At 35.6% G+C, this 72,089-nt stretch overlaps 1 protein-coding gene across 2 annotated transcripts; it reads right to left on the reverse strand.

Moving 5' to 3' along the window:
• Positions 1–29,805: 29,805 nt before the first annotated feature.
• RNF222 (ring finger protein 222) lies at positions 29,806–41,145 on the reverse strand. Of its 2 annotated transcripts, none has more exons than XM_074311910.1 (2): positions 40,952–41,145; positions 29,806–31,681 (listed from the first exon to the last, which is right to left on the reverse strand). In XM_074311910.1, the coding sequence occupies exon 2, from the start codon at positions 31,654–31,656 to the stop codon at positions 31,018–31,020; it is 639 nt and encodes a 212-aa protein (XP_074168011.1). In that variant the 5' UTR covers positions 31,657–31,681; positions 40,952–41,145; the 3' UTR covers positions 29,806–31,017. The 2 variants fall into 2 exon arrangements, with proteins under 2 accessions (XP_074168011.1, XP_074168010.1); XM_074311909.1 differs by having other exon boundaries at positions 29,806–31,684; positions 40,952–41,143.
• Between the last annotated feature and the right edge of the window lie 30,944 nt (positions 41,146–72,089).

Raw genomic sequence — 72,089 nt, forward strand, 5'->3', positions numbered from 1 at the left:
ATATGGACAGGCCAGGGGCTTTGGGCTTCGGCCCACCTTCTTGGCTATTGACCATGGGAATATAGATGTGTTAGCTCATGAAAGAGATAACCATGGGGGCTGCAAGGTTGTTATTAATAAATGATGTAAACATCATATGTAATGGTGATAAACTGGAACCTTTCCCAGTAAGATCAGGAGTGAAACAAGGTTGCCCACTATCACCATTACTATTCAATATTGTACTAGAAACGCTAGCCTCAACAATAAGAGCCGAGAAAGAGATTAAAGGAATTACAGTAGGTAATGAGGAAATCAAACTATCACTCTTTGCAGATGATATGATGGTATACCTAGAGAACCCCAAAGATTCTGCTAAAAAGCTATTAGAAATAATTCATAATTTTAGCAAAGTTGCAGGATACAAAATAAATCCACATAAATCCTCAGCATTTTTATACATTACCAACACAATCCAATAGCAAGAGATACAAAGAGAAATTCCATTCAAAATAACAGTCAATAGTATAAAATATTTGGGAATATATCTACCAAAGGAAAGTCAGGAATTATATGAGCAAAATTACAAAACACTTGCCACAAAAATAAAGTCAGATTTAAATAATTGGAAAAATATTAAGTGCTCTTGGATAGACTGAGCGAATATAATAAAGATGACAATACTCCCTAAACTAATCTATTTATTTAGTGCTATACCAATCAGACTCCCAAGAAACTATTTTAATGACCTAGAAAAAATAATAACAAAATTCATATGGAAGAACAAAAGGTCAAGAATTGCAAGGGAAATAATGAAAAAAAAATCAAATGAAGGTGGCCTAGCTGTACCTGATCTAGAACTATATTATAAAGCAGCAGTCACCAAAACCATTTGGTATTGGCTAAGAAATAGACTAGTTGATCAGTGGAATAGGTTAGGTTCACAGGACAAGATAGTGAATAAAAATATCAATCTAGTGTTTAACAAACCCAAAGATCCCAACTTTTGGGATAAGAATTCATTATTTGACAAAAACTGCTGGGAAAACTGGAAATTAGTATAGTAGAAACTAGGCAAAGACCCACACTTAACACCACATACTAAGATAAAATCAAAATGGGTCCATGATTTAGGCATAAAGAATGAGATCAAATAAATTATTAGGATAGTTTATCTCTCAGACTTGTAGAAGAAGAAGGAATTTGTGACCAAAGAAAAACTAGAGATCATTATTGATCACAAAATAGAAAATTTTGATGACATCAAATTAAAAAGCTTTTGTATAAACAAAACTAATGCAAATAAGATTAGAAGGGAAGTAACAAATTGGGAAAACATTTTTACAGTTAAAGGTTCTGATAAAGTCCTCATCTCGAAAATATACAAAGAATTATCTTTAATTTATAAGAAATCAAGCCATTCTCCAATTGATAAATGGTCAAAGGATATGAACAGACAATTTTCAGATGATGAAATTTTTTTTTTTCTTTTTTCTGAGGCTGGGGTTAAGTGACTTTCCCAGGTCACACAGCTAGGAAGTGTTAAGTGTCTGAGACTAGATTTGAACTCAGGTCCTCCTGAATTCAAGGCTGGTGCTGTATCCACTGTGCCACCTAGCTGCCCTTCAGGTGATGAAATTGAAACTATTTCCACTCATATGAAAGAGTGTCCCAAATCACTATTGATCAGAGAAATGCAAATTAAGACAACTCTGAGATACCACTACACACCTGTCAGATTGGCTAAGATGACAGGAACAAATAACGATGAATGTTGGAGGGGCTGTGGGAAAACTGGGACACTGCTGCATTGTTGGTGGAGCTGTGAAAGAATCCAACTATTCTGGAGAGCAATCTGGAATTATGCCGAAAAAGTTATCAAACTGTGCATACCCTTTGATCCAGCAGGGCTACTACTGGGCTTATATCGCAAAGAAATACTAAAGAAGGGAAAGGGACCTGGATGTGCCAAAATGTTTGTGGCAGCCCTTTTTGTAGTGGCCAGAAACTGGAAAATGAATGGATACCCATCAATTGGAGAATGGTTGGGTAAATGTGGTATATGAATGTTATGGAATATTATTGTTCTGTAAGAAATGATCAGCAGGATGAATACAGAGAGACTTGGAGAGACTTAGATGAACTGATGCTAAGTGAAATGAGCAGAACCAGGAGATCATTATACACTTCAACAACAATACTGTATGAGGATGTATTCTGATGGAAGTAGATATCTTCAACACAGAGAAGATCTAATTCCGTTCCAATTGATCAATGATGGACAGAATCAGCTATACCCAGAGAAGGAACACTGGGAAATGAGTGTAAACTATTTGCATTTTTTTGTTTTTCCTCCGAGGTTATTTTTACCTTCTGAATCTAATTCTTCCTTTGCAACAACAACAACAACAACAAAAATTTGGTTCTGCACATATATATTGTACCTAGGATATACTATAACATACTTAATATATATGGGAATGCCTGCCATCTAGGGGAGGCAGTGGAGGGAAGGAGGGGAAAATTCGGAACAGAAGGGAGTACAAGGGATAATGTTGTAAAAAATTACCTATGCATATGTACTGTGAAAAAATGTTATAATTATAAAATTAATAAAAAAAATTTTAAAAATAAAATAAAATTAAATTAAAAAAAAATGACATATATGGGAGATTAGCCATTTCTTCCAAGTACTGTCCTTGAGTTTCAGGAGGGGCTAGTTCCTGCAACATAGATAAGCAGCCAACGCATACATGATACATTCCTTGAAAAGTCAAAGTGAACTTTCCTTGAGAAGTCAACTAAAGGATAGAGTGAACTTACTTAAGAATAGGTAATATTCCTTCAACTTTCAAATCCTATTTATCATCAGGCTACTAGAGCTTTATGTTTGCAATTTGGGATAACAAAAGAGGAAGCTAGGAGCATAATAAAAGGCTGTGTAGCTTGCCTTCCTTTCCACGCTCCTATCCTCCCTCCAGGAAAAAACCCTTGTGGTTTGAGATCTAATGTTTTATGGCAAATGGACGTCATCCATGTTAATAGGCAGAGCATCCATGTAACCATGGATACACATTTTCAATTCCTCATGGCTTCATTCCATCCTGGGGAAACAGTTAGGTATGTGATCATCCATCTTTATTATTGTTTTTCCATTGCAGGAGTCTCACATGCACTTAAGACAGATAATGGATCAGATTATACATCTTCTGCCTTTTGATCCTCAAGATGCTCCCATCTAAAAAAGAAAAGGAAGTGTTGGGGTTTGCACAACTCTTTTCTGAACTCATGCAGGCTTGGTTAGATGCAGCAATATCATATTCTTTGGATCTTACTCCAGTGACTAACTAACAGACTGGTTGACAAGGACAAGAGCCCTCTCTCAGTGATGTGGAAAGGGCTTAGATGACATTTGGAAGGGCCGGGGTTGGGTCAAGATTTGGGCTCCCGGGTATGCTCTTGTCATTCCAGATGCAGACCTAACAGCAGAGGAGTGGATCTCAACCAGAAACATCAATGAACTGGAGAACCAAGAAGAGAAGGAACAAATGACTATGACATCACCGCCACTGCTGGCCCAGAAAAATCAGCCAGATTTTAGAAGCCCTGCAGACGCTGATGATAGCCATGTCCCTTCTGACTGTGATACCAAAGATGGCAGTGTAGCAGCCGAATGGGATTGTCCTGGTTGATGCACAACACCTAGAGACTGACAGAACTGGACAATGGGCTTGTGGGCTTCTTCCATGGCTACTCGATATTCATATGGTGACCTGGGAAGAGGCTTTGCCCTGTTTTCCACTTATAGACAAGGCCTCTAAATTAGTGGGTGAAAAACCAACATGCCCACCTGCCAGAGTTAGTGAGGCAGAGCTACAGGACATGACTTTTCTTGTGTACACCCTCCTCTGTGCCTTTCTTTGTTAGATACCAAAAGATGTATACAATTGAAACCACAGACTTATGACATCCTACCTCCTTGAACATGACTTTTGTGACTGGGTTGAACGCCACATTATCCTTTCTTAGTTTTGGCCCCTGTTGGGCCTAGTTCTCACTGTTTTACTTTTGCTTGCCCTTGTTCTGTTTTATATACTCTGTAATCTCATTCATTAAGCGAGCTATTGTTGATGTTAAAATTAGCTTGATGTGGTCCCTGCTATATAAAAGAAGGGAATGTAAGGGTCTGAAGAGGAAACTCTCACAATGCAATCAAGAAGTAAAGGGTCTGAGACACCCACATGTGGTTTCTGTGATCAGTGCTGACCACCTCATGAGTGATTGCATCATCAACTGGAGAAGGCTCCTTCTCTTATTGGCTGTGCGTGTGACCTCATAGACCCGATATAAGGAGTGGGGACCAGGAAGTGGATGGAGCAAGAGCAGGGTATGAACACATGGAGTAAAGAAAGACCCGAGCTTGTGGCCACTGTCTTCTGGAGCTCTGTTGGATGTGAGAACTACCACTTGGAGAGGCGGTAGCAAGGGGCATCTGAAGACTTGATTGGGTAAGATTGGTGGCCAGAGATTTCTGATGGTCTGGAAACTAGGTAAGACTGTGCTAACCACTAATCTCGGGGTGGGAGGGTACATACGGGGATCCCCGAGAGCCCGGCTGAGGTAAGCCCTTCTTTCTATTCTATGGCTAGGATGGCCCAAACTTCTGGGAAAATTTGGGTTGTCTGGGGCTCCACGCCCAGCAGAATTCTCTGCCCAGGGATGCCCAGGCTGGAATTCCTGTGACATGACAAAAAGTCCCCTTAGGGAAAGTTTTTTGTCATATCTTTCTCTCTAGGGATACCTAAAGAGAACAAGGAGCTATAGAATTAAAAAATTGGGGGTTTAATGGCAAAATGGGACAGCTCACTTCCTCTATTGTTAAAGATTCTCCTTTAGGCTGTCTCTTAAAAAACAGAGACAAATTTGGTTTGAAAGATCTTACACCCACATATTACTCCCCCCACACCACAGGGACAATAGTCCATAATGGTAATGTTTATATCACTGCCATTGGACATTGACTTGTACCACCAATACTGTTGGTGCAAGTGAGTGAACTCCTCTGGTCTGCCGCAATTTCACCTCAGCAACCTGTACCAACTGCACAGGTGGGTCAAGGGCTAGAGTACATATGACTATAGACCACCCCAAAGAATAACTGAAGGGTATCCATTCCAGGATTATTCTGGCAAACTCACTCACAATGCTTCTACAGCACCTTCTTTGAAGCTTCTTCATAACCTCCTGAAAACTAACATTCTTGATTGATAGAATGTCATATAACTACAATTATCCTTGGGGACAAGCAACCAGGAAACTGCTACAGAACCTGACGTCAGGTACCATTTGTGCACGTAAAGTATACGCCTTTCTCTGTAAGGTAAGTTCTCCATTCCACTTCGATGTTTCTAAGGAACCAGTTAAGAGGAATGCCTCTGACTGGAACCCTCCTTAGCCTGTAATTCTTTACCCGATGCCTAATACCTTTTAAACACTATAGATTTAGTTCTCTAGGCTACTTAAGTGCTCCTTTCACTGTATATAATGCCAGTACCTCAAACACTACCCCCACTCCTTCAAAGAGACAAAGACAGGGATTTGGGGAAAATGTTCTTTGGTACTTAAAGGCACAGCAATGCTAGTACCCTGGGTGGGATACTTAGAACATGAAAATATCCTTTCCAACCTGACTGCAACAATCAACCAGCTGGCCAATGAAACGGCACACTCCCTCCAGGAGATCTAAGAATCTTTGTATTCTTTTGCTAACGGGTTTTAGATAATCGAATGGCCTTGGATTATCTCCTTGCCTGGAGCATAGGATTTTGTTCCCTGGTCAATACCTCTTGCTGTATGTACACGAAGAACTCAAGAAAAGTTGAGCTTCATATTGAGAGAATCTTACAGAAAGCTGGCTGGCTGGCTGTGAGACATTCATGGAAAACTCCTTATATCCCCTCAATCTTCCTCTGGATGGGGTTTCTGGTTCTGGTTTTTACTAAGCCCTATACTAATTCATTTATTTATTTATTTATTTTTACTGCTTGACAACTTTATTTTTTCCTTCTTTCTTTCTTTTTTAATTAAAGCTTTTTATTTACAAAGTATATGCATGGGTAATTTTTTTCAACATTGAACCTTTTATAACCTTTTGTTGCAAATTTTCCCTTCCTTCCCTCTACTCCCTCCCTGGCAGGTAGTCCAATATATTTTAAATATGTTGAAATACATGTTAGATCCAATATATTATATACATATTTATACAGTTATCTTGTTGCACAAGAAAAATCAGATCAAGAAGGAAGAAAAAGAAAAATTGAAAAAGAACACAATGCAAGCAAATAACAATTAGAGTAAGAATGCTATGTTGTGTTACACACTCTGTTCCCATGGTTCTCTCATCACTACACAAGTGGAACGGGTTTGTATCATCTCAAAATTGAAGAGAGCCACTTCCATTAGAATTTATCGTTGTACAGTCTTGTTGTTGCCATGTATAATGATCTCCTGGTTCTGCTTATTTCACTTAGCATCAGTTCATGTAAGTCTCTCCAAACCTCTCTGTATTCACCTTGGTCATTTCTTACAAAACAATAATATTCCAAACATTACTATACCACAATTTACCCAACCATTGTCCAATTGATGGGCATCCAATCATTTTCCAGTTTCTAACCACTGCAAAAAGGGCTGCCACAAACATTCTTGCACATACAGGTCCCTTTCCCTTTAAAATCTCTTTGGAATGACCTAGGAAAAATAACAACAAAATTCATATGGAAGAACAAAAGGTCAAGAATTTCAAGGGAAGTAATGAAAAAAAAATCAAATGAAGGTGGCCTAGCTGTACCTGATCTAGAACTATATTATAAAGCAACAGTCACCAAAACCATTTGGTTTTGGCTAAGAAATAGACTAGTAGATCAGTGGAATAGGTTAGGTTCACAGGGCAAGATAGTGAATAAAAATATCAATCTAGTGTTTGACAAACCCAAAGATCCCAACTTTTGGGATAAGAATTCATTATTTGACAAAAACTGCTGGGAAAACTGGAAATTAGTATGGCAGAAACTAAGCATGGACCCACACTTAACCACATACTAAGATAAGATCAAAATGGGTGCATGATTTAGGCATAAAGAACAAAATCATAAATAAATTAGAGGAACTTAGGATAGTTTACCTCTCAGACTTGTGGAGGAGGAAGGAATTTGTGACCAAAGGAGAACTAGAGATCATTATTGATCACAAAATAGAAAATTTTGATGACATCAAATTAAAAAGCTTTTGTACAAACAAAACTAATGCAAACAAGATTAGAAGGGAAGTAACAAATTGGGAAAACATTTTTACAGTTAAAGGTTCTGATAAAGGCCTCATCTCCAAAATATATAGAGAACTGACTCTAATTTATAAGAAATCAAGCCATTCTCCAATTGATAAATGGTCAAAGGATATGAACAGACAACTTTCAGATGATGAAGTTGAAACTATTTCCACTCATATGAAAGTGTTCCAAATCACTACTGATCAGAGAAATGCAAATTAAGACAACTCTGAGATACCACTACACACCTGTCAGATTGGCTAAGATGACAGGAACAAATAATGATGAATGTTGGAGGGGATGTGGGAAAACTGGGACACTGATGCATTGTTGGTGGAGTTGTGAAAGAATCCAACCATTCTGGAGAGCAATGTGGAATTATGCCCCAAAAGTTATCAAACTGTGCATACCCTTTGATCCAGCAGTGCTACTATTGGGCTTATATCCCAAGGAAATACTAAAGAAGGGAAAGGGACCTGTATGTGCCAAAATGTTTGTGGCAGTCCTTTTTGTAGTGGCTAAAAACTGGAAAATGAACAGATGCCCATCAATTGGAGAATGATTGGGTAAATTATGGCATATGAATGTTATGGAATATTATTGTTCTGTAAGAAATGACCAACAGAATGAATGCAGAGAGGCTTGGAGAGACTTATATCAACTGATGCTGAGTGAAATGAGCAGAAATAGGAGATTATTATACACTTCAACAATGATACTGTATGAGGATGTATTCTGATAGAAGTGGATATCTTCAACATAGAGAAGGCTAATCCAATTCCAATTGATCAATGATGGACAGAATCAGCTACACCCAGAAAAGGAACACTCGGAAATGAGTGTAAAAAAAAAAAAAGAAAGAAAAAAAACTGTTAGCATTTTTTGTTTTTCTCCCCAGGTTATTATTACCTTCTGAATCCAATTCTTCCTTTGCAACAACAACAACAACAACAAAATTCGGTTCTGCACATATATATTGTACCTAGGTTATATTATAACATATTTAATATGTATGGGAATGCCTGCCATCTAGGGGAGGGGATGGAGGGAAGGAGGGGAAAATTCAGAACAGAAGGGAGTACAAGGGATAATGTTGTAAAAAACTACCTATGCATACGTACTGTCAAAAAATGTTATAATTATAAAATTAATTTAAAAAAATCTCTTTGGGATATAAGCCCAGTATTACTACTGCTGCATCAAAGGGTATGCACAGTTTGATAACTTTTGGGGCATAATTCCACATTGCTCTCCAGAATGGTTGGATCCATTCACAACTCCACCAACAATGCATCAGTGTCCCAGTTTTCCCACATCCCCTCCAACATTCATTATTATTTTTTCCTGTCATCCTAGCCAATCTGAAGGTGTGTAGTGGTATCTCAGAGTTGTCTTAATTTGCATTTCTCTGATCAGTAGTAATTTGGAACACTTTCATATGAGTGGAAATAATTTCAACTTCATTATCTGAAAATTGTCTGTTCATATCCTTTGACCATTTATCAATTGGAGAATGGCTTGATTTCTTATAAATTAGAGTAAATTCTCTATATATTTTGGAAATGAGGACTTTATCAGAACTTTTAAGTGTAAAAATCTTTTCCCAATTTGTTACTTCTCTTCTAATCTTGTTTGCTTTTGTTTTGTTTGTACAAAGGCTTTTTAATTTCATATAATCAAAATTTTCTATTTTGTGATGAATAATGATCTCTAGTTTTTCTTTGGTCACAAATTCCTTCTTCCTCTACAAGTCTGAGAGGTAAACTATCCCAAGTTCCTCTAATTTATTTATAATCTCGTTCTTTATGCCTAAATCATGCACCCATTTTGATCTTATCTTGGTGTACAGTGTTAAGTGTGGGTCCATGCCTAATTTCTGCCATACTAATTTCCAATTTTCCCAGCAGTTTTTATCAAATAATGAATTCTTATCCCAAAAGTTGAGATCTTTGGGCTTGTCAAACACTAGATTGATATTTTTATTCACTATCTTGTCCTGTGAACCTAACCTATTCCACTGATCAACTAGTCTATTTCTTAGCCAATACCAAATGGTTTTGGTGACCATTGCTGTATAATATAATTTTAGATCAGGTACAGCTAGGCCACCTTCATTTGATTTTTTTTTCATTAATTTCCTTGAAATCCTCGACCTTTTGTTCTTCCATATGAATTTTGTTGTTATTTTTTTCTAGATCATTAAAATAGTTTCTTAGGAATCTGATTGGCTAAATAAATAGATTAGTTTAGGGAGTATTGTCATCTTTATTATATTCACTTGGCCTATCCAAGAGCACTTAACATTTTTCCAATTATTTACATCTGATTTTATTTGTATGGAAAGTGTTTTTTAATTTTGTTCATATAATTCCTCATCTTCCCTTGGTAGATAGATTCCCAACTATTTTATGCTATGGACAGTTATTTTTAATGAAATTTTTCTTTGTATATCTTGCATATCTGGATTTTGTTGGTGATATATAAACATGATGAGGATTTATGTGGATTTATTTTGTATCCTGCAACTTTGCTTAAGTTGTGAATTATTTCTTAGAGCTTTTTAGTAGAATCCCTGGAGTTCTTTAAGTATAGTATCATATCATCTGCAAAAAGTGATAATTTGGTTTCCTCATTACCTACTCTAATTCCTTTAATCTCTTTCTCAACTCTTATTGCCAAGGCTAGCATTTCTAATACAATATTGAATAATAATGGTGACAGTTGGCAACCTTGTTTCACTCCTGATCTTATTGGGAAAGGTTCCAATTTATCTCTATTACATATGATGCTTACTGATGATTTTAAATATATGGCCCTGACTATTTTAAGGAAAAGTCCATTTATTCCTATACTCTCAAGTGTTTTTATTAGGAATGGTTGGATTTTATCAAATGCTTTTTCTGCATCGATTGAGATTGATCATATGTTTTTTGTTAATTTAGTTATTGATAAAATCAATTATGCTAATAGTTTTCCTAATATTGAACCAGTTTTGCATTCCTGGTATAAATCCTACTTTGGTCATGGTGCATTATCCTGGGGGATGATTTTCTGCAATCTTTTTGCTAATATTTTATTTAAGATTTTAGCATCAATATTCATTAGGGAGATTGGTCTATAATTTTCTTTCTCTATTTTCAACCTACTGGGTTTAGGTATCAGTACCATGTCTGTGTAATAAAATGAATTTGGTAGGACTCCTTCAATCCCTATTTTTTCAAATAGTTTATATAGCATTGGAGTTAATTGTTCTTTAAATATTTGGTAGAATTCACATGTAAATATATGTGGGCCTGGAGATTTTTTCTTAGGGAGTTGATTAATATCTTGTTCTATTTCTTTCTAGAAGATGGGACTGTTTAACCAATTTACTTCTTCCTTTGTTAATCTGAGCAAGCTATATTTTTGAAGGTATTCTTCCATTTCATTTATTATTGAATTTATTGGCATAAAGCTGGGCAAAGTAACTCCTAATTATTGATCTAATTTCCTCTTCATTGGTGGCAAGTTGTCCCTTTTCATTTTTAAGACTAACAACTTGATTTTTTTCTTTCCTTTTTTTAATCAGATTTACTAAGGGTTTATCTATTTTGTTGTTTTTTTCATAGAACCAACTCTTAGTTTTATTAACTAATTCAATAGTTTTTTACTTTCAATTTTACTAATCTTTCCTTTTATTTTTAGAATTTCAAATTTAGTGTTTGACTGGGGTGTTTTAATTTGTTCCCTTTCTAGCATTTTTAATTGCAAGCCCAATTCATTGACCTTCTCTTTCTCTATTTTATGCAAATAGGCCTCTAGAGATACAAAATTTTCCCTTATTACTGCTTTGGCTGCATTTCACACATTTTGGCATGACATCTCATTATTGTTACTTTTTTGGGTGAAGTTATTAATTATGTCTATGATTTGCTGTTTCACCCAATAACCCCCCCAAAATAATTGTGCTCTATTTCCCCTTGGCTTTTTATTGAATGTAATTTTCATTGCATCATGATCTGAAAAGGATGCATTTACTATTTCTGCCTTTCTGCATTTGAATTTGAGGTTTTTATGTCCTGATATATGGTCAATTTTTGTATTTCTTCTGAGAAGAAAGTTTCTCCAAAGATCTATCATACCTAACTTTTCTAATATCCTATTTATCTCTTTAACTTCTTTCTTATTTATTTTGTGGTTTGATTTATCTAATTCTGAGAGTGCAAGGTTGAAATCTCCCACTATTATAGTTTTGCTGTCTTAATTTCTCTTTTAAGAATTTAGATGCTACACCACTTGGTGCATATATGTTTAATATTGATATTGCTTCATTATCTATGCTACCCTTTAGCAAGATATAGTGCCCTTCCTTATCTCTTTTAATTAGATCAATTTTTGCTTTTACTTGATCTGAGATCAGGATGGCTACCCCTGCTTTTTTTACTTCATCTGAAGCACAGTAGATTCTGCTCCAATCTTTTACCTTTACTCTGTATGTATTGCTCTGCTTCAAGTATGTTTCTTGTAAACAACATATTGTAGGATTCTGGCTTTTAATCCAGTCTGCTAATTGCTTCCTCTTTATGGATGAGTTTACTTCATTCATATTTATGGTTAAAATTACCGATTCTGTATTACTTGCCATCTTGTTAAGCCCTGCTTATGCTTTTCTCCTTTCCTTTCCCCTTCCCCCCCTCCCCAGTAGTAAACTTGTGAGTACCACTTGCTTCTCACAACCCTCCCTTTTTAGTATCCCTCCCCCCACCTTAGAGTTCCTCTCCATTTCCTACCCCTTTTCCTCACAATTTCCGTATTCTCTTTTGCTTAGCTTACTCCTTCCCTTCTCACTTTTCCCCTCCCACTTTTCAATGAGGTGGAAGAAGTTTCATCATAAATAGAATGTGTCTAATATTTTTCTCTTTAAGCCAATTCTAATGAGAATAAGTTACACACTATGTTCATCCCCCTCCATTCTTTCTCTCAGATATAATAGGTTTCCTTTGCCTCTTTGTGAGATGTAGTACCCCCACTTTACCCTTTTTGTGGTACAATTTCCTTTCCACCTCTAGTTTCTAGAACAAATTATACATGTGTTCTTTATATATTTTTATAGTAGAAATATAATTCCCAAGATTTCTTTTTACCTTTTTAGGTTTCTCTTGAGTTCCATATTTATAGATCAAACTTTTTGTTTAGTTCCAGTTTTTTCATCAGAAATAGATGAAATTTACTTATGTCATTGAATGTCCATCTTCTTCCCTGAGAAAAAAATGCTCATTTTGGCTGCATACCAAATTCCTTAGCCTTTCACATATTCCAGGCCCTTCGATCCTTTAATGTGGATGCTGCTAGATCCTGGGTAATCCTTATTGTGGCTCCTCTATATTTCTTTTTTTTTTTTTTTTCCTGAGGCTGGGATTAAGTGACTTGCCCAGGGTCACACAGCTAGGAAGTGTTAAGTGTCTGAGACTGGATTTGAACTTGTGTCCTCCTGAATTCAGGGCTGGTGCTCTATCCACTGCACCATCTAGCTGCCCCCCGGTTCCTCTATATTTCAATTGATTTTTTTCTAGCAGCTTGCAGTATTTTTTCCTTCATCTGATAGTTCTGGAATTTGGCCATTATATTTCTTGGAAGTTTTGATTTTAGGGTCCCTTTCAGTAAGTGATCAATGAATTTTTTCAATGTCTATTTTACCCTCTGTTTCTATAACATCCAGGCAGTTCTCTTTGATAACTTCCTGGAAAATAGTGACCAGGCTCTTTTTTCATCATATTTTTCAGGAAGTCCAATAATTCTCAGATTGTCTCTCCTGGATCTATTTTCCAGGTCTGTTGTTTTTCCAAGATGGTATTTGACATTTTTTCTATTGTTTCATTTTTTTGGTTTTGCTTGACTTGGTGTTTCTTCGAGTCATTCAATTCCATTTGTTCAGATTTTTAATGAATTTATTTTCTTCACTCACTTTTTTATATCTTTTTGTAATTGTCCAATTGAGTTTTTAAGTGAGTTGTTTTGTTCTATGGAATTTTTTCCCATTTCGCCAATTTTCTTTTTAAAGAGCTATTTTCTTTTTCCAGCTCACTAATTCTGTTTTTCAAGGACAGTGGGGATGACTTCTCCAGATTCTCTTGACAAGTCTCCCTTTGCTTTTCCCATTTTTCTTCTAGCTCTCTTATGACAGCCTTTTTGATTTCTTCTATGAGAGTCTTGTGTGTGGAGGACCAGATCATATCCTACTTTGGGGATTCATCTGGAGACAGTCTGTTTTTAGTCTCTTCAGGGTGTAAAGTCTGCTCTTCCATATCCATATAGAAGCTATCAATGCTTAGAGTCCTTTTTAATTTTTTGTTCATTTTGTCAAAGAAGAGTCAAAGAAAATTAAGAAAAAATCAAATGCAGTCTGCTTTTTTTTTTTTGGGAGGGGGGGGCTGGATGGTATTACCAAGCTCCTTCTACAGACTGCAGGGGGCAGCAGTGAGGCACTAGCAGGACAGCAATGGCTGTGCTACATCTTCATGCTCTGAGACTCTGAGACCATGCTGAGACACTCTGGGTGGGGGTGGCCAAGAGACCCTAGCTTTTTGGGTTTATAGTCTTTACCCCCTGTGTTTACAGCTTCTCTGCTTATCTACTGTTTTGCTGCCAGGGCAAAGTAGCCACATTGTGGTAAAGCTCTTTCCACAGAAATGGCTGAGATCTCACCCCACCCCCTCCCATCTTTACAGGGTGAGCTGCCTGCAAAACTCTCACTTTCTGCCCTCAGTCTGCTGACCAACCTGACTATCCCTGCCCCCGAGCAAAAACCGACCTTTTCTGGTGAATTTTGAGGATATTGTCTGTTGGTAATTATTTGTGTTTTTTTTTTTTTTTTATTCAAGCATTAATTACGAGCCCTTGTCATGAAATAAATGCTGAGAGCAAAGACCAAGTTTAAGTAGATGTGTGTGTCCTCTCTGCTAGCTTGGCTGGAAGTCTCCCATTTTGTATTTCTTAATGTTTTCTAGTTTTTCTTTGGCCATAAATTCCTCCTTTCTCCAAAGATTTGATAGGTAAATTATCCTTTGCTCTCCTAATTTGCTTGTGGTATCGCTCTTTATGTCTAAATCATGTATCATTGATATGGAGTGTGAGATGTAGAGCTATGCCAAGTTTCTGACGTTATTTTCCAGTTTTCCCAGCAATTTTTATGAAATAGTTCTTATCCCAGAAATTGGAGTTGCAGATTTATCATACACTAGATTACTATCTATAATCATTAATTGTGTCATGTGTATTTAACCTGTTCCAATGTACTTTGTCTATTTTTTTCATTACTTCCCTTTATATTCTTGATATTATATTATGTTATTATAATATATTATTATATTATTGTCATATTTATTATATTATTTTTCCTAGCTCTATAAAATATTTTTTTGGGACTTTGATTGGTATTGATGTAAATTGTGTCCCTTTTAATCTTTGAGGGGACCCTAAAACTATGAACCCTTTAATCTGTGAGAGAAAGCACACCTTTCCCATACTACACCCTTTCCAATTTAAGTGGTCTCCTTCAATTGAAGATTTCGGCTGTCCTCTATTGAGTGGCTTAAACTAGTTAAGTAATCTTATTCAATTTTGAATTGAATTGAAACCCCAAGCTTCAGGTGGCTAATAAAAGACAATTCTGAATCCCGAATTTTTGCAGATGTCCTAAACAGGATTATGCTCACTAGTGAAGATATCTTCTTCTCAGTGTAACTCACCTTTGCTTATTCTCTGCACACTAAGAAGGCTGACTTCCTAGCAGGATGTTTCTTAGTGGAAGTAAAAGTCTTTTTGCCACAAATTTCAGGTTTGCAAATTCTTTTGCATAGGACTTGTGGCTCCAACCAGAGGGGATATCCCACCCCAGTTTTCATAGTATGGCACTGAACAAGTAGACTAATTTATGCAGAATTGTCATTTTTTATTATATTATCCATGAGCAATTGATATTTTTCCAGTTGTTTAGCTATTACTTTATTTGTGTGAAAAGTGTTTTGTAATTGTGTTCATATAGTTCTTGGATTTGTCTTGGTAGATTGATATTCAAATATTTTATTTTGTCCTCAGTTATTTTAAATGGAATTTCTTTTTGTATCTCTTGCTGCATGACTTCATTAGTAACATATAGAAATGTTAATGATTTGTGAGTTTATTTTATACCCTGAAACTATGCTAAAGCTGTTAATTGTTTCAAATAGATTTTTGTATGATCCTCTAGGAATTCTCCAAGGATACCATCATATTTGTAGCTGAATTTTTTATGAAAACAAGTAATTGGAAGCAAAAAAAAGGCCCATAAATTGGGAAATGGCTAAACAAATGGTGGCACGTGAATGTAATGGCATATTCTTATGCTGTAAGAAATGACACATGATTTACAGAGAGACTTGGAAAGATCTATATGAATTCCAGCAGATTAAATTAAGACAAAGCTTCTTAAACCACATGGGGTCTCCTAACTGAATGTGGGGGTTGTAAAATTATAAATTATCATCAGTAGATGTTTGATTTGTATTCCTGTTTTATAAATCTACATGCCCAAAGTCACACAAAAATTTCTCCAGTGAAAAGGGGTTATAAGTGGAAAAAGTTTAAGAAGCCATGTAAACAGAAAAAATAACCACACACAAAAAAATCAAAATTGAATTTTACAAAATTATAAAGAGTGATTCAGGAGAAGAGATTATGAAAATGGTCTCCCATTAAGCCCACAAGTATTGACATTACACATATTTTCAGACTTTTCTGATGTATCGATTAGTTATGCTGATTTTTTTTTTTCTTCTTTCTTTTTGTCTTTAAAAATATCAATTATATGGAATGGGGGACAGAAAGAAAAAAAGATACTAAGGGAGACAGTAATATAATAGACAAAATACAGCAATAAAACTAAACATATATGCATATATATATACACAGATATATATAATTTTCTTTGAAAATTGTTATGCCTCCTAAAATTTTTAGTATGTTGTCTCACTGTAACGTGCTGTCGTCTCTAGAAGCTGCCGGATCACTCTCTGGGAAGAGATCTGCTGTGTCTTCTACTCAAATCTCTCCGACAGATTCTTCTTCCTGTAACGAACCGTTGTCTCCAGGCAGTTGCTGTTAACTCTTGTCCAAAGAAGTGACTTCCCTTCCTGCAGAGAGCCCCGTCAGGCCTGATGTAATGCAGAGAGTCTTCTTCTTTCTCTGAGAGTCCTCTCTTTTATTCTCCCAGAGAATGGGCGTGGGATAATGCAAGGGCTTCTGGGAAGAACCACCCCAGCCAATGAGCTTGCCCCCTCTATCAAGTCAACCTGAGTTCTCACCTTGTAATTGTCCAGAAAACCTGAATTCTCACCTTGTCACTGTCCAGACAACCTCAGTTCTCACTTAGTAATCCTAACATCTCACTGTTTGTTTTATTTGGTAGAATTACCTATTACTTCCATGATTTGTTTATTGTCTTACACGTTATTTAGGATTACATTCTTTAGGCTACAGTTGAATATGAATCCCTTCTTTAAATTTCTAATCATTATAATTTTACATATTTTTTATATCAGTAAATGATACATTTCGTATCTCTGTTTTTCATTTATTTAATTTTTGTAGTCGAAACACAATTTTTGTGAAAATGTTCAGCCAGCAGGTGGTGCATATGAGCCAGACAAACAGCAGCCAGGAGAGGAGGTTCCTCCTTTGTTTTGCAGGACATGATTTTCAGCTCCCTCCTACTTCAAAGAAGGACCACTCAGGTCTCACTCATGGAATGATTTTCTTTCCAAACCCAGCTTTCTACAGTCAGGGGTTTGCAACCACAAGTGTACTTAGCCACAGCTATGTTCAGACTTAGCTTGCTACTATTAGAAACAGCTCAATCTCATACTCATATATACTCCTAACCGCATGAAGTGCTTCCTTGGACCTGCTTCTGCTGATGAAACCTTTTATCTCTCTGGAATTAAGTATATTCAATTTAAAAAATAATCTCTTCATTTTTAAGCTAGGAGAGGGAGAAATTTATGCTTTTTCACACAAGTCTGGTTTGATGTGACTCTCTAAAGCAGTGGTCCTCAAACTTTTTAAATAGGGGGCCAGTTCCCTGTCTCTCAGACTGTTGGAGGGCCGGACTATAGTAAAAACAAAAACTCACACTGTCTCCGCCCCTCAGCCCATCTGCCATTACCCGGTGGGCCACATCTGGCCCGTAGGCCGTACTTTGAGAACCCCTGCTCTAGAGTCTTTGTACTTCCCTCCCCCAATTTTGAACAGAGACTGATTCCTATATCAGGCAGAGAGCAAGTAAATTGGATGCCGAGGTTGCCATTCTGCTCTCCTAAGAGAGGGGATACTAGACTAGAATTATATCTATCCATCCTCTTAAATATTACTAGCCTACAGGAAATAATTTTTAATTTTAAGCTGATCTTCTGATCTCTATCCCTTTAATAGGGAAAGTAAACTCTAAGCTTTATGTTGAAAAGCTTGACTCATTTCCTGTCAGATTCTAGTTCCACACATAGCAGATAGCAAATAAGCCAATTAATCCAACCCAATAGCAAACAAATCAGAAATTATATAGATTAGAAAATATCAAACAATTAAAAAAAAATTTGTTGTTGACTTTGTGATCTGAATTGGGGTTTTCTTGACAAAGATATGGAATGGTTTGGCATTTCCTTCTCTAATTTGTACAGCTAGGAAACTGAGGCAAATAGAGTTATGTGACTTGGCCAGGATCACACAGGGGTAAGAGTCTAAGACCCCATTTGAACTCAGGAAGTTTTCCTGGGTGGTCTAATCTATGGTGCCACTTAGCTGCCCCTATCAGACAATACACAGAATTTATAAATTCATCTTGGTATAAGTCTTGCTCCTTATCTCAATCCCTGGCTTCTAGTTCATTCTGTTTCCTGGTCTTGAACAGATATCCACTAAAAGTTGATTTTGTGACTCTGTTGGGTTATCAGATATAATGTCATCTTTAGGCTTTCTAGAGCCAAGTGTTTACAATTTTTGCTAAATTGTAAAGGGCTGAAACTCAAAAAAGATGTACTTGAATCAGACAACCAAGCACTTAAGGCTAATTACCTATTCAATATAAGACAATGATTCTATTAGCATATGTTTGGGGAAATGGCCCTTCTCACCATTGGTGCTGGCTCAGTGTTTGGGGTTAAGATAATGGTAGGCAAGGATTAGAGCAGGGGTTCTCAAACTACAGCCAGCGTGCCAGATGCAGCAGCTGAGGACAGCTGCAGGGTTATGGCAAATGGGGCTGAGGGGCAGAGACAGAGTGTGAATTTTTGTTTTTACTGTAGTCGGGACCTCCCACAGTCTGAGGGACAGTGAACTGGCTCCTTATTTAAAAAGTTTGAGGACCACTGGAATAGAGGGTGGGGTGAGAGGCCAGAGACTCACTTGGCAGCAGGATGAGGAAGAGAAAGGTAGAGATTGTGGACTCCAGAATTGAGAAGAGATCTTTGGCTAAACTCCTGGCAGTTGGCCTGCTTCTCTCCTTAAAGACCAAGGACTTTTACTTATCCTAACTCTGGCTGATCCTGAGGCCTCCAGGGAGCTAATATGGACTTTACACTAAACTGGATAAAAAAGCCCACTCATATTTCTCTTTATCTCTTTCTCATTGAGTCTTTGCTTTATCTAACATCCATTTCCATCTTTGTTGGAGATCTCTCTCTCTCTCTCTCTCTCTCTCTTTTTTTTTTAATTTTGCTGGGGATTAAGTGACCTGCCTAGGGTCACACAGTTAGAAACTATGAAATGTCTGAGATCAAATTTGAACTCAGGTCCTCCTGACTTTAAGGCTGTGCTCTATTCACTGCGCCACCTAGCTTCCCCAGTTGGAGGTATTTCTAAGTGAAACTAAAATGTTTCACTGCATCTTTGCTAGAAATCCCTTTGTCTCTTCTTAAAGACATGGTCTTAGGCCTGTAGTGAGCCTCACAGGTGTAGCAATTAATGATGGTTCTCTCATTATTAGGTCCTCCCCACAAGCCAATCTATACCACAAGGGTGCAGCAGCCCACAAGGCACTTTGCCTTGTTTGATCAGTCTCCATCCCCAGTCGGTCCAGGTATGCAGTAAGTAATAGTGATTCTTTTTTGCTTGGATGGTCTGTGGCTAAGCTCACATGTAGTGGTGGACTCCATGCATAAATGGCACCCCTTATTGTTAGAAGATTTGTAGGTCCAGAAACAATCAATGTGTGCAATAAGTGATAGGCCAATCATGTGTGGATAGGTAATTTTTTAAAAAAAGTTGTATTGGCATGTTTTATTTTTATATTACAACCCTTTCCAGATTACTCTACCCCATGAGATGTTTCTTATAGCAAATAAAACAATTTGTTAAACAGCTAATCAAACTTATAATACAGTAATGTTATCTGAAAGTTAATGAAACATTTTACATCTTTAGCATGCATGATCTATTTTTAATTGAATTTTAAAAAATTAACAGAAAACTATCTTCTCTCCTTCCTACTCCCAATACTATTGAAAAAAAAAAGAGAAAGAAAAACAAATTCTTTTTAACAAATGAACAAATTTCCTCACTGGCTGTCTAATATATGTGTATGTCAGTATATATATATATAATATATCTATGTATAGATATATAGATATATATGTATTTTTGTACATGCATATACACACATATGTATGCACATATAAATATATGTGTGTATATACACTTATACACACATGGCTCTCTCATCCTATACCCCAAATCCATTTCCTTTCTGTCAAGAAGTGAATAGTATGCTTTATCGTAATTTCTGTGACCATGAAGGATTATTACAATGGTATTGATTATAGTTCTTATTACTTTGAAGACATAGTATAGTATAGCATAGTTTAGCTATTATATAAATTTTTCTACTGATTCTTATTTCATTTATCAGTTTTGTAAGTCTTCAATATTGTTTATTTTTAAAATATTGATTCTATAATATAAATTGTTCTTCTGGTTCTGTTTACTTCACTCTGCTTAATTACTTGTCAGATCTATGAATAGGAGAAGAGTTGTGGCCAAATAAGAGATAGAGAAGATCACGAAAGATAATTTTGATTATGTAAAATTTAAATGTTTTTGCACAAATCCAATAAATCTAAGATTAAAAGATGGGTGTTTTTTTGGTGAATATTGTCAGGTAGATAGGTGACACAATGGATAGAGTGCCAGGCCTAGAGTCAAGAAGACTCACCTTCCTGAGTTCAAATCTGACCTCAGATTTTTAATAGCTATGGACAGGTCATTTAACTATTTGCCTCAGTTTCTTCTCTGCAAAATGAGCTAGAGAAGGAAATGGCAAACTACTCCAGTATTTTTGCCAAGAAAACCCTAGATGGGGACAGCTAGATGGTGCAGTACATAGAGCACCAGCTCTGAAGTCAGGAGGACCTGAGTTCAAATGTGACCTCAGATACTTAACACTTCCTAGCTGTGTGACCCTGGGCAAGTCACTTAACCCCAATTGCCTCAGAAAGAAAGAAAGAAAGAAAGAAAGGAAGGAAGGAAGGAAGGAAGGAAGGAAGGAAGGAAGAAAGAAAGAAAGAAAGAAAGAAAGAAAGAAAGAAAGAAAGAAAGAAAGAAAGAAAGAAAGAAAGAAAGAAAGAAAGAAAGAAAGAAAGAAAGAAAGAAAGAAAGAAAGAAAGAAAGAAAGAAAGAAAGAAAACCCCAGATGGAGTAGGGTCAGAAACTCAGTTCACACATTAAGTACCTTGGGCACTTTAGGCCACTATTGCTCCAATCATCAGCTCCTAATTCCTCAACTTTCAAGCATGCAGTGCACTTCAAAACACTTTTCCATGTGGATGTGGATAACACAGTGTCCTTCCTTATTAGGACAGTCACTTGATATATATAGCATAATATACTATTCTTAAGCCCAGGGTCAATACGTAGTACACATTGAACCCCTTCTCCTTGATGCATCACTCCACCCAACTTATCTTTTAATGATTTTCATAAATTAAAAAGAAACACTTCTAAATCTTCTTGTTTTTATCTTAATATTTGATGTGTGAATTGCTTCTGAGATAAAACAAAAAAAATCATTTCTTTGGAAATGATCTCTCACTTCAAAATCTTTGCAATTTCTATTTTGAATTCTCTTTGCTTGATCAAAAGAAAGTTAGATTGAGAAAGTCTCATTTTATAATGGACAGAATCAGCTACACCCAGAGAAGGAACACTGGGAAATGAGTGTAAACTGTGACAAGCATTGTTTTGTTTTGTTTCTCTTCCCAGATTATTTTTACCTTCCGAATACAATCCTTCCTTTGCAACAACAACAATTCGGTTCTACACATACATATTGTACCTTATATACTATAAGATATTTAATATGTATGGGAATGCCTGCCATCTAGGGGAGGGGGTGGAGGGAAGGAGGGGAAAAATTCGGAACAGAAGGGAGTACAAGGGATAATGTTGTTAAAAAAAAAAAAATTACCGATGCATATATACTGTCAAAGAAAATGTTATAATTATAAAAATTAATAAAAAAAACTTATAAAAAAAGAAAAAGAAAATAAAAAAAAGAGAAAGTCTCATTTTTAAAAAATTGGTTTTAGATGGTTAAAGGATCTGAGTGAATGAATGAATGGAATTCAGCGTACATCTAAAGATGTACAATGTGAAGAAATTAGAAAAGCAAAAAAGAAAAAGAATAGTTCTTGATATAGGGGAACTTATAATGGAATTAATAAAATTAATTTGAATTCACTTGAACTGAATTCAGTTAAGTTAGATAGGGACAAGAAGGGACATATAGGGAAAAGAAGATAGTGTTTCCTAGAAGTAGGAAAAAAGGACCCACAGCTGGGTTGTAACATGATTTGCATTTTCACTTTGTACCCCAGGTATATAGTAGTGTCAGTCCACTCTGAAATAACTCTTGATCAGGGAGCAACAGTTGGCTCCAAATAGCCACTGGTCCATAGCCTGAATAATTCATAGCAATTTTCTTCTTTCTTTGTTCTAGATATATTCTTCCATGCAAATTATAGAACTAATTTTACTAGTTGAAAGCCAATACATCATTTATGTGGTATCTACCTTGTGCATTGAGTCTTTGTCCTTAAGAGGTATCATATATAATATAGTAAATGAAATATAATTTATACATATATATGCATGTTATATACACAAACACTCATACACATACACACATACAAATAAATATAAAAGATAGAAAGTGATAAGGGTTAAGAAGAAATATAGGACAAAAAAAAAGTTAAGAGAATAAAGGTCACTTTCCTGGGAATATCAGAGGAGGCTTGTTATAGGAGTTATCATTTAAACTGGGAAAGAGAATTTCAGGTGTAAATTAGAGAGGGGACATTTCAGGTATACAGATAAGTTGAATGAATGTAGGAGAGGGCAGAATCAAATTTGTCTAGAAAATAGGTCTTAAGAGAAATATTAGTATGACTGTATAACCTTCAAAAGTTTGAGAAAAACATTAGAAATCCAGCAACAGGAGTCTATCACATACTCTCCCAGAAGCATGACCACGAACCTTGAGGAGGAGGTAGTTGTGAGGAGCAACTACTCTGTCTAGCCCAGCAGAGGATTAAACCAGCAGCTGACATCCTATCCTTAAAAATAGTGAAGTGACTTGTCCTTTGGCTATGGCACACTGGAGAATGAATATTCTCCAGTAGTCATCACTTCTTCTCAGGGATTAAAGTGACAGAAGAGAATGGACTCCCAGTTCGGGAGGTTTTTGTACTTTGGGTCTTGCTATATCTTTTCAGTAAATAATACCTTTGTAAAATCCAGTTCATCCTAATTGAATAAACAACAAGAATTAACAATTTAACAAAGTTGTTTCAGTCATATTTGGCTCTTTGTAACTCCATTTAGGGTTTTCATGGGAAAGATATTGGACTGGTTTGCCATTTCCTTCTCAAGCTCATTTTACAGATGAGGAAACTCAGGCAAATTAGGTTAAGGGAATTGCCCAGATCCATATAGCCAGAAAGTGTCGGAGGGTGATTTGAACTCAAGGTCTTCTTGACTCCAGGCCTGGATTTCTATCCACTGTGCCACTTAGCTGCCTTTAATTAATAGTGAAGACAGATCAACAGGTCAAAATGATATTGAGGATATAACCACTGTTTAGATGATGTTAAGGAGATGGTAACTGGTAATAATATACTAGATGGGAGCTAGCAAGGAAGACATCTTTGGAAAAGGACCCATTTGTACAAAAATATTTATAGAAGATCTTTCTGTAGTGGCCAAAAACTGGAAACTGAGGCATGCCCATCAACTGTAGAATGGCTAAACAACTTGTGGTAAATGATGGAATACTGTTATGCTGTAAGAAATGACAAAAGGGATGCTTTCAAAAAAACTTGGGAAGACTTATATGGATTGATACAAAATGAAGTGAGCAGGACCTGGAGAACATTATACATAATAACACCAATATTATAACAATCAGTTGTGAAACACATAGAAGTTTTGTTCAGTACAATGATCCATAACAATTCCAAAGGATTCATGATGAGAAATGCTATCCATTTTCAGAGTGAAAACTGCATCTCTGAATGCAAATTGAAATATATTGTTTCAACACCCCTTAGATGCTGTTTTCGGACCTCACACCTTCCCTCCTGGCATGAACCCCCAAATGATCTCTATAACCCTTGCCAGCTCAAAGCTGTAATGGAAGAAGAGACCTTTGCCCTTTATCCCAAATGAATTTGGGGGTAACCGCTTGAGTGGGGAATGAGGGGAGCCCTGAAACTCTTTCTCTCTCTCTGACTTTAGGTGTGAGCCATGAGGTAAAGGACTTGAGAAGCTCCTTGAAGGAGAGATTCTCCTTGAACCCTCCCTTTGTGAAAAACCTGCCCCAGGGAATCAAGATAAAGTGGTTTCATTCTGTTATCTAGGAGGGGCCAGTTGAGTACCACTCCATTAGCTGGAACTGGAGATTCCAACCCCATTCAATTGGAGATTAGCCCAGAGACACTCATTTAGGATTTTCTATTCTGATTCCAGCTCAAACTGCACCCAGCCCCCATCAAGAACTGCCCCCAGTTTCTAACCTAGGCTTCAAATTACAAAAAGAGCCAACTTGGGGCTCAGTCCTTGCAGAAGACCTAACATGCCATGCCATACTCTGCCAAGGAACTTTTCTCCCCCCCTGGCATAGCAGCAACTTTCTGCTGAAATGATATTCTCTTTCATCGTTACCCCCTCTTTATCTCTTTCTCACCTATTTCCCTAACAAGACTTTCTTTCTGTTGGGATTTCTCTGCTAGAAATTTTATATCTGTCGGGACCAACGAATTCAGTTTTTCAAGCAAAAGCTGACTTCCCAATGCCAATAATAAACTTTTGCCAGTCTAAAAAAAAAAAAAAAAAAAAAAAAAAAAAAGAAATATATTGTTTCACTTGCTTTTTGTGAAAATATATTTTGCATGATTTCCACACATATAATATGTATTACATTATTTGCAATGGATTAGGAAAGGGGAGGGAGAAAATTTAGAACAGAAATTTTTAAAAAAATGAATGTTAAAAAAAAAAAGAAGGAATCATTTAAGGGTTATTCCTAGGATCCTTTGGAGTAGTCATCTTCTGTGGACCTGCTATGCTAATCTGAATGGAGATTGAAAGCATAACTTTAGAATTTATATGTATTACATTGTAAAGGCAGAATCAGTTAAATTTGAGAAATGACTGGTTATGAGGAGTGAGAAAGACAGAAGAGTGAAAGATGACACCAGTGTTTTGGACTTGGGTGAGTAGGAGGTAGTGATACCCTTTTAGTAGGAAAATTATGAGATCAGTTTTGACATAGGATCATAGAGCATAGAGACAGAGCTAGAAGAGATTTCAGAGGCCATGTAGTCCATATAATTTTTACAAATGAAAAAACTAAGACCAGTGAGATTCAATGAATTTGCCCAATGTCACAATGGCAAATCCACATTGGAGGAAGGATTTCAAGTCAAGTTCTTCAACTACAGAATTGAATTTGAGGTGTCAGTGGAGAGCTATAGCCAATAAGTTGATCACGTAAAATCGAGAAAATATGATAAAAATATAAATTTGGAAACATTTGTCTGGAATGGTAGCTGATGAAATCAATAGTTGTTTCCAACTATGAATAAGAAATCCAACCTTAGAACTCAGGGCTCCTATTATAAGTTTGTTTCATCTCTCTGGTATTCCTTCCTCCTCTTCCCTCTCTCCATATCATCAGACAGGCACACATTAAGATATTAGACTTTAATTAAGAACATACATATTTCCCTAGGCTATTTTCATATTATTTCTTCCATCATATTTAATATATTTAATTTTTAAGAGGCAAGAACATAAGAAGAATATGAGACTGAGTTCATACTGAGAACATAAAATACTTACTTTCCTAAATCTTTTTCTTTGGATATGGAAACTGGAGTCCCTTAAATCTCTGGTCTTATTAGCACTTCAGGAGGAAGGAACTTAGAGCTATAAACTCAGAAGACAATTCTAGGCCTAAGTAGTTCAGATATATGGACAAATTCATTATGAATACAAATGTTTTTAGGCTAAATGGGATAGGGAGAGAAAGGAAGAAGGTAAGAACAAAATGACAATATATTAAATGTTAATACAGGACAGAGGAGAGGAGCTTTACTTAGCAGAGGAGAGAAAAGTCAAGAGAGAAGAGAAAAGGGACTTAGATAAAGCAGGAATTAGTTCTATTTGTTTGTAACCTTTCTCATTCCTGCCTATAAGCATGCGAGATTTTAAGAGTATTCCAATACATGACTATGTTTAAAATATAGAAGACAATAAGAATATAGTCTAAAGAAAAGATTTCAAAAAACCCTAGAGGAATTTAGTTGCACTAAGACTCTTCCTTCCCCATCTATTTTTCTACTACTGTTCTGCCTTGTTTTTTAAGCACAAGACATGGTTCATTATATAGTAAACCAGTTTCACCTCATCTCATCCAGCCGTTCATCTTCAGAAACCACAAAGAAAATGCAGTTTGGCAGCTCTAGAATATTAATAGGGTCTGTCATCTTCTAGGACAACAAAAAACCTATAAGTAAGATTTCCCAATTGTGTGCGGGGAATAAAATGCTTAAACTCATTGTTTCACAATGCAAAGCTTCAGCCTTCCAAAAATATTTATTTTAAAAACAAAAATAAACTGACCTTCCTTGGCATATAAGGCAATGCTGAAACATGCCAAGCTATGTCTTAAATGATGGAAAGCTCCTCAAGACTACAAGGACAAAGTAGATGTAGTTCAGTATATGTGACAGAGTCCAAAACAATTTAGCCAAGGTTGCACAGACTTCTCTTACTAGAAGTTTTCAGTCCCATAGCAGTTTAGGGCAGACAGTCAACATTTATGAAGCCCCTACTATATGATAGCCACTGTACTACCTGCCTTTTACCTGAAAGGTAAAAGACGTCCTTGCTCCCAAAAGAGCTCATAGTATACTCAGGGGGAGTGACACAATGGGGAAAAGGGAGAAAGACAACATGTAACAACTATGTCCAAATAAGCCAAATATGGGGTAAATTAAGAATAATCAACAGAAGGAAAGCAAGGTTTAAAAAGGATAAAGAAAGGTTTCCTGTAGAAGACAGGATTTTAGCATTACTAGAATAAAGCCAGGAAAGTCAGGAGGTATAGATGAGGACAGAGCATTTCAGGTACTGAAAATATCCAGAATTAGAAGATCAAGTAATTTGTTCGAGAAATAGCAAGGAAGTCAGTGTCACTGAATCACAGAGTACTTGGGAATGAAGAGGAGGAGCATAGGGGAGGTGTAAGGTAACTGGAAAGGTTGAGGCAGAGGGGAGGCTGTCAAGTATGAATGGTTTTGAACACTAAATATGACTTTGTTTCAAGAGGTGACAGATATGCACCGAAATTTCTTGAATTGGAAAAGGGACAACTTTAGGAGAATGCTTTGACAGCTGAATGGAGAATTGCCTGGAATGGGAAGAGATGTGGCAGGACTAGTAATCAGCAGGCTATTGCAATAGCCCAGCTAGGAGGTGATGAGAACCTGTACCAGGTTGGAGTCAATGTCAGAAGGGAGAAGGGAATGTGTGAGAGATGTCACAAAGGTAAAATTGAAAGACCATTGTGGGATGAGAGAGATTGAGGAGTCAAGGAGGATACCTAGAGTTCAAATATAAGTTACTGGAAGGATAGTGGTGCCCACAACAGTAATAAGGAAGTTAGGAAGAAGAGAGGACTTTATTGTTGTTTTTGTTCTTAAGTTGTTCTGTTGTATTGTTTGTGAACTCTTAAAGGTTAAGTGACTTGCCCAGGGTCATACAACTAGTAAATGTCTGAGGCCAGATTTTTACTCAAGTTTTCCCAACTCCAGGCCTAGTGTTCTATCCACTGAGCCAACTTGTAGTTGCCTCCATTAAGAGAAATATTGAAGGATGTTGGAGTGGAAAAAAAAGGGAAGGAAAAGGCAGGAGGAAAGGAAGGAAGGAAGGAAATAAAAATGGAAGGAAAAGGAAGGGAAGGCAGTATGTAGAGAAAACTCAGGCTGACTAAGAAGAAAGCTATGAAGAGAATTCTGTGAACCTACACTTCCCCTCCCTTTCTCCTCCCTATGACCCCACCATTCATTAGAGACAGTACTAGCCCAACCAGTTTCTAGGCTGTTTCCCAGTCTGGAAACTGATATAGAGGCAGCATATTTAATTTACCCAGATTCTACTAAAACTACTCCTGGGTGTGGATTCCCTCTCTGAATTTACCAGTAGTGCCCTTGGTTAAAATGTACAAATTTTCACTTTTGGTTTCCAGTTGCTTTCCCCCCCTACTTCTGGAGTGGGTGTGGGGGGAAAGCCTGGTTGGGTCTTGTTTGAACTGTAGTTCTGCCAGTAAAGAGATATTTATTGAGGCTTATAAATTGACCTCTTAAAACCAAAAATTTATCTTCACCCAAATTGGTGTTTACTTACAATCTAGGTAAGCCAGAAACTGAGTCCTCCCTGTAATAAAGGATGTATAATAAACAGGATGCAAAGTTTAATGACTTTATGGGGAGAGGAAGAGTCAGATATGTCTCAAACCTATTTCCTGAATATTCCTTATGTGAACTCTTTCAGGAATCCTTCTGAGCCAGGCCTAACTCATACCAGCCCAGCAATTTGGGCTCAGGGTTAGAATGAAATGGGGCCATCAAATATAATAAAAACTTGGGACGAAGGCAAAAAAGGATATCAATTCAGATAAAGCAACCACATGCCTATTCATCTACATTCAGCCCAGCAGCTGGCCATAATCATTCTCTTCCTGGTTGATCTGAGGTTTCATCTCATTCCAAGTTGACAGAGTCCCCTTTTCTCTTGTGTATAATATTACCTAGACTAATCAGAAGGCAGCTAAATTGGCATAGTGAATTAAGCACTGGGCTTGGAGTTAGGAAGATCTGAGTTGAAATATGACCTCAAACATTTATTATTTATTTATTCCTTGGCAAATCATTTAACCTTGTTTGCCTTAGTTATATAAAATAAGTTGGAGAAGAAAATAGCAAAACCAGTCTAGTATCTTTGTCAAGAAAATCCCAAAGGGAGTCACAAAGAGTTGTCATGAATGAACAATAACAAACTAGTCCGGATAACTTTCTGATTAATGTTTTGTTGTTTGCTTTGATAAATATATTTGCTCATTCTCTCCAATTGTCTTTTTATACAAAGGACAGGTGACATAGACAGAGTATGGGCTTGAAGTCAGGAAGGCAAGAGCTCCACCTTCCCGTGGGCTGTGTGCCTCTGGGCACATCACTTACCTTCCTCAATTTTTTTTCCTGTAAGATGGGGATAATAATAGCACCTATTTCACAGGGTTGTTGTGATGTTTAAATGGGAGGATAGATACAATTTATTGCTTTTCAAATCTTAGAATGCTATGTAAGTGTTAGCTAATATTATTATTTAAGGGTTGTGAGGCAGGGGAGTTAACATGGCTTAGATTAAGCCAACTGTAACCTTCCAGGTCAGGAGTTGAATTTACTTCTTTCTTGCCCTTCAACAATTAGAAAAGGTGGCTTTTGTCATCACTCTCCCTCGCCAGACTACAAATAACTGGGTGATATAAATAGATATAATTCCAAACCTAGTACCTCCTCTCCCCACCTTCCCCCTGCTAAGGCAACTGGGGTTAACTGACTTACCCAGGGTCACACAGCTAGGAAGTGTTAAGTGTCTGAGACCAGATTTGAACTCGGGTCCTCCTGACTTCAGGGCTGGTGCTCTATCCACTGTATCAACTAGCTGTCCCCTAGTACCCTATTTGAAGATAGGAGAGTAAAGATAGGAGATTGACCAACCGTGACTGTTCTGTTTCCCACAAAGATGGAACTTGCTGAAATATTGAGTGAGGCATTCTGGATTTGGACATGCTAATACCATGGACTGCCCCATCCTTTGTAATATAATCCACAAATGTTCCGTGTAAAATGGAAAAAAAACCAACTCTGTTGTTATGAGGATTAAACAAGCTATTATTTATGAAGTACTTTGTAAACTCTAAAGTATTACATCCATGGTAATAATAATAATTATTTATTTATTAGTTTCTAGTCAACAGAGGATGTTGTAAGAACTCAATTCCTGGATCCACCATAGACAGTACTAAACTCCTTGGTCCAATTCCTTCATTTTTGAGAGGTCAGTGAACTGTATGTACCCTATTCAGCCTCCTTTTTTATATAATAACCTCAGCCAGATTTAGGAAGTATTGGGATAATTTGTGGAAAACATCTTTGCGCCTCCTAACCATGACCCAATTTCTCTATAGTTGAAGGCCTTTTTGGCAAGATAGAACTTCTTTTCATCAGTGAGGCTTTTCTGTGACCTCATGCTAGATCAGTGAGCAGTAGAGCCTTCCATGGAGGGAATGAAAAGGGCTCAGGATCTTTCAAGAAGAGGGTAGAAACAGCCTCAATACTCTGCTTTCCCCTGGATTCAATTCTGCCTGAAAAGGAAAGGAAGGAAAGACCTTTTTCAGAGATCCCCCCTTTATCTGGCTTACTAAGATGCCTCCCTAAGGGCCATCATTTCTTTGGGCCATGTGGTAGAAGTGAAAGCTATCAGAACCCCAAATACTGGGGCTGTCTATGAATTGGCATCTTCTGCTCCTTGGTCAGGTAGGTAGGTAGGGATCCTTCCTCCTTACGAGTATTGCTCTGAACTGGGACTGGATGGAAGGGGTACCTTGGTTATTAGCTGATCTTCATTCAAGCACAGGTTTCCCAGTAGATATCTGGGGTTACTTTGACATACTGACCTTTCAGGATCAACCCTTCAAGTCCCAGTTCCAGCCTCCAGTATCTCCAACTCCCCATTGGACTTTGGTAATAAGAAGATGCATTTTGTCTTGCCTTTAATTTCTCTTGATCTGACTCCTTCCTGAGCTAGCTGGTAGGAAAAAAAACCATCACTTTTCCTAATTTTGTAGCGGAATTATGCTCTCATCTCCTAGGTCAGCCAGCCCTGCCTGAGAACTCTGAGTGATTTGCTTAGTTAGAACCAGCAAAGTTTTTAGTGTCAGGGTCCCTCAAGACATCTTTCCTTTCCTTGCTAATGCTGAAAATGTCTGTGATCATGTGGGGCTGTGCTCCCTGTGTTCCTCCTTGGCTCAGAAGTTTCTCAGCTTCTGGGACTCCTTTTTAATGAGGATGCATCCCTAGACAAAGTCATGCCTCCTTCCTCACCAGTAGGATCCAGGGCAGGATAGTAGCTACCACAGCCACTATGGTAATAAGAGCTATCAGCACCATTACTCGAGAATGACAGCAGCGTGAGCAGAGAGAGCCTCTTCGTGCTGGGGACACTTCAGAGAGGTTGGCTAGGCTCTGTCTGGGCAGGACACTGTCCTCCTCCCTGAGGGGCATTCCGTGTGAACTGATGATAAAGATCTGGGGCTCTTGGACAAGGCCAGACAGCAGGTCTCTTGGAAATGTGCTTTGGTTGGTCTGACCCTGGGAAGGAACCTGGGGAATGGTTAGAGGGTTTGTGTGTCCCAAGGCATCCAGCAAGGGCAGGTTGTCCAGGCCCATGGGGACCACCAAGGTCTGGAGGTTCTTCTCTGATGACAGAGAGGGCCAGCGGGAGCTCTTTTTACTGAGAAAGGTGACATAGCGGCAGATAGGACAGATGATGGTCCTTTGAATCTGCCCATCCACTTTGCATGAAAGTAGGTACTTGACGAGGCAGTCATGACAGAAGACGTGGCCACAGCTCAGGGTCCGGCTGGCTCCCTCAAGATCCCGGAATTTCTCATAGCACACAGGACACTCACTGCCCACACTGTCCTTGCTCTCTCCTTCTGACATGGCAGCTCCAGCAAAATATAAGCTTCTGCTGTGGAAAGGAAGAATAGAAAGCATCAGCAGTATTCTTCTTATCTTATTCCCCCCATCCTAGCAAGAATACTGAAGTTATAGTCAGAGAACCTAGGTTTGAAATCCACTCAGCTTACTGTGTGACTTTGAATGTTTGTAAAATAGGGGGAGCAATGGAGTAGAGGAAGTACTGTCCAATTCTAAAACGTCATGATCCTCATCTTTTCTTTTTCCTCTTCTTGCCTTTTCCCATATAATTTATGATCCAAGATCCCTCGAAGTCTGGGCTTTCACAGTCTTTTCTGAAAAAATATACATTACTATCTAATCTTAATTACTGTTTTGTTCAGTCATTTTTCAGTTGTGTCTAACTCTCTATAACCCTACTTGGGGTTTTCCTGGCAAAGATACGGGAGTGTTTTTGCTTCTCCAGGTTATTTTACAGATGAACTACTGAGGTAACAGGGTTAAGTGACTTGCCCAGGATTATACAGCTAGTAAAGTTCTGAGACCAGATTTGAACTCAATCTTCCTGACTCCAAGCCAGACATTCTTACCTACTGTGGCATCTTGCTGTCAAATCAATATATCCCGACTAATTTTTTTCTTGATCTGATCACATTGCCTCTTGTTTGACTTATTTATTAAAGAAGTTTGCTTTTAATGGTTTACTAATGTCTCTTATGACAAAAATATAAGCTCTTGGATCTAATCATGTGAGCTTACCTCTAAAATATAATTTTCTCCCTTTGACTTGTTACCTTTTCATGGAGTTACTCCTGGAAAATCTCCTACTGTAGAAGACAAACAGGGAACTGGAAAAGATCTTTACAGTAAGTTTCTCTGAAAAAAGTCTCATATTTAAAGATTAAGCAGATACTGATTCTGATTTATAAGACTAAGAACCAATCCCCAAACCATAAATGGTCAAAATATATGAATAAACAGTCCTTAGCAGAAGAAATCTAAACTATTATATGTTCCAAATCACGATTAAGAGAAATGAAAATTAAAGCAATTTTGAGGTTGCTCATGCCTTTGATTTGCTGATGATAAAAGAGGAAAATGACAAAAATTGGAGGGGTTCAGAGAAGATAAGTACACTGATGTTTTTTGGTGGTGCTGTGAATTGGGACAGCCAGCTTTGAAAGCAATTTGGAACTTTTGCCCAAAATGTTCTTTTTGATCCATGATACTAATATAAAGCCTATATTCCAATAAGAGCCAACAAGGAAGAAAAAGGCAAATATTTATAGCAGGTTTTTTTTTGTAATAGCCACCAAGTGGAAATTAAATGGGTACCCACCCATCTATTGGGGAATGGCTGAACAAATGTTAATATGTGAATGGAATGGAATATACTTGCGCAAAAGTAATGATAAAATGCTTTCAGAGAAAATAGGGAGGAGTTTTACACCCTGGTGCAGAATAAAGAGAGAAGAACTAGAAGAAAAGTTTATATAATGACAAAATATTATAAAGGAAAATAATTTTGAAGGTCTTTAGAACTCTTATCAATGAAGGACTGAAGATGGGAACTGATGAACTTAAAATGCAGAAAAAAAGACACACAGCTTTTTGGCCCTGGCCTATGTGGAAGTTTGTTTTCTTACATGAAGGGCAGGGTGGAGTTGGCAAAACATGAAAGCTTTAGTTTCCAGCAAGTGTTCTTTGAAAATTTAGAAAAGATTCTGGGAAGACCAGAGAGGAACTAACTGGCAGCCTGTCATATTTCCAGCTTGCTATGCTAGAGACTTTGGAGTTTTCCCTTAGGCTAGATCTAGGACTTAGTTAAGCTAAGTTATATCCCTGCTTTATCCTGAATTGTCTGTGATATATATTCCCCTATGTATGTCTTTGCTGATTTATGTTTTGTTTGAAATTAGGTAAATGAGTTTCTTTGCTATTTACAATATATGTTCATTGTGGAACTGTTATTTGGTGGGAAAGCCTTGGATATAGAGCTTGGGATCCTACTTTCCCCAGAAAATGACATAAGGAGAGTAGAGTAGACTAGAAGTCTCCAACTTCCACCTTCCCCTCCTGGCAGGAGTGCATCTTCCTTAGTGAAGGGTATAGAAACTAATGTAAAGGGGTAAATCTGGGCTCTGAAAAGTTGATTTCCAATCCATTCCCAAGTGGTCAAACTCATTTTGGAAAGACCACACATCTTTGGTGGTTATTTAATTTTCTATTGTTTTAGATGTTGTAGGGATCCATGGGAAGAAATTGATTTTAACCTGAAGGTGAGGGATTGATTTCCAATTTATCCCAAAATCCATTTTGGGAGAACTTTACATATTTCAAAAGATCATCTAAGTCTAGATCTCTCTGAAGAAGAAACTCAGTTTAAAATTTTTTTTATCTTTTTGTTGATCTTAATAGTTGTTTATTTTCTCAGTTATTTTGATTTCAATAGGCTCCTTGAAGCAAGGTAAACTTGAGCTTATAAAAACTTCCTAACATTTTTTGCTTATTGATTAGGCATATATATGTTTTGGGGAGATGAATATAGTTTCTAGGATTTTCAGCTATGAGAAAACTCCTTTTGTTAATTGATAGGTGTTCTACATTTATTTTCATCTCAAACATGAGTTACCTTAATAGCCTGAATCAGAACTGGCTTAATACAGGAGGACTATATTGGATTCTCTGGGAAAGAAGATGTCATTGAATGGTCAGAAAGATTGCTCCAAAAGCAATTCCAAATTTAGTTCCTTTATGGAAGAAGCTGACGAACTATTGGAATGCTTTATATGTTTCTGTATCTTCCTAAGAGCACTCATGAATAGTTTGCATCTTCAGCATTTTTTGTTCACAATTAAAGGCTTGATAATCATGCTTGATGATCTTGTACAGAAGCTGGTGACATCTCTTACTCACATTAGCGGGAACCTCCACATGAGTTATACCATCATTATATTAGGAAATTTTCTTGTAGTAACTATGGCAAGGAGTCAAAGAGAATATTATCCTTTGGGAAATATTTCCTAGAAGTGGATCTGGTTCATGTGAGTTCAAAATTTTAGGAGGCCTTGAATTATATGTGTGTGGAATGCTCACTGCTTTCCTATATTTGAGAATAATGCCCTCAGAATTGTGTCATCACTAGCTTGGATAATCTCATAGTACGCTTGATCTGGTATGGCTTTTCTTTCCATTATTTTCTTTAGTATCATTTCTACTTCCTCCTCTCTGAGAAGAATTTATAAATTGCAACTTCCTTTTGACCTGGAATTTCTTTTGACTCTCTATACTATTCTTCCTGATGATTTCCTCAGGTCCCATGGGTTTAATCATTGTCTTTATGGAGATGATTCTCAGATCTATGTATGTATCCAATTCTAATTTTTCTTCTGATCTCTAGTTATATCCACAATTGCATATTAGATATTACAAAATGGATGTTCCATAGACATCCTAATCTCTGACTTCCATTGTCTAAGACACTATCATCCTCCCCATCACCCAAGTCTTGAAACAGAAGTGTCATCTTTGGCTCTTGACTCTCTCTCACCCCTTCATTATATCCAACTTGTTGCCAAGTCCTGTTAATTATATCTTTGAAATCTTTCTTGTATATAACCCTTTTCTCCTCTGACAATGCTACCAGCCTAATGCAAACCTCCAGCACTTCATGCCTCGGTTATTGCAATGTTTTCTAATTACCTTCTTTGCCTCAAATATCTCTCACACCAATCTAGGTTCCACTTAACTGAGGGGCTTACCCCACAGCCCAGGTCTGACTTGGTCACTTCCTCCATTCAGTCCACTGGTTCTTTGTTATTTGAACATCAAATGTAAAATTTGGTTTGGCATTTAAAGCCTTTCATAATTTGGCGTCTTCCTAGGTTTCTAGTTTTTTGACACCTTATTCTCCTAAATATACTTTTCAAAACCAGTGACACAGGGTTTCTTGCCTTATACATTTTTTGATTCCAAGTATTTTCACAGACTAGATGTATCTCTCCTGTCTCTTTGGCTTCCCTGGGTTTTTCTAGTTCTCCAGTTTTCAGCCTAAATCTTACTTTCTGAAAGAAGGCTCTTCTGGTAGCATTATTGTACTTAATTTTGTAAATGTTATCTCCATTGTTAGATTCTGAGCTCCTTTGGGGCAAGGATTATTACTTTTTTTTCTCTATATCTGGCACCTATTAAAAGCTTAATAAATGCTTGTTGATTTGACTTTTGGCTTCACGTGTAGTAAGGTCAAGGTTGATACGATTCAAATTTTACCAGTAGTACATTCAGCACAGTGGGTGTACTATATGAGTCCAAATACAATGACCCCATCATGACTGTAGGAAAAGAGTTTGTTATATAATATTTTTATATATCTTTTCCATTTTGCCTAATAGTTGTCCTTTCAATTTCATCCTTAAGTGCCGTCAGGATGATCTGGAATAGTTTAGTCTTTCTAAGCTTTCTAAGATTGTTTTTCCTTCTATTGCCTCTCACTGCTTTATGAGATGATATTTCTCATAATCTTCCACTGACTGTTCTCCATAAAATTTTACAAAAGAACATATTTTAAAACTAATATCTCCCTTGACTGACATATTTTTTTTCTTTCCTTTTTGCTTTGGGTATTCTTATTGTAGCAATTTATTTACATGGGTTAAACTTACCTGGAAATATAACTGACAGTTTATGTCGATGCTTGTTTTATCTGTTCTCCATTTTCTTCTGTGAAGAACTTGTTTAAGTGGATCAAGTTGAAATTGCTTCAATTGAAAGCCATATCTTTTTTTTTTAAATCCTTTTGTGTAATTTGGTAATGATTTTAATCTTTAATAATTTAGTAGTCTGACTGTAAGCAAAGTTAATTCTGAAATGACTCCCATGTTGACAACCAGTTCTTTTTCATTTGTTAAAGTATAATAAATCTCAGTGATGTTATCTAGTACTAACCATATCTATTATCTTTTGACTCTCTTCTTGAAAAAAATATACTTGATACATAGGTATCTGTGGTCTCTGGGTTTTTGATCTTTGTTGTTTCTTACTCAAACCTTTGTTTTCCATTTTTAACCTTCCTCCCTTACATGTTGAAAATACCAAACATTAAAGTATATGTTGATTGATTTTGGAAGGTCTTCTTGAGCTCTGTAAATTTTCTTTACCATCTTATTATTATGTTGACATAAAAATACAATATCTTGTTTTGTAAATACTTATCAAGTATAACACAGGAGATGGCTAACTGTCCAATGAAATTGTTTCTTGCTTTTGGCCAAAAAAACCTTATCCATTCCTTTTTGTTTTTGTCTAAGGAGGATATATAGGTTATAATTTCATCTTTTGATTTATTTATAGATATGCTTCCATTTCCCCAATAGAATATTCTTTCATTGGTTATTGGACAAAGATGTGACATTTAGAATACTGACTGCTAAGTTAATGTTTATACAATTTTAAAAATGTAACATTCTTAGGTTCCTCTGCTCATTTTTCTTTTTTTAAATTTTATGACATTTACCTTTTGTTTTTACATTCCCTAACATTTCCCTCTTCATGGAATTCTCCCTTTTTACAAAACCAAACAATTGAGTAAGACCCCATCTGACAGTATATGCAATATTTATATGTCCCTTTTTCTGTTACCAGAATTTATAGAATTTTAAAAGGCCATACAGGACTGGTGTTCATTTTGCATCATTTCATAGGTTTCTATGGCCAAAGAATTCATCATCAAGTAACCAATCTATTAGTAATGATCCTCTCCCTATTTAGTTAAATTGATCTTCAGAAAATAGGTGATATTGATAACAGATATATTGTAAACTTGCCATAACTGAAACATTTTGCATAACTGAGTATTTGGAACATTTGAAAGGAAAAGAGCAATAAGTAAGAACCCCATAACTCAAGCCTAGTGAGATGATTAGTTCAAGCACACATAGCAGTCATAGCCAATATTAATTTTTTTTATATTAATGGTTCAGACTCAATCTGTCACATTATATACACTATACCTCCATGGTTTAACAGTTGCTATGATATTTGCAATAGCAGTACTAGTAGTCTTCAGGCAGCTGACAGAGTAGAGTCATCAGGGAGTATTTCATAGGTTTCTGAGGTGTGAGAGTAAATGTATGAGAAGATTCTGGGATGCACAGTACTTTGACCAGTGAAATGGAAGTACTATTGGCAACCACTGAATTCCTGTTCAGTACTACTCCATATAATTATGCTTTGTTATAATATTGGTTGTTTTTTGTTTTTGTTTTCTGAGGCAAATTAAGGTTAAGTGATTTGCTCAGAGTCACACAGCTAGGAAGTGTTAAGTATCTGAGGTCAGATTTGAACTCAGATCTTCCTGACTTCAGGGCTGGTGCTCTTATAATATTGTTTTTATAAAAAAAAATATTGTTTTTATAATTTTAGATAATTGAAAGTTCAGATAACTAGGATAATGGCCAACTTTAAGGCATGTTGAGAAAATAGATGATCAAGGACAGATAATTAAAACTAGATCATAGTATGTATATCAAGAAGTAATGAAAACCTGAAAAAAAAAGTGTAACAAAATAAAGGTATAGCACTGATATGAGTGTGGTAGATACAAAGATTTATAAAATGTTAGAAATGAAAGGGATCTTAGGCATCATGCAGTATTTCTGAATTTTTTTTCTATGTCCACCAAGAAATATTTAAATTGATCCTGGCATAACTGTAGGGAATAAAAGAATGAAGACATTTTACACATATTCACACAGAGAGAAAATTATGTAAAAATTATTATATCAATGTTGACAGGCCTTGTTGACCAGAAGTCTCAATTAGTTCATTGTAATCAGCCTCTTAGTCTCCAAGGCTGACTAGGTTGATCATAGGCTAATTGCTTCTAACATAGTTTCTTTGCTTTGGGAGGGAAACTGCATCTTCTGACTCTCAATGATGTGCTATTGAACACCAAAGGAAATACCAATTGGAAAATTCTAAAGAGAAAAATGATAACACAGATTGAAAAATGATAAGTAGATATATATAGAGAGGCTGGTGGAAGGTAGATCTATGAGAGATATAAATCACAATAAAAAGATTAATTAAAGATGTAAATAACAACTAGTTAGATGATAAAGGATAAAATAAGATTAGAGCTAGAAGGAACTTTCAGAGATCATTTAGACTAGTGACTCAATCTGGGGTTTATGAATTTATTTTTTTTTTAAGTTTTGATAACTTTGTTTCACTATAGTTGGTTTTTTTTAATACTATATATTATATTTTATGAATTTTAAAACATTATTCTGGAAAAGGATCCATAGATTTCCCTATGCTGCAGAAGTGCTCACACACACACACAAGGTTAAGAACCCTGATCTATACTAATATATATATTCTGTAGGGTCTTATAACTTGATAATAACAGAGTACATGGAGGATAGAGAAAAGTAGAAGGTCAATAAGAATGTTCTTTTGGTATGCTGATACATTTTGATAAAATTTTATCCATATCTATGATAAGGTTAACAGGTAACAAGGAGATGATAGAGAATAGTTCATATATATGTTTATATATGTATGTATCATATATTAATACACACTTATATATGTGTTTGTATATAGAAAGGGATTTCCTAAGAGTGGCTGAGTCAGTGTTGATCCAAGGTTATCCAAGGACAGGAACTTCCATTTAGATTATCTGTCTGTCTGTCTGTCTGACTTTTGTCTATCTATCTACCTACCTGCCTGGAATTCCCTTTTCTTCCTTATGTTTCTCCATCTATAAAAAACAAAGAAATTATGCCAGCTACCTCTTGATGTTCCTTATCTCTTCTCTCCTTTTAAAAAAGTTTCTTTCTCCAATGTCTTCCCTCTAGCCTTCTCTTTCCTTCTTCTCCTTTCTCTGTCTCTGATTAGGTTATAACTCTCTTTCTCTTTTTCTCTGCCTTCATCCCCTCCCTGCTCACAAATTTCCAATTATTAAGTCCCTATATGGGCAGAAATATTTTGGTGGTAGGTATGTAAGAGGGGGAAGAGGAAATGAGAAGAGAGAGGTAGAGAAGTATAATGTACTCACAAACTAATTAGGAAATTAGGAAAGCAGACATACTGATATGAAATAGTTAAATGATAAGGTAAGACCTTCTGCTACTATATGAATATTACAGAAAATAAATGGTATAGGAGCTCGTGATACTCATTTTCCCCTTAAGTAAAGTTTGAGAAACTTTTCTGAATGAAATGGGTCTTGAAGCCTTTGAAAGATAAATAGCATATACATAGAAGAAAAGGAGAGGAGAGGAGGGGAAAGGGAAAGCATTCTATCTCCTATACCAGAACAATGTGATGAGAAAACATGATCAAACAGGAGACCAGTAATGCCCCCTACTCAAGCCAATATTATCAAACTTATTGGAGCTATTACACCTCCTATATTCTGCAATATAATCAAACTTTTCTGTTTCTCAAATACAGCACCTGAGTTTGCATCTCTGTGCCTTTGGACTGACTATCCCTTGTGCTTAGAATGTACTCCACTTTACTTGTGCCTCAGAATCTCTCTTTTCCTTTAGGATATACTGCAAGACCTGTTCTGATAGCCCTCAATTGCTGGTGCCCTACTTTCCAAACTCCCTTGTATTTAATTGCTTTGTGTTGTTTTTTTATTTATTTTGTAAATACTTCTCTATATACGTAGTCTTCCCCATCATGATTTAATTTCTCTCCTTAGTAACAGAGATTATTTCATTTTCTGCATATTTCTTCCCACAGTGTCTGGTTCATAGAAGATGCTAAATAAATACATGTAGATGGATTCAGATCCATCCAAATAGTAGGAAAGAAGAAACCTTCTTTTAAGGTTGATAGGAAAGCATTGTTCACCTCTTAGTACTTCTAAGAACTCTTCCAATTTTAGGATTCTAAGATTTTTAAGATTCTAGAACTCCAAAATTTTACAATTCTAAAATTCTTTGGTTCCTTGGTTCTGTTTCATTGTTTCTGCCAATTCCAGTCACTTAGAGTAGCTGCCTAATAGTTGCAGCATGAGCCTAGTTTGGGGAGAAATGGTCTTTTTCCCTAAGTACTGCCTTGTGAAGCTGACAGTTTCTTCAAAGCAAGGACTTTTTACTTTCAGCCATGTTTTTAACTAAACTATTGAAATAGTCCCATATCACTTCATTCACACAGGCTTCTTCTTAGTTTCAATCTGGTCTAAGGGAAGCATCTGATATTCCCCATAAATCCAACCAGCACCCCTACCCAGAGTCATCCCTCCCTACTTTTCTACCTCCCTCTCTTCCAAACCCCCGTACTGAGTTAGCCTCCCCAGACTTACTTTGACCCAGATGAGATGACAGGACTCTAACCATCCACTTAACACCTCCATATGGGTCCGGGATGAGAGCCAGACAGTCAAGGTTGGGGCCAGAGAGCAAGTGTCTCCTCCCTGCTTATTTCCTAATGACTATGATGGGGAGGGGAGGACAGCTCCTGGGAAGTGAATGCAGCCCAACCTGTTTGAAGCCATGAAGCTCCCTGTAGGGCTGGGGATTTGCCAGGAGTTGGTGTCAGGTGACTTTAATAAGGAGAGTGCAAAGAGAGCAACCAGAGTAAAGAATTGGGACTTAAAAGATGAAGGGGACATAGATAGTGGAGAAGATGACCTATCGCCTTGAAGAAATCTCACTGTCTCAGTTGCTATATCTGTAAAATGAATCATCTGATGTTTAGAAGTCCTTTTGACCTCATCTCAACCAACTACTGTGAGAGGAACTGTATAAATTGAAAGCCAACAACAACAATCTGGAATTTAGAGTGTGTTTTATTTGGGATTCCATTGGGAAGAGATGCCCTCAATGCTGGATCTTGAGCCCCAGAAAAACCCCAGCTTCAACCCTAAAAAAGGCCTTCAGAATCAATTGTCTGCCTCTACTTTGTTCTGGGTGACTGAAGGTGTGTTTAAGAAGCCAGAATAGAAGAAGATCACCTTGTACTGTCCTCCCTCCACAGCAGTTCTTTTGTGAAGATCCATGCTTGCTGGACAGCAAGGCCATTTGCCCAGACTTAGACTCTCCCAGGAAGTCTTAAACATTACACAATCTATCTATTCCTCCATAACCTTTTTTGTGGAAAGAGTTGTCAGTCAATCAGCTGCCAAGTAAGCACCTATTATGTGCCAGGCACTGTGCTAAGCACTAAGTATACAAAAAACCCAAAAAAAACAGCAGCAAAAAAAGGCAAAAGATGGGCCTTGTTCTCAATAAGCTCAGTCAATGAAAGAGACAACATACAAATAATTTATATTTAACAAAATACAATACAGGATAAATTGGAAATAATCAATAGAAGGAAGGTATTAAAATTCTGGAGGACTAAGAAAGGCTTTCTGCAGAAGTTTGGGGTTTTAGCTGGCACTTGAAGGAAGCAAGGGACACTAAGAAGAAGAGGGAATGCATTACATGCACAGGGAACCAGTGAAAATACCTGGGGTTTGGAAAAGGAGTGTCTTGTTTGAGGAATATCAAAGAAACCAGAATCACTTGGTCAAAGAATTACCTTAATTGAAGGATATAAGAAGACTGAGGAATCTGGGGAGGAACTTGTGCTTCAAGATAGGAAATTAAATCCTGCCTTTGGAGTTTCAAAGATGTCAAGCCATACTTGCAAGAATGTAAAATCTTTCCTGCATTCAAAAAAAAAGATATACGAAGACTGGAAAGGTCAGGGGTGGGAGATATAAGTTATGAAGGGCTTTGAATGCCAAATAGAGGATTTTATATTTGATCCTAATTGAGAGCCAATGGAGTTGCACCAAGTAGAACAACCTATAGAATACTGGATTTTATGTCACAAACCCTGTGTTCAAAGAGCTGTTCTCCTAATTACTCTGTATTTTCAGAAAATCATTTAAACTTAATCCCTCTGGATCTCCAGTTCCTACTCTGTAAAATGAAAAGATCCTTTCTACCTTTATTTCCTCTTGCCCCATGATGATAAGATTATAGGATCACATATTTAAATCTGGGAAGAACCATAAAAGTACATTCTCCAGTTTCCCAAATCAGTGTATGTATAGACACTGTTTTGTAAGCACTGTCAGGAGGTGAAATGGTCAAGTCTACTGTGCCTGGAAGCAAAGAATCTATAAACTGGACAGGGACAGATTTCACCTCTCCAGGGGATACCTCAGCAGTCCCAGCTGCATACAATTCTATTTTTTCCAATTGTAATCCCTTTTACCCATCAGGTTGCTTCTTGGCTGATTGATCACGTTTGAGTACTGAACTTCTGAAGAATCTCTCGGTGTAACATGGGCTGTCATCATGCCCCAAGTGTTTTTTGCTTGGGGCCCTGGAGCTGAGCCCCACTTCCCGTTTCCCTGAGTCAATGTACAATCTGATGCCCATTGGAAGCTTTTGTTGCATTTTGGACATAAGGTTTTGGGTCTTGTTCTCCCACCCTGTTTTGTCACTCTATCTTTATGCCAACATTGAGATTTCAGATGCCCTACTCTACCATATTGAAAACATTCACCAGTCTCTCTGGACCCTTGCCAAAAGGGATCCTGTCTTTCCATATTCTGATCTTGAAAAGTTTGCACCATAACCTAGGTATAGAAGGTATTTGTGCCCATTGTGGCACACTGTCTCACGATCTCCTCTAAAGGAGCATCCTTATGTAGTCCTAGAATAATTCTTCTACAAACCCCATTAGCATTTTCTTTAGCAAGTTATCTTATCATAATTTCTATTGCTGCATTTTCACCAATAATTCATATGAAGCTGTCTGCAGACATCCCAGGAAATCAGCAAAGGGTTCATTTGGACTTTGTGCTATTTTTGTGAAAGCTTCTCCTCTATCTTGCCTTCCTGGCATGCTTTGATAGCAGCAGCAGCAATTTCCTCATATGCTGCTATAGGGTAATCTGTGCTAAAGTGTCTGCATAAGGACCTACACCTGTTAATTGGTCACAGGTGATTGGCATATTAACTCCAGGTTGCCTAATTCATTGGGCTTGTATCCTACAGAGTTCACTATACTCAGAAAGCCACAACAAGTTTTGTCCAGGTTCTAAACATGTCCTTGCTATAGATTTCCAATCATTAGGGATTAAAACTTCAAAAGCCAAATTCTCTAATAACATCTTAATATAAGATGATGTAGACCCATAAAGAGTGCAAGCCTTTTTCAGATCTTTGATAATTTCTAGATTAAAAGGAGTGTATCTTCTTTTTTCTTGACCTGAAGAGTTAAGTTCTTCAATCACAGGATATGCTTCTATTTTTAAATCAGATATATTCTGTCCTTCTTCTTGGGCTTTAAATAATACCTTTTGCAATAGAGTCATGGAGGGGATGTTCCTGGGGAGAGAGGGGGCTTTCCCACTCCTCCTCCTCCCTTCACCCAGGAAGATGAAATTGGTGGGGAAGAATCAAGAGCCTGATTGGGTATAGGGGGAGGTGAAGCTGAGCTATGAGAGTGAGAGTGGCTATTTTATCAGTACTATCCTCCTCTTCCTCTTTCTCCTCAAGCTTACTTCTCTGGCTGTTCTCCTTAAACTTTTTTTTAGAACTTGTGGAATTCTTTAAGGCCAATTGCATTATGTTGTATATATAGAATGTTTCATTAGAAATTGAATCAGGACCATTATCATTGTAATATTCAGTTAGTTGCTTTCTTACTAGTTTCCATTTATCTGCCTCTATGTCTTCTTCCTTGAAGAATCAAGGGGACATGCATTCTAATGTTTCTAAGAGTCCATCAACCTGCTCCCAAGTTACAAGTAAACCTTGCCTCTTTATTAACCTAAGTATGCTTTCTATAGACCTTCCTTTGGGATGGAGGATACTCTTTTCCTAGTATCTGCCCCATTTCATCCCTTAACAAAGTTTCCTGCTTGTCTATTTTAATACTCATCCTATTTCCTGGTCACAGGAACTTCTTCACTGAAATTACGATCGAGCTTTGTGCAGATCCTTAGTCCACATTAGTGCCAATATATAATGTCTCGGCTAGCTCTCAGGAGGGCCTCAGGATCAGTCAGAGTCAGGATCAATCAAAGTCTTTGGTCTTTAGGGGGAGAAGTGAAGGAGGCAGGCAAGCCAAAGATGAATCCTGGACTCTGGAATCTGGAGCCTGAAGTTTCTCTCTTCCTCATCCTGTGGCAGACCGACTCTGATTTCTCTCCCTCAGCCCTCCAATCATTGCCTATGACTACCTCACCATCATACATTCAGCAAGCACCAATGGTGAGAAGAGCCAACATCTAAATATATGTATATAGAACCATTATCTCACATAGAATAGGTAATTAGCCTTAAGTGCTCTGCTATCTCAGATTCAAGTATACCTTTTCAGAATTTCATTCCTCTATAAGCAGGTTGCTCCTGCAGGCTCTGAAACTCAAGAATCCCTAATGTGAGACCAAAGGGAGAACATTTTACTTAATTGCCTTCCTCGACAGGGCTGGCTCTGCTTAGTTTCATTTTCCCATGGTTAATAATCTCTTCCTTTCCCTTTTCCTTTTCTCAATATGGAATACCAGATTATTGCTCCTTTCTTTCTTATTTCCATTTACTTTTATTCTATTTTCCCTAATGATCAACACCTTATCTGCCTAATGATTCCACTGTGGCTTTTGGAACCATTTCATAATAAATTTCCTTTCATTTTAACAGATTTTCTTCTTAGGCTTCTTTCATCTTCTGGTTCTCATTTAAATCTGGATCTTCCCAGATCTTTCTTTACAGTACGGGTTGTATCTTTTCTAACTCTCTTGACTCATTAGCCAGCTCTAAAAATAGTGTTGGAATAATTCTTTTTCATCCTTTTCACTTCCAGGCTCTATTGTGTGGTGGCAGCCTTCAGTCAGTCTAGTGGTTGAAGTTTAGGATTGGACAAAATAAGACATTTGTAGGCTGTAGAGACTTGGAAACAATATTCACAAAGACATAGCCCTAATTCAGGTAGAGGCAGCATTTCCATCCCCACTCTCACTCTCCTTACTGTTTCTATATGGAAATGCAATCCATCAGAAGAATATATTGATACACATGACAGTAGGATATCTATCAAATCTGAGTGATGCTAACTTTTCAAGAATAAACATCCTCATGCCCTAAGTGACTAGAAAACTGGTCCAACTAGCATAGATCAATGGCAAAAATCATAATCAATATTGCTTCTTGGTGACTAGGCATCATTTAAATACCACTTAAATACTCTTAGAGCTATTCCTAGATAGCATTAATATGAGAATGAGGATATAATACCAACAAAAAGGTAGATGTTCCCTGTCCTCAAGAAGCTTACTTCTAATGTGGGAAAACAACACAAAAGGGAGCTGAAAAATGCTGTGTTGAAATCCTGAAGCCAGAAAAAAGGCTGGCAGAGAATAAAGACCTGCTTGGGCCCCTATATAACATGGAGTCACCAGAAGAAAAAAAATACAGAAGCAAAGAAAAAAAGAGAGGAAAAAGAAAAAGAATGTAAGAAAAAAGAGGAAGAAAGGAGAAAAGAAAAAAGATAAGTAATATGATGGTCCTCTGAAAGAGTATAATACCAGGGTGACTGATTATAGAGGAGAACAAAGACCAGAAATTCTAGGCTTCACTTCCTCTGGAAGGACCAAGTCCTGGATTTTCCATGTGGTTAGTGATTTTCAGGACAATTCCCATGTATCTCCTAATATAATGAAGTAATGGTAACTAGAAATAGAACCAGAAATACCAGGGCCATAATATAGATGAGAAAGGTTTCAGGACAGTCAGAGACCAACGTAAGGTAAAGTAGTTTAGATGTCATCATGCTTTTGCTTGTAGTCTTTCCTTCAATATTCTCTGGTCCACCATCCAGGACTTCCCCCTTCCTGGGAGCCCCATCAGTGATCCTAGGAGCCTGGTCCTCCTAGGCAGGGGTAAGAATAGCAAAGGAGAAAAGCAACAGGGTTGAGACTAGGAGGCCTCCAAAAAAAAAAAAAAACCTGAACCTGAACATTTCCAGTAACACTACTTACTCACAGTGCCCATGATGCTGAGAAGCTGTGGAGCATCAGCAGCCACTTTGTTGGGATCTTCACTGCTGCTTCTGGCCTTCACTGTCAGTGCTTGTGTACTGGTTGGTATCTTTTTTTTTTTTTTTTTTGAACTATATTTTCCAAAACTTGAATGAGAAGGTACGAGTCTGACTTTATCTAAATCTGATCACTCATCCTTTGTCCCTCATGTGAGCCACTATCCAATCAAGTGTCTCTAATTTAGTCTGATCCAATTAATATTACATATTCCAAGAATATGTTGTTTACAAGAATTACATTTGAAGCAGAGAGGATACACAAGAATAAAGGTAATAGGCTGAAGCAGAATATGTTCTGTTTCAGCTGAAGTAAACAAAACAAAATAAAACAACCATGTATAGCAATCCTTAGTCTCAAAGCAAAAACAAAAATGGAACTAATTAAAAGAGATAAGGAAACTACATCTAGTTAAAAGTCAAAGTCACCATTGACCCTACCTTCTTAAACTGTGGATCCCAACCTTATGTGGGATCTTGGAATTGAATGTAGAGATCATGAAGTTATTATTTATTATCAGTAAATGTTTGATTTGTATACCTATTTTACATATGCCTAGAGGCATGTAAAATTTTTTTTGATGAAAAGGAGTCACAAGTTGAAAAAGTTTAAGAAGCCCTGCCATATAAGGAATTGGAAATTGATAGGATGCCCATCAATTGGGAAATGGCTGATGTGGTATATAAATGTAATGGGATATTATTGTTCTGTAAGAAATGATGAGCAGGCTGATTTCAAAAAAGTCTGGAAAAACTTTAATGAATTGATGCTGAGTGATGCAAACAGAAGCAAGAAAACCTTGTGCATAGTAACAAGATTATGGGATGATCAACTCTAATGGACTTGGCTCTTCTCAGCAATGAAGTAATTCAAGGCAATTCTAATAAATTTGGGATGGAAAATACTATCTGCATCCAGAAAGGGAACTACGAAGACTGAATATGGATTGAAGCATAGTGTTTTCACCTTTTGTTTGTTTGTTTGCTTTCTGATGATGATTATTTTTCTCTTTCATTTCACTTTTCTTGCACAATATGACAAATATGGAAATATATTTAAAAGAATTGCACATATTTAATCCACATCAGATTACTTGCTGTCTTGGGGGGGGAGAGAGAAGGAGAAAATTTTGGAACATCAAGTCTTATAAAAAAATGAATGTTGAAAACTATCTTTACATATATTTAGAAAAATAAAATACTCTTGAAAATTAAAAAGAAAAGAAATGATGGGCAGGCTGATTTCAGAAAAGGCTGGAAAGATTTACATAAATTGATGCTGAGTGAAGTGAGCAAATCAACTAGAGTATACTTAACTTCTCTCAGCAATACAATGAGCCAAGACAATTCCAGTAGACTTGGGAAGGAAAATGACATTTGCATCCAGAGAAAGAACCACATAGACTGAATATATATCAAAGCATAGTTTCATCTTTGTTGTTGTTGTTTTCTTGTGTGTCTTCCCTTTTGACCTAGTTTTTCTTTCCCAACATGACTCATGGAAATATGTTAAAATTTTATTGTATATTTAAAGTCCATATCAGTTTGCTTGCCATCTTGGAGAGAAGGAAGAGGAGGGAAAAAATTGAAACTCAAAATTGTATAAAAATGAATATTGAAAAACTCATTTTTATTTGTAATTGAAAAGAAATACACCACCAAAAGGAACTTAAAAAAAAAGAAGCCCTGCCATAGATAATGAAGTAATATTAATACTAAGAATGTGTACCAAATAGAAATGAAGTGAGTTACAGGAAAAAATAGACAGCAAAACTATACTAATAGGGTACCTCAAACTAACCCTCTCAGAACTAGATAAATCTAACCACAAAATAAATAAGAAAGAAGTTAAGGAGGTGAATAGAATTTTAGAAAAGTTAGATATGATAGACTTCTAGAGATAACTGAATGGGGATAGAAAGGGATATATCATTTTCTCAGTGTTATATGGCATACTACACAAAAATTGATCATGTATTAGGGCATTAAAAATCTCATAGTCAAATGCAGAAAGGCAGAAATATTAAATTCATTTTTAGGTGATGATGCAATAAAAATTACATGTAATAAAAAGCCATGGAAAGATGAGACTAAGAATTAATTGGAAACTAAATAATCTAATCCTAAACAATGAATGGATCAAACAAAAATCAAGGAAAATAAGGTAGTTAGATGACATATTAGACAGAGCATCAGCCTTAGAGGTGTTCCAGGAGGACCTGAATTCAAATATGGCTTCAGATACTTAACACTTATCATCTATGTGACCCTGAACAAGTCACTTAACTCCAATTGCTTTGAAAAAGAAAGAAAGAAATTAAAAAAAATCAATTTCATCAAAGAGAATAATAATAATGAGATAATTTACCAAAATTTATGGGATGCAGTCAAAGCAATTCTTAGGGGGAATTTTATAGCTCTTAATGCCAAATATGAATAGAGGAAAAAAAAAGAGAGATCAATGAATTGGGCATACAACTAAGAAAAACTTTAGAAAAAGAACAAATTTTAAATTTGGTAATTTGTTTTTAAAAATTACCATTATTAAAAATGAAAAGACTAAATACACTACCAGTGAGGAGGAAATAAAAGTGATAATTAGAAGCTATTTTGCCCAACTGGAAGCCAATAAATATGACAATCTAAGTGAAATGGGTAAATATTTCCAAAAATATGAATTTTTAAAATTAACAGAAGAGGAAATATAATACTTAAATAATCCCATTTTAAAAAGAGAGAGAGATTGAACAAGCCACTCCCTAAGAAATAATCTTCAGGGTCAAATAGATTTATAAGTGAATTCTACCAATCATTTAAAGAATAATTAATTTCAATGCTATTTAAACTATTTGGAAAAATAGGTGAAGAAAAAGTTCTACCAAATTCTGTTTGTTACATGAATGTGGTGCTGATACCTAAACCAGGAAGAGCTAAAACAGAGAAAGAAAATTACAGAACAATATCCCTAATGAAAATTGATGCAAAAAATTTAAATAAAATATTAGCAAAGATTATAGCAATTTATCACTAGGATAATATACTATGACCAATTGGGATTTAAATTAGGAATGGGTCAATATTAACAAAATTATTATCAAAATTATTTGATACTAAGAAATAAGAGTAGTGGAATAAGACACAGTAGTAAATGACTCAAGTAATCTACTTTTTGATAAACCCAAGGATCCCAGCTTTTGGGACAAGAACTTACTATTTGACAAAATTTCTGGAAAAACTAGAAAATAGTATGGCGGACATTAGCATCATAAACCAAGATAAGATTTGAAATGTATACATGACTTAAATGTAAAGTGTAATTCCATAAGCAAATTAGATCTAGGGAGAAGGGAAGAATTTATGACCAAACAAGAGATAGAGAATATTATGAAATGCAAAGCAAATAATTTTAATTACATAAAATTAAAAGTTTTTTTGCACAAATAAAACCATTGGAGCCAAAAGTAAGAGAAAAGTAGGGAAACAATTTTTATAGTCAGTGTATTTGATAAAGTCTAACTTATCAAATATATAAAAAAGTGAATCAAATTTACAAGAATACAAATCATTCCCCAATTGACAAATGGTCAAAGGATATGAACAGGCAGTTTTCAGATGAAGAAATTTAAGTTATGTGTAGTCATTTGAAAAAAATGCTCTAAATCACTATTGATTACAGAAAGATAAAGGAAAACTCTGAGGTACCATCTCACACCTGTTGGCTAATATGATAAAAAAGGAAAATGATAAATGTTGTAGATGTGGGAAAATTGGATCACTAATGCCTTGGTGGAGTTATGAACTGATTCAATTATTCTGAAGAGCAATTTGGAACTTTGCCCAAAGAGCTATAAAACTGTGCATAACCTTTGATCCAGCAATATACCATTACTGGGTCTGTGTCCCAGAGAGATCATTAAAAAAAGAGGAAAGGATCTACATGTACAAAGATATTGTTATGCCACAGTTCTTTTTTATTATCCTGACTCAGTTTCCATAATTATCCTGACTCAGTCCTGCCTCGGTTTCCCTAATTATTTTGCCTCAGTTTATAATTGTTCTGCTCAATCTTGCAAAATCATCCCTCCCTCTTAATCAGAATATTTGATAAGGATAAAAGATATTATATTTTAGAATATCAGAATGCCTCTTCCCATCCCAAGCTATCAGAATATCAGATATTGTCTTATCAAGATGCCTCTCTCCATCTCCAGGGTTCCTCCCCCCATTATGTCATCCCATCTCCAGTGGCTCACCCCATCCTATCAGAGTCCCATTCCCGCTCTCAGAACCCTGACTCTGCCCCTGCCTCAGTCTACCCCGAATCTGAGCCACATGTATATATGTCATTGAGAACTCACATTGTTTGCTAGATTCTTGGAGATGATAGTCTCACTCAGTCCTGGGACCAAACCATGGATCCATTTGGTCCCAGTAAATCTCTCTCTTTTAAATAAATTGTTAAATACTCTCTAATTTCTATCTTGTCTTAGTTTCTCCAGCATTACAATATTTATTGCAGCTTTTTATGGTGGTAAAGAATTGGCAAGTGTGGGGATGCCCATTTTCTTTTATTCTGATTCTTCTTTTACAACATGAATAATGTGGAAATATATTTAAAATATCAGATTGTTTGCTGTCTTGGAGAGGAATGAGGGAAGGAAAGGAAGGAGGGAGAAAAAACTGGAACTCAAAATCTCTTCAAAAGTGAATGTTGAAAATTATCTTTAGGATAGAGCACCAGCCCTGAAGTCAGGAGGACCTGAGTTCAAATTTGGTCTTAGACATTTAATACTTCCTAGCTGTGTGACCCTGGGCAAGTCATTTAACCTCAATTGCCTCAGCAAAAAAAAAAAAAAAAAAGAAAAGAAAAAAAATGTATATATATGAAAAAGTTAAAAAAAAAAAACTAAAAAAACTGCTTCACTCCCTGCTAGTTTAACTTGCGCACTCTTTAGCTGGACAATTTTTCTCTTCCTCCCTTTTCAAATATATAATTTTTATAAACTCTTTCAATTATCAACTCTTAAAAGAGCATTTAGAAAATGGCAACTCTTAATGTGAATAACAGTTGTCTTTAAGGCTAACAATTGCTAAATTCATCAAACTGCCTCTCAGAGCAATACACTCACTCATCCAGACACCATGACATCTAATCAGAGTCCAGCTCTCGGCATGATAGGAGGCTCACTGTTAATAGGATACTATAGCAGTTACAAAATTCCTGCTTTTCCTTCCCAAACCAAAGATGGCAGCAAAGAGTAATAAATGTCTGAATTTATTGCAGGACTTTGCCAATGAGCTCCAACCACTCAGGAATAATTTTTAAGTGCCACATCAAAGTTTTCCAGATTCCCCTGCTGGTCTTCAACTCTTCACTTACCTTTTCTTGTTTTGCTGCCCAGCATGATGTCTGCTACTCTTTCTGGGGAAAACAAAAAACAAAAAAATGAGAGCCTCCTGATACTCAGTGACTCACCTTTCACTTAAAATGTCACAGAGCTTCAAATCCCCCCCTGTCAAATTTATAGTCCTTTCAAAATCCTATCTCCATCACCAAATATTCGTGTGAGTTCCCATTTTCTTAGTTTTACCTTTTTAAATCATATTGATATCTATATGGAAATTAAGAGATTTTCCTATCATGTCTCAGCTCTTGGAAATTCTCCTTGGCGCCTTTGTAACTATGTTTCTTCATAGTCACATTTCTATAGTTGCTAATAAATAAAGATTATTCCTCTGTCTTTTGATCAACAAATATGATATTCTTAACAAATGGCATAAAATATGTCAGAAGGTAATTGTAAAGCAACATGTATCAAAAATTTGCCACAGAATCATATATGATTATACATAAGGTTTTCCTGATGTATCACATATCTTAACTGACAATATTTCTTTCTATTATTCTCTTAGTTTCTAAATTTCTAGTAGTATTATTACCAATATTATATGATGGTTTACTTATGATCCTCTACTAATGAATCTGTTCTCTCTCTATAACTGGTTTACACATACATATATGTGTGTATATACATATGCATGCATCATTGTAAAATGCAATTGCTCCCTCATCATTTCTTGAACTTTTATTCTTCTTTGATTTTCCCCCTTTTTCTTCCTGCCTCCTTATCCCCCCTCTTTTGTTTGAAAAATAGCTAAACCACTGTTTGGTACCAAAGTAAATTAAATCATTGTCATTTGAATTAGAGTCTTCCTCAGTTCTAGAAACTGTTTTTGGATTTACTCCCATAATATCTTTTCAATCACTTGATTTGTGTTTCCACAGAGAATCTCAATTTTAGTGTCTCCAATTCTTATTCTTGAAATGACTTTCAGGTAACATTTGGAGTTCTATACATATTATTTTCAAGTTATTTCTTAAATTCAGATATCTTATAGATAAGAATTTCCAAGATGATTTTCAATTTTTTTCCCCAAATATTTAATGAATAACAAAGTTTTGCATTTTTTTTCTCAAAACTTCATAATTCTATTTCACCCTTTGGAACAAACATTGACTTCAATTTTTCAACACTTTTTCCAAACCAAGTGACAATTCTTCTTTTTTGTGCATATTTATGACCAAGTGGTCCACAATTATAATTGACAATTGTTATTTTCTGAAAATATCTTGATGGATATGTTCTTGCATCAATTAAGGGAGACTTAGTTGAAAGGTCATTTCTATTGTGTTTGGGGTACAGAATAATCAAGGTCCCTGATTCCTAGTTCTGTTCTCAAGATTGATATCTCACATAACAAAACTGTATTTCTCTTATTAATATACCTAATACTTTTATGTTCATCCAAACCACAACTAAGACCAAACATACTTTTTTTGTTCCATTGTTCATCCTGAGCTATTAATCTTCCATCAAAGAGTCTGGATCTTTGTGTCCTTGCTCTCTGGTTATTAACAATTGAATTGGAATGGAATGGAATGGAATGTTCTGTTTTATATCATATCATTCATTCATTTCTTCTTTTGAAATTTTACAATCTGAAGTGATATCTTTCTTGAATTTCTATAACAAGCTGGAAATTGATGTAATAATTTAAGTTTGATGTAATAAAACTGGCATTAAAACTAATTTAATTCAGCTTGTATTTATTATGATCATTTATATTATATTATTATTATTTGGTCCCTTTTTACACCAACCTGAAGAATTATATATACCTATAATTATTGAAAATATACCATGCCTCAGTACCCTTGTCTGTTCTCATGACATCTGTTTCTTTTTTTTGCTTAAAAAAAGTTGAGGCAACAAATGCAAATTTATAATTTACTAATGCAAAAGATTTATCATCTCTTTTCTCTATAGTACGTTTAAAATATTTTACCTATTTTAAGTGTCTCACTTGCATAAGTGTTTTTTTAAATTTCTTTGGACATTCTTGCCAAATTATCTCAAAGACTGCAATTTTTATGCCCTGCATGAGTTATAAACTTTCTAATAATTTCTTTTCTCTGCTTCAGGTACTTTCCAAAATTCTAATGCTTCATTTATATTTCTATAAGTGTCATTTGATCCAGATGATAAAAGATATTGAAGATATTTTAAAAAGCTGTTAGAGACTGTAGGGAATTATGAAGTAATAAAAGATCCAAGGAAAATAAAAATTCTTTGTTTTCTGAAATTATCAAAGGATATAGACTATTAAAAAATTCCTAGTAGAATAAGGATTTCAGGGAGTAAATGGAATATAATTATAAAGCTTATCAAACATTCCATGTTTCCTTTCCAGAGAAAAATTCTAATTTAGGCCTCTAGCTTGTGTGGAGAAACTTCTTAATTTCTATGGCCATTTATTTTGTTTCCAATGGTTTTTCTCCCAATTTAATTCTGATTTTTTTCTCCTAATATTCCTTGATTTTAACTCTATTTAGCACTTCCTTCCTCTTTTTGATAAACTTTATAATCCTCTGTGTGGTTCTATCTGTGTTATTAAGCATTAGTAGCCTAAATATGTTACATCTGGGTTACTCCTTAACCTTCATATTCATTATAGAGACAGAAAATCACATTTTAATATATAATATATTATATATATATATATATATATATGTATACACACACACACACACACACACACACACACACACACACATATATATATATATAAATCAATAATTAAGTAGGCCTTACACTTAGCAATGTACTTGTCTTTTTACTTCCAAGTATGGTTCTTTACTTTCTATATAATAGCCTAGCTGGAGTAGAAATTAGCAAACCACTCTATTATCTCTACAAGAAAACCCCAAATGGGATCACAGAGTCAGACATGACTGAAAGAACTTAACATGAAAATAATAGCCTAGTCTTCCAGGAACAAAGCCCTCTCAATTTCCTTCCCCTATTCCCTGTACCACTCTATAAAGCAATCTGAGGACTTGCAAGTGGACCTCAGTTAGGGACAAATTAGTTCCTGTATTAATTTAGGTTGTGCTGTCCCAATTCATCCAGTGGAAGTGTAGTAGACTTCTAGATTTCTAGAGACTGGGTACTATACTGTCTTTAGGACTTCAGAATTACAATTCTGCTCATATTGTGGGAATCAAAACTTCTCTAAACCAGCTGCTTTCTAACATTACTGGACCAGAACCCACTGAAATGGGGTAACACTGATTTGTTTACCTCAGACTAGCCAGGGTCCCTGGGGCAACTAATCCTCCAAGACTAATTAAAAGTTAAAGTCAATCTAAACATGTTGTTATTATTCACTTGTGTCCAACTCTTCATGACGCCTTTGGGGTTTCTTGGCAAAGACACTGGAGTAATTTGCCCATTTCTTTCTCCAGTTCATTTTACAGATGAATAATTGAGGTAAACAGAGTTAAGTGACTTTCTCAAGATCACACAGCTGGTAGGTATTTGAGGCTGGATTTAAGATCCAGGCACAGCACTATGTCACTGTACCACCCAGCTGATCATGGTAAATAAAGACATAAATACTTTTACTCAAAAGTGGTTATTTCTGAAACCAGGGGACACCGTTGCTCTAAGTTGCTGGGTAATTTTTATAGAGCTGAATTCAGGGGAGAAGATGGTTATTCTAAATCTATCAATCAGGGCATTTACAGGCTTAAGTTGGGAAGTGACTGCTCTTCTAGATATGTCCCAACTTCCTGTGGAGACAGTGCTAGATGCAGTCTTTTTGATTATGGACAAGTCAATTAAACTTTGAGTTTTACTTTTCTTAACTGCAAAATCAATCCATCTGCAAGCATTTTTTAAATTTTGAGATATGACAATTTTATTGAAGATAACTTGTAAAAGTGCATTTTGACTTGTCACATTAAATGCTTTCTTTAAATCAATAAACAACACAATAGAACTTTATATATTCTACACATTTTAGTAATTACTTGAGTAACTCTAAAGATGTAAAACTTTCTGGAAATTTTCCTTAAAAAGCCCATTTTAATTTAGGAATTAAAACTAGAAAAGATACCTGAAATTATATAATTTAAATCTCTTCAGATTTTAAAATTAAAATTTTTTTCTATTATGAATCAAAGAAATATCAATAGAAACAGTCTAATGTACAAGGTGAACAAGAAATATTTCCTATAAAAATAAGGATTTATGTTATTTTTAAGGGCATGTTAAACTTGAAATTTAATGAGGTAGTATAAATTATGTTTATGTTTATTCACTTCTAAACTTTAAGCAAGCGTTTAATATGTACTGGTCACTTTGCCAAAGAAAAAGAAAAGGTAATCCTCACTCTCCTTGCAAGTATATAAATAAATGTATAAAAGATATACAGAGAGAGGGGGCAGCTAGGTGACACAATGGCTAGAACACTGACCCTGGAATCAGAAGGACCTGAGTTAAAATTTGGCCTAACTATGTGACCCTGAGCAAATCACTTCACCCCAATTGTTTTCAAAATAAAAAGATATACAGAGAGGCATTAGAAGTGACAAGGAAAGGTGGAGACTTCTGCAGAAGATTTAAGGAACAACATTGAGCATGAACTATAGAAATATAATCTTTAAAAAGACTGGAAAGGTAGAAGGGCCCATATTGTGAATCATTTTAAATGCCAAAAGGAGGATTGTAAAGGGCTGAAACTCTTGAGATGATGCACTGAGGTTTGGACAACCGAGCACTTAAGGCTAATTTCCGATTGGACCACTATTCTGTGCTGGTTCAATCTTTTGGTGTATACAGAGAATTGTGAGAAGGATTAGAAGGTAGAGTAAGACAAGCCAGAATCATTTTGGCAGTAGAGGAGGAAAAGGAAGGTTGCAGAGATCCTGTGTCCATTCCAATTCACTTCTACCCCTAAAGACCAAGAATAAAGACCAAGGACTTTTGCTTACCCTGACTCTGGCTGATTCTGGGGCATCCGGGGTGCTAACTTGGTCTTCACAGAGGACTTTATATTTGATCCTAGAAGCAAATAGGGGGCCACTGGAGTGTCATAAAATAGAATTCACTAGTTGTAAAGAACCTTAATAAAATTTTCTAGTCTAATGTTCTATTTGGTGCAGATATGTCCTCTGTAATTTCTCTGCCAAAAGGTTATCTAGACTTTGCTTTGTTAATCCATAACTCCTTCTCTGGTCCTCCCCAGGAATCTCCAAAAACTTCTTTTTCCCAATCCTCCTACTGCCAGGATCTTAATTGATCTAGCTTTTAAGAGAAAGCTGGCATGTGGAGTTCAGCTTTGTCCATGGGTCAGAAGGTGGAAGGTGGGTTTTTAGAGGAATCAAGTGCCCTATATGACCCTATGGTAGCTTAAGAACCACATGGCATCCTCTCCCTTCCACTTGATCTTTTTCCCCAGGCTCAGTTTCCCACTTGCCCCCAAGCTTTAGGAGAATAGACAAGGAGGGAATCTCCATATATGTTCTCAAAGCTTTTCCTTTCTTCTGGAGGGATCTAGTCCATCCCAACTTATGCAAGTGGGATTTGATTGAAGGCTCCTTTCCTTTATGAATTTAATAAAAAAAAATTTTTTGTGACTTTGGGCAAGGTATTTTTATTGTCAGGACCTGTATAGCAAAGAGATTACAGTAAATGATCCCTTTTAGCTGATTTTTTTTTTCAAAACATATGCATAGTTTTCAACATGCATCCCTGAAAAACCTTGTGTGGCAAATTTTTTTTCCCTTCCCTTCTCCCCACTGCCTTCCCTAGATAGCAAATAATCTAATATATGTTAAACATGTGCAATTCTTCCATATTTATTTCCATAATTATGCTGCACCAGAAAAATCAAATCAAAAAAGGAAAAAAAATGCTAGCTCTAACTCTTTGAACATGATATTCCTTTTATTTCCAGTTTAGCCTATAAAGTTGGAGACATTCACTCCACAGTCACACCTAGAAATTCATTTGACAAGATGAATAATTTTTTCCTGTGCTTTTCCCTCTCTCTGCTCACTCCTCCTCCTTTCAGAATTAGTCTTTTTTTGTTTTCATTACGTTCTAATAATCTTATTATACCTTATTCTCCCACAAGTAGTCTTTGATCCAATGTCCTAATGACTAAAGATAGCTATAATTTCTTCATCTGAAAATTGTCTGTTCATATCCTTTGACCATTTATCAATTGAGAAATGATTTGAACAAGAAAATTTTATTTACAACATCATAGAAGAGCAGAAATAAACAAACTTTTTGGAACTAATGTGGATATTTAAAAAAATATATATGTAGTTTTGAGGTTATGGCTTATATAAGATCCCATTTTAAAATAATGAGAGTAACAATTAGAACCACTGCTGAGCCCAAAGAACTGAGGTGCTGTGCTCTCTCCCTCTCATCTAAGGCATTACTCTCAGCTCTGGACTAATAAGTTCAGTGATCAGGTTCAGTCTTGGACAAATCTCTTTTATTCAAAATCTTTGGTTTATTATAACTCTACTCCTGGGCTCTGGAGAAAATTTACTTAAAACTTAGATTTACCTCGTGTCTAAGGAACTCCCTAAAGGAGTAAGAATAGGAAGGTTTTCAATGGATCACACATAGGACTATTATCTATTTCCTCTACAGAAAAGAAATGCTTAATACATACATAAGACTCTCAAGCATTCATTGATAGAAAAGCATAACACTTCATTTAGCAACTTGTTTTTCTTTTTTGAAAACTGAATAGAAAAAAAAGACAGAAAATAAAAAGAAGAACAAAATAAAACAAAACAGAATATTGTTGTGTACCCAGCACAACATTAGGGAGGATTCAAAATATATAATAATTTCTACTTCAAGAAAGGATATATAGCAGTAGAAGAAATTATATATATTAATGTCCATCTTTCTTCCTTGTAGGTTGTAATTTTGTTCTCTGCTGTACATTTTTTTTTACTTTATTTTTTTCTCCTTTCATTCCCCCATCTGCCATGAAACAGACTATAGTTAAGCACAGATACATTTATATATACATATATAGATATGTACATACACGTAGACACACACAGACACCCCTTCCCATCCACATATATATATGCATATATATATATATATGTATATACATATACACACATACCTACCCACATATACATATACTTATTTGCATACATATCTACATATACTCAGACATGTATATCTCACCAGGAATTTACTCATATGTAAACATGCATCTAAAACAATGTTAGTATGGCTGACATATAATGTAGATGTCTCTCTTCATTGAATCTTTAAGTTTGATTTTGTCTAAGGTCAATGATTTAGTCATACTTTATTTTTTTAATTATAGCTATATATATATATATATATATATAAATATATATATGTATATATACATGGATAATTTTTGTCATTCATTCCTACAGAACCTTAATTTTAATTTTCCCTACCCCTCCCCAAGTTGGCAAGTGATTCAATACATTAAACATGTGCAATTCCTCTATACATATTTCCACAGATATCATGCTGCACAAGAAAAATTAGATCTAAAAGGGGAAAAAAACGAGAAAGGAAACAAAATTCAAGCAAACAACAACAAAAAATGAAAATACCATGCTGTAGTCGATATTCAGTTCCCACTGCCCTCTCTCTGGGTACTGATAGCTTTATTCATCACAAGACCATTGGAACTAGTCTGAATCACCTAATTATTGATGAGAGTCTTGTTCATCAGAATTGGTCATCACATAATCTTGCTGTTAGTGTATATAATGATCTCCTGATGCTGCTCATTTCACTTAGCATCAGTTCATGTAAGTCTCTCCAGGCCTCTCTGAAATCATCCTGTAGAGCATTTCTTACAGAAGAATAATATTTCATAACTTTCATATACCATAACTTATTCAGCCATTCCCCATCTGATAGGCATCCACTCAGTTTCCAGTTTCTTGCCACTACAAAAAAGGCTGCTACAAAGATTTTTGCATATGTGGGTCCCTTTCCCTCCTTTATGATCAAAGGGTATGCACAGTTTGATAACTTTTGGGGCATAATTCCAGATTGCTCTCCAGAATGGTTGGATCAGTTCATAACTCCACCAACAATGTATTAGTGTCCCAGTTTTCCTACATCCCTTTCAACATTCATCATTATCTTTTCCTGTCATTTTAGCCAATCTGAGAAATGTGTAATGATACCTCAGAGTTGTCTTTTTTAAAATTATAGCTTTTTTATTGACAGAATATATGCATGGGTAATTTTTTACAACATTGTAAAAGTGCCCTTGGACTCACTTCTTTTCCAACTTTTCCCTTCCCTCCCTCAACCCCCTCCCCTAGATGACAGGCAGTCTTATAGATGTTAAACATGTTAAAGTACATCCTAGAATATATATGTGTGCATGCAGTTTTCTTGTTGCACAAGAATTGGATTCAGAAGGTAAAAAAGAAGAAGAACAAAAATGCAGGTAGTCCATATTCATTTCCCAGTGTTCCTTCTCTGGGTATAGATGATTCTGTCCATCATTGATTGAATTAGATCTTCTCTTTGTTGAAGATATCCACTTCCATCAGAATACTTATATAGTATTGTTGTTGAAGTGTATAATGATCTCCTGGTTCTGCTCATTTCACTCAGCATCAGTTTATGTAAGTCTCTCCAAATCTCTCTGTATTCATCCTGCTGGTTATTTCTTACAGAACAATAATATTCCACAACATTCATATACCAAAATATACTCAACTATTTTCTAATTGATGGGCATCCTTTCAATTTCCAGTTTCTAGCCACTACAAAAAGGGCTGCCACAAACATTTTGGCATGTATAAATACCTTTCCCTTCTTTAACATTTCTTTGGGATATAAGCCCAGGAATAGCACTGCTGAATCAAAGGGTTTGATAACTTTTTGGGTATAAGTCCAAATTGCTCTCCAGAATGGTTGGATTCATTCACAATTCTACCAACAATGCATCAGGGTCCCAGTTTTCCCACATCCCCTCCAACATTCATCATTATCTTTTCCAATCAATCTTTGTCAATCTGACAGGTGTGTAGTGGTATCTCAGAGTTGTCTTAATTTGCATTTCTCTGATCAATAGTGATTAGGAACACTCATATGAGTAAAAATAGTTTCAATTTCATCATCTGAAAATTGTCTGTTCATATCCTTTGACCATTTATCAATTGGAGAATGGCTTGATTTCTTATAAATTAGAGTCAATTCTCTATATATTTTGGAAACGAGGTCCTTATCAGAATCTTTAACTGTAAAAATGTTTTCCCAGTTTATTGCTTCCCTCCTAATCTTTTTTGCATTAGTTTTGTTTGTACAAAAATTTTTTAATTTGATATAATCAAAATGTTCTATTTTGTGATCAATAGTGGTCTCTAGTTCTTCTTTGGTTACAGATTCCTTCCTCCTCCACAGGTCTGAGAGGTAAACTTATCCTATGTTCCTCTAATTTATTTACTATCTCGTCCTTTATGCCTAAATCATGGACCCATTTTGATCTTATCTTGGTGTACAGTTTTAAGTGTGGGTCCATGCCTAGTTTCTGCCATACTAATTTTCAGTTTTCCTAGCAGTTTTTGTAAAATAGTGAATTCTTATCCCAAAAGTTGGGATCTTTGGGTTTGTCAAGCACTAGATTGCTATAGTTATTGACTATTTTGTACTGTGAACTAACCTAATCACTGATCAACTAATCTATTTCTTAGCCAATACCAAATGGTTTTGATGATTGCTGCTTTATAATACAGTTTTAGATCAGGTACAGCTACACCTTCATTAGAATTTTTTTTTTCATTAATTCCCTTGAAATTCTTGACCTTTTGTTCTTCCATATGAATTTTGTTGTTATTTTTTCTAGATCATTAAAATAGTTTCTTGGGAGTCTGATTGATATAGTGCTAAATAAATAGATTAGTTTAGGTAGTACTGTTATCTTTATTTTATTCGCTCCACCTATATGAGAGCACTTAATATTTTTTCCAATTGTTTAGATGTGACATTATTTGTGTGGAAAGTGTTTTGTAATTTTGTTCATGTAGTTCCTGACTTTCCCTTGGCAGATAGATTCCCAAATATTTCATATTATTGACAGTTATTTTAAATGGAATTTCTTTTTGTATCTCTTGCTGTTGGATTTTGTTAGTGATGTACATAAATGCTAAGGATTTATGTGGATTGATTTTGTATCCTGCAACTTTGCTAAAATTATGGATTATTTCTAATAGTTTTTTTTATAGAATCTCTAAGTTCTCTAAGTATACCATCATATCATCTGCAAAGAGTGATAATTTGGTTTCCTCGTTACCTACTTTAATTCCTTTAATCTCTTTTTCATCTCTTATTGCCAAAGTAGCATCTCTAATACAATATTGAATAGTAATGGTGATAGTGGGCAACCTTTTTTCACTCCTGACTTTATTGGGAATGGTTCCAGTTTGTCCCCATTACATATGATGCTGACTGAGTGTTTTAAATGGATGCTACCATTTTAAGGAAAAATCCATTTATTCCTATACTCTCAAGTGTTTTTAATAGGAATGGATGTTGGATTTTATCAAATGCTTTTTCTGCATCTATTGAAATGATCATATGGTTTTTGTTAATTTAGTTATTGATATAGTCAATTATGTTAATAGTTTTCCTAATATTGAACCAGTCCTGCATTCCTGGTATAAATCCTAATTGGTCATGGTGAATTATTTTTGAGATGATTGTATCTTTTTGCTAATATTTTATTTAAGATTTTTGCCTCAATATTCATTAGGGAGATTGGTCTATAATTTTCTTTCTCTGATTTCATCCTATCTGGTTTAAGTATCAGTGCCATGTCTGTGTCATAAAAGGAATTCGGTAGGACTCCTTCAATTCCTATTTTTTCAAATAGTTTACATAGCATTGGAGTTAATTGTTCTTTAAATGTTTGGTAGAATTCACATGTAAATCCATCTGATCTGGGGATTTTTTCTTAGGTTGATTAATAGCTTGTCCTATTTCTTTTTAGAAGATGGGACTGTTTAACCAATTTACTTCTTCCTCTATTAATCTGGGCAACCTATATTTTTTAAGGTATTCCTCCATTTCATTCAAGTTATCAAATTTATTGGCATAAAGTTGGGCAAAGTAACTCCCAATTATTGCTGTAATTTCCTCTTCATTAGTGGAAAGTTCTCTCTTTTCATTTTTAAGACTAACAATTTGATTTTCCTCTTTCCTTTTTCAAATCAAATTTACCAAGGGTTTATCCACGTTGTTGGTTTTTTCATAGAATCAACTCTTAGTTTTATTAATTAATTCAATAGGTTTTTTTACTTTCAATTTTATTAATCTCTCCTTTTATTTTTAGAATTTCAAGTTTAGTGTTTGACAGGGGGGGAGAGTAATTTGTTCCTTTTCTAGCATTTTTAGTTGCAAGTTAAATTCATTGCTTTTTTCATTCTCTATTTTATTCAATTAGGCCTCTAAAGATATAAAATTTCCCCTTATTACCGCTTTGGCTGCATCACACACATTTTGGTATGACGTCTCATTATTGTCATTTTCTTGGATGAAGTTATTAATTATGTCTATGATTTGCTGTTTCACCCAATCATTCTTTAGTATGAGATTAATTAGTTTCCAATTTTTTTTTTTGCTCTATTTTCCCCTGGCTTTTTATTGAATGTAATTTTCATTGCATCATGATCTGAAAAGGATGCATTTACTATTTCTGCCTTTCTGCATTTGAATTTGAGGTTTTTATGTCCTAATATATGGTCAATTTTTGTATAGGTTCCATGAACTTCTGAGAAGAAAGTGTATTCCTTTCTGTCTTTGTTTAGTTTTCTCCAAAGATCTATCATATGTAACTTTTCTAGTATCTTATTTACCTCTTTGACTTCTTTCTTATTTATTTTGTGGTTTGATTTATGTAATTCTGAGAGTGCAAGATCTCCCATTATTGCTGTCTATTTCTTCTTGCAGCTCTCAATTTCTCTTTTAAGAATTTAGATGCTACACCACTTGGTGCATATAGGTTAATATTGATATTGCTTCATTAACTATGCTACCCTTTATCAAGATATAGTGCCCTTCCTTATCTCTTTTAATTAGATCAATTTTTGCTTTTGTTTGATCTGAGATCAGGATGGCTACCCCTGCTTTTTTTTTTTTTTTTTTTTTTCTTCATTAGAAGCATAGTAGATTCTGCTCCAGCCTTTACTCTGTATGTATCTCCCTGCTTCAAGTGTGTTTACTATAAACAACATATTATAGGATTCTGGCTTTTTAATCCAGTGTGCTATCTGCTTCCGCTTTATAGGGGAGTTTACCCCATTCACATTTATGGTTAAAATTACTAATTCTTTATTACTTGCCATCTTGTTAATCCCTGCTTATTTTCTCCTTTCCGTCTCCCTTATCCCCCTCCCCAGTATTAAACTTGTGACCACCACTTGCTTCTCACAGCCCTCCCTTTTTAGGATTGCTCCCCCACCTTAAAATTCCTCCCCCTCTTACCCCTTTTCCTCACAATTTCTGTATTCCCTTCTGCTTAGCTTACTCCTTGCTTTTCACTTTTCCCCTTCTACTTTTCAATGTAGTGGGAGAAGTTTCTCTGTAAATTGAATATGTCTAATATTTTTCTCTTTATGCCAATTCAAATGAGAATAAGCTACACACTATGTTTATCCTCATCAGTTCTTTCCCTCAGATATAATAGGTTTCCTTTGCCTCTTCATGAGATGTATTACCCCCACTTTACCCTTTTTTTGGTACAATTGCCTTTCCACCTTTAGTTTCTAGAACAAATTATACATGTGTGCTTTATGTATATTTATAACAGAAATATAGTTTTCAAAATTTCTTTTTACCTTTTTATGTTTCTCTTGATTCCTATATTTGGAAATCAAACTTTTTGTTTATTCCGGTTTTTTCATCAGAAATAGCTATAATTCACCCATTTCATTGAATGTTCATCTTCTTTCTTGGAAAAAAAAATGCTCATTTTGACTGGGTAAGTTATTCTTATCTGCATACCAAGTTCCTTAGCCTTTCGGAATATCAGATTCCAGGCCCTTTGATCCTTTAATGTGGATGCTGCTAGATCCTGAGTAATCCTTTTTGTGGCTCCTTTATATTTGAATTGGTTTTTTTTTTTTTTCTAGCTGCTTGTAGTATTTTTTCCTTGATCTGATAGTTCTGGAATTTAGCCACAATATTTCTTGGAGTTTTGATTTTAGGGTCCCTTTTAGTAGGTGATCAATGAATTCTTTCAATGTCTATTTTACCCTCTGTTTCTATAACATCTGGGCAGTTCTCTTTGATAATTTCTTGGAAAATAGTGTCTAGGCTCTTTTTTAATCATATTTTTCAGGAAATCCAATAATTTTCAGATTATCTCTCCTAGATCTATTTTCCAGGTCTGTTGTTTTTCCAAGAGAGTATCTGACATTTTTTTCCATTGTTTCACTTTTTTGGTTTTGTTTGACTGATTCTTGTTGTCTCCTCAAATCATTCATTTCCATTTGTTCAATTCTGACTTTTAATGAATCATTTTCTTCACTTACTTCTTAAATTTCTTTTTGTAATTGTCCAATTGAGTTTTTAAGTGAGTTGTTTTGTTCTATGGAATTTTTTTCCATTTCGCCAATTTTACTTTTTAGAGAGCAATTTTCTTTGTTCAATTCATTAATTCTGTTTTCCTTGGAATTGTTTACCTTTTCCAATTCACTAATTCTGTTTTTCAAGGATTTGATTTCTTTATCCACTCTATCTTTAAATGAGTGGGATTATTTATCCAGACCATCTTGCCAAACTTTTCTTTCCTTCCCCATTTTTCTTCTAGCTCTCTTGTGAGAGCCTTTTTGATTTCTCCTAAGTGTCTTGTGTTTTGGGGACCAGATCATATCCCCCTTTGGGGATTCATCTGGAGACAATATGTTTTTAGTTTCCTCAGGGTTTAAAGTCTGCTTTCCATCTGTATAGAAGCTATCAATAGTTAGAGCCCATTTTAATTTTTTGCTCATTTTGTCAAAGAAGAATCAAAGAAAAGAAACAAAACAACAAAAAAAAAAACAAATACCATCAGCTGGATGATATTATCAGGCTTGCTTATAAACTTCAGGAAGTAGTCATAAGGCACTAGCAGGACAGCAATGACTGTGCTCTGAGACTCTGAGAGTGTGCTGAGTCACTCCTGATGTTGGGTGGGTGTGGCCAGGTCCCGAGAAACCCTATATTTTCGGGGTTATAGTCTTTACCCCGTGTGTTTATAGCTTCTCTGCTGATATATTGGCTTGCTGACAGGGCAAAGTAGCCACACTGTGGTAAAGTTCTCCCTGAAGATTTTCTGCTGGCTGAGACCACTCCCCCACCCCACTCTAGTCTGCTCAATGTCAGTTGCCTTCCATGCCCTTGCTGCCTGCCTATAGTCTGCGTCTGATCTAACCATCCCTGCTGACTAGCAAAAATAGACCTTTTCTGGCGAATTTCGAGGATATCTTTTGTTGGCAATTGTGGGTTTTTTCAGTCAAGCACTAATTCTGAGGCCTTGTCATGAAAAAAAAAAAGTATACTGAGGCAAGAAGGAGCTTAGATTGATGTTAGTGTCCTTTCCACCATCTTGGCCATAGTCCTCATACTTTTTTTTTCTAATAAATATTGTAATGCTTATGTATATTTTTTCTCTCCTATCCTGCTAACTCTTTTACTTTAATTCTACTCCTTTATTTGCCTTGCTATTACTTAACCTCCTCCCACCAATGGATCCCCCCCTTGTCTTTTTCATCCTTTATTCCCTCCTCCCCCCATCTTTCCCACCTTATTTCTTTATAGATTTTGGAGGGTGCTGTACCCTTCATGGTATGTACCCATTCCTGATGTGAGTAGGTTTTTAGAAGAACAAACCTTCCTCCCTCCTCTAATGCCTCTGTGTCTATTTTTCCTCTGCATTTCATTTGTATAACAATTATTATTTTTACCTTTTCCTAAGTGCTTTTGCCTTTTAGAGTCAAATTATATTCAACTCTTCCCCATTCTTTCTTTTGAGCTACTCAAATACTAATGTCAATCTTAAATATACAGTTTACATTTCCATGTAAAAAATATAATTTGTCCATGTTAAGTTCCTTGAAATTAATCTTGAACATTGGCTGTTGTATGTTAAATTTTCTATTGAGTTAAAATTTGGTTGAAAATCCTGAGAACTGCATTTTGTTGAATGTCCTTTTTAAAAAATTCAACATTATAATTTTGCTGGATATGATGTTTTTGGCTATAGGCCTGGTTCTTTTGATTGCTAACATGCTGTGTAGTTCAAATTGTAGCTTCAGCATATTTGAATTAATTTTTCCTTGTTTCTTGTAAATTTTTCTCTTTAATCTGGGGATTTTGAAATTTGGCAGTAATATTCAAAGAATCTTTTTTGAGGTGGGGATGGATGATTTTTTTTTTCTATTTCTATTTTCCGCTTATTTTCTATCACTCCAGGAAATTTTTCTTAGATTATTTTTTGCATTATTGTGTCAAGATTCTTTTTTTGTCATAATTTTGAGGTAGTCCAATTATTATTATATTTTTTTCTTCTTGATCTGTTCCCCAGATTTATTGTTTTTCTTATAAAATGTTTCACATTCTCTTCTATTTTTTCCTTCCTTATATTTAATTTTTGTTATTTCTTGGTCTTTTATAGCTTCACTGGCTTCCTCTTGCCCAATTCATTTATTTATTTAGTTTTTATTTAGTTTTAGTTTAGTTTTTTTTTTCTTTTACCAGATGAAAAAAGATTCATTGTACTTAAGTGCTAAACCCAGAAAGCCTGTAAAGTGTTAAAGGAGACTGTATCATTAAGGGGTGAATCGGTTCTCCAAAAGCCTTCACAGTTGTGAATCATAACACATTTGAAGGAATTGCAAATCAGCCTTTACTGATGCAGATGTTACCTGGGAATTGGAAATGAAATAAATCAGAGGCAAGAGAGAAGAGAAGAGAGGTCAGAGAATGCAACTGCCTCACAGTCTCCTTATATTGTTATCATCCTCTCACATAAAGAGATCTGTTCTACTGTCAGAATTAGATTCCCAGCAGCCACTAGCAGGTGGTTCCCATAACCCATTGCCTCAATTACTACCCAGCCTTAATCACTGAATGAGTAAAGCTTTTAACTGAGGCCTGTTGAAGTTCTTAGTTTGTCTCTCATTGCATTCAGGGCCATCTCTAATCATGTTGATCTATGTCTTGCCATCAGATCTAGATGGTTCTGGAGAGGAAATTGAGGCAGGTGACCTTGCACAGCCCTCCTTTCCATAAATCCAATTCACTTGCATGTCATGGCCCCACCTTCCTAATATCGTGGTTGTCTTCATGAAGAAAAGAAAAACAACCATATAACTCTCCAAGTCCATGTCTTCCAAGCTAAGCCAGGGCTTGAGTTCTTCCCCTGTCCTGTGGCGACCCTGTTAGGACCCTGGATGCCTTAGAAATAGCCAGAATTAGGATTCTAAAAAGGCTTTTGATAAAATCCAACACATGTTTCTATTAAAAATTCTAGAAGTCACCTTTTTTAAATATAGTAAATAATATCTATCTAAATTCAAGGGCAAACATTATATGTAAAAGAAAAAAGTTGGAAGCCTAGAATGGAGATGAAGCAAGGATGCCCATTATCACTACTACTATTTAACATAGAACTAGAAATTCTACTTATAGCAATAAGAAAAGAAAAAGAAATAGGAGGAATAAGCATAAGCAAAAAGAAATAAAATTATCTCTTTTTGCAGATGATAGAATGAGATCCATAGAAAACCTTACAGAATAAACAAAAGATTAATAAATAACTTCATCAAAGTTACAAGATTTAAAAGGAATATATAGATATATATATAACTCATTGGTCTTCCTTTTATAACCAACAAAACCCATAAAGGAGCTAAGAAGAGAAATTCCATTTCAAAGAACTATATAAGTTTTAAAAGGTTACATAATGTATCTAACAATATTTACCCAGCTACTACATGACTAACTATAAAACACTCTTTGAAACAATACATTCTTAAATTACTGGAGAAACATTACTTACTTATGGGTAGGTTGAACCAATATAATAAAAATTACAATGCTATTTAATTTGTTTATTCAATACTGCAGCAAAAACCCAAAATAATATTTTATAAAAACACAACAGTAATGAAATTCATTTGGAGGAACAAAAGGCTCTGGTGGTAATAATGAAAAGAACAGGAACGAAAGGTATCTATAAGTATCAGTTATCAATTAAAACAACTTGGTAACAGTAGTTTTGTTTTAGTTTTTTTTAAAAAGAGAGAGGGGTCAATGAAAAGTATTAGATACATAGAATATATAGAAGCAAGCAAACATAATAACATTATATTTGATAAAAATTTGAATTCCTGAAGGTAACATTGAAAACAAGTTAGGCAAGTGACAAAGAGATTATACCAGAGAAAATAGATAATTGTTGGTGAGGAGAAACTGAGGCTCTAAGCCGAGATGCATCAGTTCTCTTCTGGTTACCTCTCTCTGTCCCAAAGTACCAAGGGTGGGTCCGGTTAGCAAATGAATTCGCTACTCAATGCTGTGTTAAAACAAAGTCTTTATTGATAGTAAAGGGATAGACAGGCATTTGACCTCTAGGTTGAGAAAGGCCAAACTGCCCGGAAAGGGGACGCCAGAACCAAAGTTGGCAGGCACAAGGCAAGGAGACCAAGTGTAAGAAATAGAATTTTGGGGATTCTTTTTATACATAATCAGGGTCATAAAACAAAGTTTGTATAGAGATGTTATCCAAGAGGTTCCAGAGAGATTTGTAAATAAGACAAGAATTTCTCTTAAGGATATAAAATACTATTAATCATTTGTGTCTCAAGTTATCTCCTTTAACCTTTCCTAAGACAGGAATTTCCTGTTAATTATTTGTATCTTGGGCTATCTCCTTTTATCCTCTTCAATTGTGACTAAATATAATTAGAAAGTTTTTGCACAAACATCTAATTTAATAAAAATCAAAAGTGAAACATTACTGGGGGAAAATTTTTGCTAGTTTCTCTGATAAAGGTTTAATGTCTTAGATATATTAGGAATAGATTCAAATTTATAAGACTAAATGGTCGAAGTATATGAATAAGTAATCTTAAAAATAAATACAAGTTATCAATAATCATTTAGTAAAAGATCACTAATAATTAGAGAAATGCAAATTAAAGCAACTTTGAGGTTCTTTCTACCTCATAACAGATTGGCAAAGATGACAAAAAAGAAAAGGACTCAAAAGAAAATAGGTAAGAAAGCTCAGTGTTGGAAGTTGTGAATTGGTTCAGATATTTTAGAAAATTTCTCTAGAAAGTTATTGGGTGTGCATATCACAATTAGATCTATACCTCAAATAAATCAAAGAAAATTTAAAAGGACCTATATGTATGAAAATATATCATGTAGCCCAAAATTTGAAACTTAAAGGGGTATCCTTTTTGAGAATGGCTAAACAAATTATGACAATAGAATGTCATTTTAGCATAAGAAATGAATAATTTCAAAATAAACTAGAAAGATCTTTATGAATTGATGCAGAACAAATTGAACATAACAAGAAGAACAAGTTATAAAATAAAAACATAGTAGGGAAAAAACTTTGAAAGACAATAGAACTCTGTTCAATAAATATCAATAATAATAAACATGAATCCAAAAGAATGAAGATGAAAACACATCACTTGCCTCCTATACGAGTAGTAATGAACTTAAAATGCAGAAAAAGACACATTTTCAACGAATAATCAACATGGAAATTTGCTGGACTAAATGCTATATATTGAAGACTTTGAGAGTTTTAAAATTTGCTTGAGCCTGGGAAGTAGTAGAAAAAACAGATTAATTTATTTAGATGCTTCTTAAAATAAAAATAAAAGTAAGAAATAAAAAAAAAGGAAGCAGGTGTCATAGCAATCAGGGGGCTGATAATATATGATTAAAGGCAGTATAGTATAGGGAAAGTCATGAAAGGTTTGAAAGAGAGATTGAGGCAAATCTCTCAGAAACTGCTTGAACCAAGGAAGTCAAGACTAAATAGATTTATGCATGCTGACCCAGAACTCTGAAAAGGAGGGGTAGAAATTAGTTCAATTTAGCAGAACCAGGGGAAGCCTCCTTTGAAGAACATGCTTAAGCCTATGCCTGTAGACTGCATGTCCTATCTGGGATTGAGAGTAACAATATAGTCTTTGTGGGAAGAGATAAAGTTCTCTTCAGGCCAGGAGGTGGAGCTTTAGGACTTGCTATGTAGAATTTGAGCAAAGAAAAGCAGATCACTGTACTTTAATTGACAAGAATGAATCCACTTGCTTTTGCCTACTTTCTATGAAGAAGAGAAGGGGAAAGAGAGGAAAGACCATGGAGTGGTAATTCCAGCTTTTTAGTTTTGTGATCTCTCCTAGAATAGACTTGTACAATCCCTAGGGCTCTCTGCTAGGTGGAAGTAGGCAAAGATTTGGGGAAGAGGGGTTACTTTTCATGATCTCAAGTAGTTATGATCAGTTTTACAGCTTTACAGGGATAACTTTGGTATAACAATAACAGAAATAAGAATAAGCTTTAGACTTCACTAAGAATTTTACAAATAACACATTTTATCCTCCAAACCCTGGAAATTAGTTGGTATTATAATTCCTGTTTTTACAAAGGAGGAAACTGAGGTAGAAATTAAATGACTTGTCCAGGGTCACACAAGGTCACACAACTAATATCTGACACTGCATTTGAGCTTAGGTCTACCTGATTCCAGGTCTGACCACTTATCTTCCTATAGAAATTGGGAACATACTAAGACTGCCTTATTCCCACTAGGATACATATTTATCGCAAAATATTATTAGGACAGTACTTCAACCTGAGGTCCTTGGTCTAATCTGAATAATTTAGCATTCTTCCTTTAAATGTGCAGTATCCAAAGAAATGTCCTACACTGAAACATTTTAAATAAGCAATATTCAAAGCAATGTCCTACACTGAAATGTTTTTTTACAATTATTCTTATTA

Source organism: Sminthopsis crassicaudata, chromosome 4, assembly GCF_048593235.1.
Source record: "Sminthopsis crassicaudata isolate SCR6 chromosome 4, ASM4859323v1, whole genome shotgun sequence".
Classification (NCBI taxonomy): Eukaryota; Metazoa; Chordata; class Mammalia; order Dasyuromorphia; family Dasyuridae; genus Sminthopsis; species Sminthopsis crassicaudata.

What these genes read in the sequence shown, in the direction of transcription:
- RNF222 (XM_074311910.1), bottom strand. Translation starts at nt 31,656, where the DNA reads ATGTCAGAAGGAGAGAGCAAGGACAGTGTGGGCAGTGAGTGTCCTGTG.